Here is a 71,236-nt window from a genome sequence, read left to right on the forward strand (position 1 = left end):
CTTATTGATGCGTGAAACTAATTCATGCAGTGCTTTGTCTGAAGTAGTTAGTTAAGGTACAAGCCATCTTACAAATCATAAAACAAAACATGGCTTTACACCATATTTAAATTTGTATTTGCTGTGATTTTTTTCACACTGTTCACATAATGGCCGATGAGTGCATGAGATGAACAGTGAGCTTGCAATGATATAGACCCTTTTTAACACCTTGGGCAATTCTTCACATGTCTCTATCATTGCAAGCTCACCGTTCCTCTCACTTTGATGCAAAGGAACAGCTACCTTTCAAGATTGCGCAGGAAACAGTGAAGGGGACTATTAGGCTACTCCCTCAAAATGAAGATGAATAGCACAAATTCAGGCCAAAAAAGGTTACTTTCTACACTTTTCTTCTATAAATGCATTTCATGTGCTTTTATATCTTTTACTGTGAACTAATGAACGGGTGTCCTCCTTTTTGTGCACTTGTAAGCATTATGAGGACAGTGTATTAATTTATGTGATTCTGTCAAGAACTAGACTCACTTGGCATTAACTACACAGAGGTTAGAGACATTGCTGTAATGTCACATGCTATCCATACAAATTAAGTCGCTTATTTTGGACAAGGTAGGATACAAGTTGTATCAACGACGGCTGCTGGAGAACTGTTCAAAAAGTTGACAATATGTTCACTTGCATCTTTGATCTGCTTGGACATCTTCTCTTCAGCATCTGCATCTGGTGTTATCAGTTTATAGAACTTGTCTATCTGACTGAATTCTTCTTCTGTGACCACCTGAATGAAACATTTACGTAATAATAATTATTATTACTACCAGTTAAATGGCTCAGGAAAAACTTGCGATTTGGACTTCCTGACTTTATTATACGATGAAAATCAAATACACGGTAGATTAATAACTCCCGCGAAGGAGTTATACATCAGTAATTAAAACTGACTCTACCAGGAACGACAAAGTAATACAGAGTTTCTGTTTGTCTTCACCATACGACAGTACAACACAACGATCTCTCTTGTCACACTGCTCATGATACAATCACATCAAAATACAATCACGTTATTTTCAAAACACACTAGCACTACTATAAAATACAACTGAAAAATGATTGTTAAAGTTCACTTGGCTACAAATAAATGAAGTCATCTTTCATTTTTAGGTTTGACAGAACAAAAATGTCAATTAGTCATTTTGGGGTTGAGGAAAAAAACTGGGTCAACTGGCCTGCAGTGCTTCATGGACTGTCTTTGGGTATAAAACAGATGCCATCTTGGAGATAAGATTCAAAAACTAAAATACTTACAACAGCTCCATTGGTACCATTAAGAAAGTCAGCTCGAACATCCTCAGATATGTTATCCATGAATGACTGCAGTTCAAGAACCTCTTCAACCTTAGCTACATCACTGCTGTGCTGAGCTGCTTGGGAAGCAACCTGCTCACGTCTTGCTTGCTTCTTCATTTGCTTTTGGTGCTAAAATTCAATGACATTCATGAGCATGGACAAATCACAAGTCAGGCTGAGAAAACTAATATAAATTACCACTTTTTATATTGCTATGAGCTGAGCTAGACAAAAGTTGTGAAAGTAAATCAGTAGCAGACTATATTCAGTCTAAAAACAAAATGCAAATGCCACTCCTGGGTGGGTGGTGCAAAGCCTAACAGGTTTTATAAAATGGAATTAGGATTTAGAAGTTCATTTTTGTGGAGGGGAAAAACTGGAAAACCTGAAGGGAAAACCCTCAAAGCACAGGAGAGAACCAACAAACAACTCTTCTCACATACGATACCTGAAGCCTGGCAGGGATTAAATCCAGGTAGCACTGGTGATAGGCAGCACATTGGCAGCTCACGCCACCAGTGAATCATAAGAGTATGGTTCCCATATACAGTACAATATATACAGTACTAACAACTTATTTAATTGATGACAGTATACCAATGTCAAACTAGCTGTTGGAACTTTTGTTTCAATCAGCACGTATAGAAATAAGAACGGTGGTAACTAACGCGGTTATACTTAGAGAAGATGACACATGACAGTTCAAACTGCTGACTCGTGACCCTCTGTGTTTAACATTCTACATGAGATTGGAACTGCCTACCATTCTTATTAATAAATTAACTACTCACATCAGCATAGAGTTGTTGAAACTGCTTATGAAGGTCTTTAGCCATTTCCAGGTTCATTTCCACAACTGCCAAGTTGGCAATAGCTCCCTTAAATAAAAAAATTCAAAATTGTGAATTCAGTGGAAATCATCTTTTTGCACCATGCATACATGCATGTCAGGATAACTTTATTTATAAATAAAGTGCTTATACCACGCATATTTTATTTGCATTTAAGTTTGAAGCTCAAAGGTCACGAGTTTGAATTCTTCATGGAGATTGGAATTTTGTTCTGAGAAAAATTATTATCTTGGAGAAACACAAATCAAATTTTTAGGAAAAAGCTGTGCTTTCAAGAACGCAACATGGTATTTCTATGGCAAATTGGAGACCATGACCTGTCAAAACCAAACAAAATCAACCAATCATTGGTAAGATCAACAACATTCCAACAAGCTGTGACAAAAGCAAATAAATGTGTTTATCAGTTTGCTTGCTGCTCATTGGAATGTGGTTGAGCTTATGGTTGATTGGCATATTTTGCTTTGCCTTTCAGTGTCATAGTCTTAAACAAACCAAAGAATTGCAATATTATATAAATTATGCCATTAGAAATGCAATTTTTTCAAACTTGAAAACAAATTTCAAAATGTTTGAGCTCCAAACTAAAACAGTAGTAGAGCCAATTAGTAACATTAATATTAGTAGAAGCCAGAGATCCCCAAATCTAGTGGGAAAAACAATTGATGCCGAGTCTAGGAATTAAATGAGAAACTTGCTACCGCTGACATCACCCATGATTCCCTTCGCACAAACACAAACATAGCTCAAAGAACTAAGCTTAATAACCACTTTTTCTTTGCATGATTCCAGCACTGAATTTTGGCTGATTCATGAATAGGACAATGAAGACTTTTGCAATGGTTAATCTGTTCTACAGGTGAGTAATATTAAAGGGCCACTTGGACGAAAATTGTTCCAAAATTAAAACTCTTTCATTCGAGCTGGAACTTTGCTGAAATAATCTTGAACACATTAAGAACCTCTCACTGAAATATCTTTCTAATATTCGAAAGGGAAGGGCCAAAATTTTACGATTTATTTTCGTCCGCCATTAATTTCTTTGTGTCACGGCCAATGAGTCATTATGTACAGCAGTTTTACGCTGTGACGTCATTTACTCAACACTGTCATGTTAGCGTCGTTTTGACTATACATTTCTTGTTAAATTACCTGAAGTTTATTTGATGTTTTAAACGCGTTATCGTGAAAAGAATCTCTAAACAGACTTTTTTTAAACCTTTGATACCTCTTCAAATATGATGGAAACTCCTTTGGACGCTCGCTTTGTCAATCCTGAAGAGTTAGAACCATAAATTATAATGTATGAAGATGAAGCCGAACTAGAAGAAGAAGCAATGCTTGGGAAGAGGTTTTCATAAAAATTCCTTACGTTCATTTCATTATTTGTATTTGCTACCTACTGTCCATGATATAAAGATCTTAAATTTGAAGTTTCAATGTAATCTAATAGTGATTGATGTTATGAAAACAACCGATTGCCTTTTGAATTCTGCGTTGTGATATAAAGATTTGTGACAATATACTTAGATCTATGTGCCGAATAATTTAGAATGTGATCTCGTAATTCTCCTAGCTGATTTACTACAGAACGGTTATTATTTGCTTCAAAATGTTTATTATGCATTGAATAGGTACAAACATACGATTATCTAATATCATCTTTGTAATAGAACATGTCAAAGGTTTCTTATTTATTACTCGCGCGACAGCGGCGTCTGTCACTCAGCTCGTAGATTTTTCTTTCATTGTGTCGGATGTCTCGCGGACCCAAATTGTGGGGTTGTTCTTTGCCCTTGTATGTAAATATACCTTGAAAAATTGTTATCCTTAAAATGATTCGAATCCCGAATATCTCAGTCACTTCGCGCGATGGAACCGCTAGAATCTCGTCCATGCGTCCTACTTTGTTGTGATTCTTGGCTTGCCGAGATGTATTGAAATTTTCGAATTATGATCGTCAGTATTATTGAAACTGAAAAATTTCAGCGCCTAGACATTGTTTGGTCATATAGTAGTTAGGAAACCGAATGAAACATTAAATATTTTCTGGATAAACCAAATAAACCGAGTTTTACGAACATGGCACATACATTACCCACCAATGTTTTGGTTTGGGTTGAGTAAATGACGTCATAAGTACTCGTGCCAGTCTTCTTGAGTCGAATTCTGTGATTCAAAGAAATTAATGGCGGACGAAAATAAATCGTAAAATTTTGGCCCTTTCCTTTCGAATATCAGAAAGATATTCCAGTGGGTGGTTCTTAATGTATCCTAGATTATTTCAGCAAAGTTCCAGCTCGAATGAAAGAGTTTTAATTTTGGAGCGATTTTCGTCCAAGTGGCCCTTTAAGAATATTCAAACTTTACACATTTCACCCCCAAATGGTTTACTTTTACTGGGAGCCCCCCACTAATTTTTGTGTGGGGGGGATAGGGTGGTGAAGTGAAGGAACGTAGCCCCCCCCCCCCCTTAAAAAACTGTTTTGCCATCCCCGTTTTAAGATGTCAATTTAGATAAATTAGAACACCCAAAAGAGGATTTGATAAACCAAAAACCTGAATAGAGAAATTTTTGGAAAGTATTGTAGTTAAGAATGAGATAAGCTTATAATCTGTATTTTTATTCCCACAAAGAAAATCGAACCCCATTTCTAAACTTGTTCAACAACAACAAAATCTCAAAAAATTAAAAATTTGAAAGAAAAAGACCAAGTTTTGACACTTTCTCCAGACATCTAAAAAGTAAAAACTTAATAGATTCTTTGTAATATTTATTTCGCAATCTAAATATTACGAATAAACGTGATACCGTCTCTGACATGCATTAATAACAACACGCTCAGCTTAGAAATCGGGACAATTTTAAAAAGTTGGTAATAGAGACAACAATTATCGTGCAATACGACTTTATTTTTATTTAAAACGATGAGAAAGTTGAGAATAGGAGCTAGAGATGCGAACGATCGGAGTTTATGTGGGTTTATAGATGCGTCTAGGTGTTCACAAAAGGAGTATGACGAGAGAGTTTAATAGGTTAAGTCATCCATTCTTCACACCCATTTCTAAGCTCGGCAATCTTTCTCTTACCATCTGATCTTCGTTGAGTTTCATCCCATCATCCTTTTGCTTCTTGTAGGCATCAAGTTTTATCTATGATCACAAGCAAAACGAATTCAAAGAACAGACAATTAGGCCACACATTTCGTCTTAGCAATAAACCATGTGTCAAACTTCATACATATTTTCGCTCTCAGAACAAACGATCAAAACTTTGCCATCAAAGCCTTTACCTTTCGCTTTTCCAAATTTCGGACCTTCTTCTCGACCAAGAGTAGACCAGATTTAGTAATGTCGTTGCTTTCCATTATCAAAACGGAATTGGAAGATTTCGATGAAGCTATTGGCATAGTATGGACAACTTGTTACCGCCGTGTTCTGTGCACATGTGCTTTGACGTCACGCCTAGACCATAATATGCGCTCAGTGCTTCACGGGAGAATAATAGCCGGTCACGTGGATATGACTTTATGCATTATTCTGTCACTTCCTTTTCCGAGTTTTGTTTTCGACCTGCGTTCTTAATAAAAAAATAAATGCGTGCACATTTGGTTCGTTCTTTTGTTTTTCTTTTTATTCTTTTCCCCTAAATTTCTAAGAGGGTTTACGATAATGTATGGAAGGGGAACAGGAGCATTTGTCCCTCAACATGGCTGAATTATGACTTCTGACATTAGCCTAGAAAAACTGTAAATATAAAGTTGCTCTAATTCCCTCTTCTTTAGCTTTTTCTTTTTATTATTCCTTATTTCTATTTTTTGGTCCTCGTCATATTTTTTAATCTGATAAATTTATTCATGAGTTTTTAAGAGACAAATGATCCATAAATTCTATCTATTTTTTCTACAATCGTCATTGCTGCTACAAGTCCCCTCCCCTGAGTCCCCTCCCTAATTTTGAGCCTTTAACGTTGACCAGATCAGTAGGCTAAAACGTGCTTCAATATTAATTAGCTTTTAATCTATTGGAGACTAAAAAAAACTCAATTATCAGCATCGTTTTGGCAGGTGTTTTTCTTTATTCTATTTTTTCATCATGAAAAATAACCAATACTTCTTTAAACAAATCGTAAAAAAAAGAGAACAGAAAAGGCAAGAAAAGGAAAGAAAAAGAAAAAAGAGAAAAGAAAAGAAAATTAGAAAAAGAAAGAGAAATAGAAAAGAAAAAGTGAAAAGAAAGGAAAGGTGAAATCGAAGAAAAATTGTTATCTTGTAGCTCTTTGATGAAGCCGCTTTTAAATTTGAAATGAAATATGATTTGAAAAAAAAATTGTTTTGCAAGAATAGAAGTAAATTTTAAAATTATTCAGGATATATACAGTGCTGTAGTAATTAGGAAATGAAATAAAAGTGTACAAATAATGTATAATTTTATGAAGGCGTTACCGTCTCATGGGTTACCTGTATCAGGCTTGGTATCTCGGCACAGCGTGCAAAAGCCCAATGCATTATGGGAAGTAACCTAAAGAAGGAACCTGAAAACCAAGTAAACCAAGTAAAATACGAGGAGAAAAAATACGCTTTTAAAACTCTCAACCCCTCATTTTGGTAAGATAATCACGCATATACCACCTAATATGCATAATCTTTACTTTTATATCAATTATCAGTGACTACAAGTCGATTTTAAGTGAGAAATTTGAAGGTTGTGTCGTCGAGTGTTGCCGCTTTTGTCTTATGTTCCAATTTTTCATGTTCGTTCTTCAGGTTTTCTATCTTCTTGAATTATTGAATCTAAGGACGCGCATAAAGCTACAAAAGTGGAAGGACAAAGAGGAAAGTCTTTAGATTTTCCGGGAGCGAGAACGACGGGTCCCAAATCGCAGCCAACTCCTGGTTCAAATGCTGCTACTGTTGTTGATAGTGCAAGATGGACACCTCCGTACAATCGTTCACGATATACAGACGAAAATGAGTTGGTTTTCCGACGAGTTCGAGGGTAAGTTCCCTTTATAATCCACTCATGCATTCTCTAGTCTCTAAAATTGTATCAAAAATCTTTTTTTTCTCTCAAAATACGCTTCTATGAATGCGATATATTTTAGTATAAGCCGCGTTGCTAATCATGGACGAGGCAGTGACAAAAACTAATTTCGTAGTCAAAAAAAATATTTCAATTCATCATTATAATTATTTTTTGCACCTGCAGAAGTACTTTATATTTCGTTGTATTATCTCACATATTAATTTTCTTCGGGTTTTTCCGTTGCCTGTTGCAGATATATGTATATGACAATTATGCTTATATAACGCTGGAATTATTTTTTATGTCACATACATGTAATTATAATCCTGAATAGATTTGTAATATTGCTTCAATATAGAATAAATAGAGCATCTGGCTTTTTTGATTAATAATCCTTTTGCTGTTCGAGTTTGAAATTACATTTGATCTTCAAGAAAAAATTAAATACCTTTTAAGCGTTCTTTTTAAAAATTTATGAATAGTAAAATCCATAGCTGTTTGTAAAACGTTTTCCATTAATTATTATAGTAAAACAATTTCCTTCACAAAAACAAACTAAAATGAAAAAAGGTCATCATCAACATTATATCAAATTTTAACAAAGAAAAATAGCCATTAATTTCGGCCTTTTTTATTCATAGTTCATAACTCAAAAATAATTTTTTATCTTACAATTCCTCTTTTTTTATATTTTGAGATAGTGTTTGGAAAAACAATTGCAAATATGAGTATTGGATGTTTTTTTAATGGACTGTTTTATTATGTTTTTTCATTATCGCAATCAAAACTTATCAGTCGGTACCTTTCATATTTTTTACTGGCAGCAGTGAAAAACCAAATCCCAATGCCGAATGGGCAAATCACAACTATAGAGCTGGCATGTTCACTTAGCAACAAGCTGGAATTTTGTCTTAAGCATTTTGATTTAGTTGTGTAAAAAGTGAAAAACGAAAAGAATGAACTTTAAAGCAGGAAAAAAATGATTTAAAAAATATCAGTTTGTAATAGACTTCCCCATATTTATTGTTATTATATAAATATCATTTGGTTTAAAGGTGTTTTCCAAGCACACCTCAATCATAACATGTACAGAAGTCCTTTTTCTCAATGAATAGATTGTACCTCTCTTTTTGATGACCACAGTCTCAGTTTTAATCTTATACACTTCAAATCAACAGTAAAACTTCCATGGATTTCAAAGCATTAGTGTTTGTACAATCTCATTCTATATTACAGTTGACTTTTGCAAATGTTTTGTCCTTGAACAAGACTGTAAGCCTGTACTGTAAATGAGTCTGTAAAGTAAGGGATCTGTCATCATAGTATTTACAAAAATTGAAAAAAATGGCATGATTTAGAAATTTGAAGTTTAGAACCAAGAAAAAAAGGCATTCCAAAGAAAAACTCATTTGTGTTCAATTCTTATCATAGAGTACGTGAATGATAATTAAGCTATCTAAATCTATATGAAACCATTGGTTGATGAAAATGTTGATTTTTTATGTATTTTTATTTCTCTTCAAAATGTATACAAAATTTTAAATTGTACTGTAATATAGTTCATAACTCTAGATATATCTCCCTTCCATACATGATGGGGAGTATACTCATCACCACAAAATTCCACTTTTAATCATTCGTAAAACTCATCACAAATAATATCAGGGTTTTCATCAAGGGTTGGGAATTGGAGAATGCTGCAGTAACTGAGCAAAATTCTCGTGATCTTTCCTGATATTTCAAATCTTAATGAAAACCCTGATAACATATAGGTGGGTAGTGGGTTTTGCAACAAAACAGCTGGAGGGCACCAATTACACCTGCAAAGTACTCTCGAACCACTAGGCTTAATATCACAAGCAAAAAATAAAAAAACAAATTAATTTTATTTAACGAGGGTACCATACATTACTGGTAGCCCAGTAGTTTACATTATGGCCCTCCTACAATTAATTAACGAAACTGAAATGAAATGATCAAAGCATCATAAAGCATTTTAAGGATCCCAACTGGCAGTTGGCTATTTACAAGCATGGTCAAAAAACTGAATCTGAACTAATCAGAGATCAGGACAAGTACAGTCTCAGCTAGTGGCCACAGCGGGGCTCGAACCCAACACCACAGGATTGCGAGACCGATGCTATGACCACTCGACCATGTTGCCTCCTATGAAGCAGTCAACAAACAGAAATTAGCACTTGCCTAGCAAAATGTTTCTTAGACCAATGCTATTGACCAGTCACAATGAGTGGTCCAGAGCTTCAATAATAAGTCAGCAGTGCTGGAGCTCCTGCGGTGGCTTCGAAGTTAACTGCCTGCTATTTTTTTCATTTCTATTAAAACATCATTAATCTAAATAACAGCCGGTTATGAACACCTCCTCTAAAACATTTTGAAAGCCCTGGTGGTCATATGTTGATCAGTTGGAAGTGGCTGGTCATTGTGTAAATCCATTGAGCAACCGTCATTCTTAGCCCTAAGCCCATACATTGAGTTTTTTTAAGAGTACTACTAGAGGTTAATATTCTTTGTTCTCTTTTTTTCAGGGTTCTTAACAAACTAACACCAGATAAATTTGACAAGTTGTTTTATGATCTACTAAATGTTGGCATCGAGACAAAGTACATCTTGAAGGGAGTTATTCTGTTGTTGTTTGAGAAAGCTCTAGATGAACCGAAGTACAGTTCCATGTATGCCCAGCTGTGTCTGCGGCTCAGCGAAGAGGCGCCAAATTTTGATGATCCTGGAAAAACTGGCAATTCAGTAAGTATGGGTGTCAGAGCTGTTAGTCTACATTATTTATGTTTTATTGAACCCTAACTCTCAAATGAAATTGTCCAGAATGTAGCATTTTAGGGTTTAATTTGCAGAGGGAGAAAAACTATAGAACATGGATAAACTTTGCTAATGTAATGCATTTAATGCATGTAATGCATCTATACCAGAAGTATAAAATATCAAAATTCTTTGATAAATTTTTTAGACATTCCAACGTTTGCTGCTCAAACAGTGTGAAGAAGAGTTTAACAACAGATCCAAGGCTAGTCAAGGTATTCAGGAATAGAATAAAGACAAAATAGATTTATTTAGAGTTGTATCAAGACATTCACATCAACCTACTACAGTGAAAAGTGGGCTATTTTTTGAGTTCCAAATTTTCTCTGTGTTCCTCGATTATATACTCAGGGTTAGCCTCGTATTAGTGTCTAAGATAACAACAGTAAAGTAAAGGATACACAACTTCAACAATACAAACACTTTCATGGACCTTTACTGCATCACATTAATATTCCTCACAAAATTGGGGCTAGCCTTGAGCAACAGAGAACTCAAAACTGGAATGTAAAATTATTTACCACCTCCAAAACTTTGTTCTAAGGAGGTTAATATTTTAAAGCCCATGTAAATTGAATGGTGTTCATGATTTTATTGTAGCTTTTGATAAGAAAGATGGCCCATTCACACAAGAAGAGGAAGAGCAGAGGTCTAACACCAAAAGGAAAATGTTGGGCAACATCAGGTTTATTGGTAAGTACCATATTTCCTCTATTAAGCTCTAGCTTTTAATGAGTCCCCAGTCTGAGGTGCCAAAGATTAAATAAGCCTCCAGCCTCTAAGAAGCCCCCAACCCCAAGGACCATTGTTGTACTTTTTTCCATGTCCGGCCATTGAAAGTCATTTCATCTGTCGAGATTATGAATAAAAGTAATCATGAATTTCCAAAGAAAAATATCGGAAGGTTGCCCCTAGCTTCTAATAAGGCCCCCCTTCTAAAAACCGCAGTTGAAGAGCACTGAAAAAGAATTAGCCCCAAGGGAAATACAGTAATTAAGATTTCTTGTTGATCCAGATCATGGCGTTCCATATTATAATGGGCCAGTCTGACTTCCCACACTTCATTGGGAAGTATTTTCATTAAGTTTCAAAATAGTGTGTAATCTGCCATGATGAGCTTAGCTCTTGGAGCAAACACAGAGAGTTAATATGTTTAAATAGAAATAATAATAAATTAATAAGAGAAGATCGAGGTAGTTTACTGTGCGGACACACTAACAGGGACCACTTGAATAAAACTGACCAATCAGATTATCACGTTCTCATGCTCTTATTATATCAATGTGCTATCTGATTGGCTGGTTAAAAATATCGAAACAAATGTCGCAATATGATTGGTTGATGATTCTAGTTTATCAAAGTGTTCCCAGTTGGAGTACATGCACAGTAAGCTGGACAATTTTGCACACTTACAACAACAACAAAAACACAAAACAAATTGGAAATATGAAGGAAACCTTAGCAATGTAAAATTTTACCTGGATTTTTTCTAGGTGAGCTGGCAAAGTTTGACATACTGCATGAAACTATCCTACATAAATGTATTAAACAGGTAAATATACATACATATGCATATATATTTATAATATACAGTATATTATGCAATAAACTCAAGGCTGTAAACTGAAGGTGTAGCTTTTACAATAAACCTTATTTGTCATGGTGCAAAATGCTTTCCCATTGCATACCACATGTCATTCTCTATCATTTTTTTGTTTAATGGTAGCACATGAGTAACATGAGTAATACATGGATATGGACACAACTTGAACAAAGAATCTTATTCTAAAAAGAATGACATGTGGTCTGAAATGGGAAAACACTCAAAAAAAACACTAATAAGGGCTCTATTTTTTTCGATGACATCCACTAAAATGTTCAATTTCATAGCATACCTCGCCATTCTCCACCCATCTCAACCCCCCATTTATTTATTGCATATACCAGGGTTCGTGCTACTCCTTGCAATCCTTGAAAAGTCCTTGACTTGAAAACTCGTTTTTAAGGGCGCTTGAAAAGCCCTTGAAAATAGGGGAAAATGCCAAAACTCCTGGAATACTCCTTAAATTTAATGCAAACTTAATGCTATTTCTAACTTACCTTTTAAAATAAATAACGATTAAAATTGATTGAAGAGTTTCTGGTTGCTTGTATACTGGTTGGTTGCGTGTCATGATCGTTTTGTATTGGTGGACATGGCCCCGGCTGGATTAGCTGCCCTGTAACATTGAATCAATGTTTAAACCACGTTCTAATACAAAAAACTTTGTCCTTGAAAATCGAATTTTTGTGCTTGGAAAATTGCTTAAAAAGTCCTTGAATTTTGAAGCGAAAATGTAGCACAAACCCTGAAATACAATCACACTATTTATATAATAGGGTATTACAGCTGTACATACAGTACTAGTATGTATTTAATTAGATATGTTTGAGGATGTTCCACAGTTGACATCTTATTAAATATTCTTTTTTATTATATTTACTGTATTCAGTTTTTTCTCTTTTTGATGTCTTGTTTTCAGTTATTGGACAAAAAGAAACGTGCATCTGTGGCCGACACGTCGGAAGACATGGAATGTCTCTGTCACTTGATGAAGACAGTGGGACCAAGGATTGATGTGCACAAAGCCAAGGTACTACTTGACTTTTATTAGAAGACAGAAATCCCTAATAATCCATTATATGTACAGTATATAAAATATTTAGCAAATTTAATTAGTCCTCAAGTCCGAATAGGCTATTGACTCATAGGCCATGAGGGCATGAGGACTAATATTGTTTTAGTCAAATCCAACTAGTCAGTCAAACATATAGATGCAGACTTGTAAGTGACAGTTGCTTCAGTTTTCCCAGTGGAATTAAAATATTGTCCTGCACACAAAACTACAGTGTCTGTGTTAAGGAGTACTACAAGGATTACGAGGCAATTTTCTCATGTTTTCTTAGGACAGTAAACAATATTGAAACAATCTATAATCAATATGTTAAGTGTATGCTACATTGAGTGTATAAGCAGATTAAAAAATCTGCCTCAGTTTGGTTTTTGCGGGACTCGAACCACTGACCACTCGTTTGCTAGATGAGATCTCAACCGCTTGGTCACTGAGGCTTTATGGGAGAAGTTCGTGTTAATCTATAATCAATTTTTAATTAGAGTTTTAAATTATGAGATACTCTAGACTCTTCCACAGTCTCTCACTTGTCCGTTCCATCTCTACGCTTAGAGACTGTAACGGTACAATGACCGAAAGGACTTATGTGTCCCGAAAGCTTGGACCCAGCGTGCTTTGGGAACCAAAATACTCGTCCACAGTCTCTCTCGTTTTCGCCGCCATCTTGAAAATATTGAAACGAGAGAGACTGTGGACAAGTATTTTGGTTCCCAAAGCACGCTGGGTCCAAGCTTTCGGGACACATAAGTCCTTTCGGTCATTGTACCGTTACAGTCTCTAAGCGTGGAGACGGAACGGACGAGCGAGAGAATGTGGAAGAGTCTAGAGATACTCTAGCTAATTCGTTGGGCTTGTGGACATATTAATGGTAACTAAGGGATGCTGGAACCATTGATTAGGCTCCCAGTGTGCCCTTCATTAATCTATTAAAATAAATATCTCTAATGTATCATTTTTTTATTACATAGCCATTGATGGACCAGTACTTTGAACGTATCAAACAGATCATGAGCAGACCTGATCTACCATCAAGAATACGATTCATGATGCAAGACGTTCTAGAGCTAAGAGAACACAAGGTTGGTGTTAGTGGCATGCACCACTTGCCACGAGAATAAAAAGACATGGCGGCCATGTTGGATGACATTATATTTCCCTTTAGCTATAATATAGCTATAATCCACATATTAGTGGCGTGCACCACTTCCCATGGGAATAAAAGGACAAAACGCCTCTTCAACGTTTTTCAAAATGGCTGTTTAGTATCATAAATTATATTGCTTTATGAAAACTAATAACTAAAACTAATTGAATTGAGCAATATGAAACCCGCATTCAGACCATGTTATTAATGCTTGTTGCTTTAAAACTGTTTTCAGTGGATTCCTCGTAAAGCAATCCAAGATGTTGGTCCAAAGACAATCTATCAAATCAGGCAAGAGGCATGGCAGGTACAGTATGGTATTAGTTTTCAGACTAAAGTAATGTTTTACTGATGGAATGGAAGTACTAATTTAATATAATACTATTGCTATGTATTACCATTATCACTATCACCATGGGCTGGGCTGGGCTGGGCTGGGCTGGGCTGGGCTGGGCTGGGCTGGGCTGGGCTGGGCTGGGCTGGGCTGGGCTGGGCTGGGCTGGGCTGGGCTGGGCTGGGCTGGGCTGGGCTGGGCTGGGCTGGGCTGGGCTGGGCTGGGCTGGGCTGGGCTGGGCTGGGCTGATAATGCATTGCCTCTCATCCTGCCAGGCTTTGTGTCAAATGAGTTGTTCAAGTGTTCTCTTCTTTGCTTGAAGGGTTTTTCTCCAGGTTCTCCATTTTTCCTTCCTGAAACAAAAAACAACTTCAATCTTAGTCTGAGATATTCCCTTTATCTCCTTTCACACATCTAACATCATCAATTGATCATCATCATAATTCTCAAGAAAACATGTTCTAAACCAAAGCGTGTTACTGCAGTTTTACATTTTCTGCCGACTCAGACATTCCAACGGCTTGTTCTGAAATGGGTTTTTCGCTAACATTGATCAAAACTAATTAACTAGTCGGTACCTTTCATGTGTTTGATTGACGACAGCGAAAAAAAACTATTTCAAAACAAGCCGTTGTAATGTCTGAGTGCGCATTATGTAAAACTGCAGTAATGATTGAGTCAAAACCCTTTTCCAGGATTTTGGTCACTCTGGACCAACACCAATGAACAACCCACCCATGCTGAGAAACTCCCCACCTCATCATACAATGAACTGGCAAGGAAGACCAAACTATGGAGCTAAAGTACCATCCCATGTACACGGACGTGGTCTGAATGACGTGTTTATTAGAGAGAATGAAGAAAGAGGACTGTTTGACCATGAATATGGTAATGGAAATGGTCCCGATCCACAGCGGGGCTTTGGATTAAGGTACATTTACATGTCCATCCTAAATAATATTCATTGTGGAATGCATGATGTTATATACTTTACTTATAGACAATACAGTATTACATAATAATTGTGTTGCATTTAAGACCCAAAAATTTGCATTTTAGTCTTGGAATACACTATTTAGTATTCAGTATTCAATATTTCATGTTGATCAGGGCTTAACATAATGGTCAGACAATGTCCAACCAGAACTGGCACTTGTCCAGGCACATCTTTGCCTTGCTGGTCATTTTGACCAGTAAATAGAAAATGAGGTATGACCAAGCTAAAACTTTGCTAGCGACCATAAATGGTGACTGGTTGGCCGTTTTCTTAAGCCTTGCTTGATGAAGTTTTGTTCAAATTGCAAGGTATGATGAAGATGATTATGACAGCTTCACACCTAAAGATCCCTGGGCTACCTTGGCATCAAGTCACAGTCCACAGCGTGGGTCATCTCCTAATGCTTCTCCACCTGCCTCTCGTCATCAACATTACGGTAAGACTAGTAATCAAATCTTCTGGGAATCATCTTTATGGGCCCTTAGTTTTGTCACTGTTTGTAAAAGAGCTTTTGTTCATCATAACTAATAAGCTATGGTAAGACTAGTAATCAAATCTTCTGGGAATCATCTTTATGAGCCCTTAGCTTTGTCATTGCTTGTATGAGAGCTTGCTGTCTGTTTTGTTCATCATTTCTAATGAACTATGGTAATCTTGACTAGTAATCACAGCTTCTGGGTCCAGTTGTAGAGTGCAAACAATAATTCCGTGAAACACTAATTACTAAATGTAGTACAAAAAAGTGCTAATTAAACAATAGAAAACAATAGAATTTGCATGAAATTGATTGTGCTAATTATAGATAAGTCATAGTGCTTGGGAACGATGTTATTCCGGGCGAAAGCCCTTGGAATTAAATTCGGAAAGATTAATTTCCGAACTCGCTGGGAATCGAACCCACGATCTTCGGAAATGTACTACCGATGCTCTACCAGCTGAGCTAGAGGTCAGACTGAGAGCAGGCCGGAGTGAAATAGATGTTAGGTAGCGGTAATTGTGATGCAAAGATGCATCTATTTAGCATTACTAAAGTTTCACGGTTTTCATTGCTTGCACTGTATGAAGGGTGGATAGTGCAATCCAACCAATAAATCATATCCAGTGAAAAAATGTATTGGATATCAGCATCGACTTATCCGCTAGATTAGGATTTATCCTTTGGATATCATTATCCACTCTTCTTATAACTGGGGCCTTTGGAATCATCCTTAATTTTAAGCCCTTGCTTTTGTCATAGTTTGTAAAAGAACTTGGTATCTTTGTTTTGTTGATCAATTAATGAGCTAAAATTATGTCTTCAGGTAACAGGCGCCCTCTGACAAGACCAAGCCCTTTGAATACTGATGGTGAGGTATGTACAGTGTATGAAATCTATCTTTTGCTTCTAATTGATAAATTATCTCTTTATACTCAGTCGCATATTAAGAAAGTTAAATTAGCCATTTTTGAAGTTTTGAATTGTTTAAGGTGAAAGGTTTAAATTTAGAGTTGCAATGTAGGTATTAAGTAATGGTGTATATTAAGGCGCATTTGAAAACGCCATGTTGAATTTACGCCATGTAAATAAACATTATTATATATCTGGACATACAACTTGATTATAAATTCATGAAAAGATTTATCTTCTTGCCATTTTATTTATAATGTATTTTAAGCTCTGAATCCTGGCAGATCAGTGTCATGCAAGTGGTTTTGATCAACTATGGCATTGGGGAATCATCATGTAGCCTTTACAGTATAACCCTTTGTAATGTTTATTTTGTATTTGCATGTAGATAAGCCTTCGTCCAGCAAAGGATTCTATAGCTGCCAAGACTCTAGGGATGGTAGGAAGAGCCGGGCAAAACCAATCTAAACTGGTAAGTTATTCTTGTAGAAAATACCAGTTCTAAATTCGTCAGTAGAAACGGAGGGGGGGAGATATTTGGACTAAAATAGAAAGACGATTAGAAATGTTTATATCATAATGGACATGAAGAATAGACCTCTTCGGCTCTGACGTAATGTTTTCCCATTTCAGACCACGTGTCATTCCCTAGATTATCATTTCTTTGTTTAAAGTTTGCGCTCGGTTGCACATGAGAAGACACATGAATATGGATACAGCTAAAACAAAGAATCTTATTCTCAAGGGAATGACACATGGTCTGAAATGGGAAAACATTACCCCAAGCCAAAGAGGTCTATTATAAAACAACTTTGCAAGATGCTGTTTGATTGATAAACACATTTCTTTGCTTTCATGTGTGGAGTCAAACATGTTTATTGCATGAAACGTGGTGTGTTTTTTGTTACATGAAACAACAGTTTGGTGAGATTCATAGTAAATAAACAGACTGGCAAGCTGTGGAAAAGTGATAATAATTAATAATAATAATAGGGCTATCCTAAATTCGCTTGACTGACCACGAAACAATGGTTTGAAGTTGAGACTGGACTTAATTCTTTTATTCATCAAGTTCAACCTCAACTTGTAACCATTGTTTTGTGGCCAGTCAAGCGAATTCGGGGATAGGTCTATTGTTGATCTACGTAACTATAACATTTCATGGGTGGAGTCAAATATGTTTGTTGCATGAAACGTGGTGTGTTTTTCTCGCATGAAACAACAGTTTGGTGAGATTCGTAGTAACCAAATAAACAGACTGGCAAGCTGTGGAAAAGTGATAATAATTAATAATAATTGTTGATCTACGTAACTATAACATTTCATGGGTGGAGTCAAATATGTTTGTTGCATGTCACGTGGTGTGTTTTTCTCGCATGAAACAACAGTTTGGTGAGATTCGTAGTAACCAAATAAACAGACTGGCAAGCTGTGGAAAAGTGATAATAATTAATAATAATTGTTGATCTACGTAACTATAACATTTCATGGGTGGAGTCAAATATGTTTGTTGCATGTCACGTGGTGTGTTTTTCTCGCATGAAACAACAGTTTGGTGAGATTCGTAGTAACCAAATAAACAGACTGGCAAGCTGTGGAAAAGTGATAATAATTAATAATAATTGTTGATCTACATAACTATAACATTTCATGGGTGCAGTCAAATATGTTTGTTGCATGAAGCGTGGTGTGTTTTTCTCGCATGAAACAACAGTTTGGTGAGATTCGTAGTAACCAAATAAACAGACTGGCAAGCTGTGGAAAAGTGATAATAATTAATAATAATTGTTGATCTACGTAACTATAACATCTCAAATTCATTAGGATGCTTTAATGAAGTCCAAGGCTCCTCCAATCATTGAGAAACCAAAGCCAAAGAAGCCCCAAGGACCAAGCAAGGCTGATATTGAAAAACAAATGGTAAAAATGAAGTGTACTTAGAAAATTTAACAAATTTACAATGGTTGAGCGTGGTATGTCCTCTTATTTACCACGATATGACGTCAAAAGTTGGTCAAAATGTTATGGACTCAGTGGGTCCATAACTAATTTTGACCAACGTTTGGCGTCATATCGTGGTAAATAAGAGGACATACCACGCTCAACCATCGTAAATTTGTTTTTTACTACAAAACTCACAAAACTCTAGGAAATAGACTGCACGAAATCTTGCATGACGCCATTTGTTGGTATGGCCTCTTATTTACGACGTTTTTTAACCAATCAGCGCGCGAAAAAATTTACAATTGTGGTAAAAAATAGTATTTCTATTCATTTACATTATGAATATTGAAGAAATAGAAAACATAGTATGTGTGTGTATGTATATTAGAGGTTATCAGTCAGCTAAGCATCTGATACGGCTGTGTATTTTACATGGAGTCATGGAGTATTATTTGGGTGAGCCTTTAGCTAGGCGAGCCAAAACACAATATTTGACAATGTACTATAGCAGCTGTGTTATGTTATGCAGGGCTGTCAACTCTCCCGGATAAGCCGGGAGTCTCCAGATTTTGGACCGTATCTCCCGGTCTCCAGATTAGAGTCTCAAATCTCCCGGATAATCCCCGAAGCTGACCATTTCTTGTGAGACCCGACTTTCACAACCATAAAATTCCAATTATTTTATGTTGTATGTGTTGTTTTACATCGCTAACAAAATCAAAAAATTCTTCATAAACTGTTCTTGCAAGCAGGCCATTGTAATGTAAGCGATAATCTGATTGGTCAGAAATGAACCAATCACATCAAATGTTACAAAGCGAAAGGCGTCTTTTCGCGCGCTTTTTGACGCGCTGTGACTTCATGTCCCTTCCCTTCCCTCCAGATTTGAATATCTCGGGGGTTGACAGCCCTGGTTATGGCATGTGTACCTGGTATTTCTATAATTTGTTATTTATTTTTTGTATGACAGGATACCATCCTCATTGAATATCTCTCCAACAAGGAAGATTCTACTGCCATTAAGTCTGTTAAAAGCATGAAAGCAGAAAAGTAAGAGTAAAATCTTTTATTTTTTTCAGTTCAAGGCTGAAATGCAGGCCAAATACAGCATTACTAATACCAGACAAATGTCTATTATAAATAGACTCTGCCTGAGATTATCACATGTTAAGAGCTTGATATTGTTTTTATTCACGAGTTTCCATATCCTATCGCAAACTCACTCACAGACTCTATCGTTTTGCGATGCAATATGGAAATTTGTCGATACCGACCCTAAATGTGTAATAAAAAATATTTTACCATCCAACTATTTACTTTATGTAAAATCAATACTGAAAATATTGAGTTAGGTGTCATAGGCACTTTAATGTGTGCCCAAACTGGCCAACAATTTTTTGGTGTGTCAGCTGTTAGAGTTAAAAACTGAAAAAAAGATTATTTGTAAGGCATTCAAAGGACTTGCTTCTACAAGTGCTGTTAGCTGGAGTGAACAAGAATGATGAAGAGAGACTGTTGATAGCTCAGCTTGTACAAGCAATGCATAAGGAAGACTTAGTCTCAACAGATAATATCATCCAGGTACAGTACAGTTTGCTTGGCAATATCATTCAAGTATATTTCAAATAGAGCTGTTTCTGTTCTAATTGCAGTGGCAGTGGAATGATTTGAATTGTAGGGGGGGGGGGAGGGTTAAAATGACATGCATTACTTGCCAAAGTGCATGTAATTCTTACAAATATATCTGCCAAAATAAAATCTATCAAGGTGATTTTACTACACCAAATTGAAAGTTATGGTAGCAAGCATGGTGATGACTAGGGATGATGAGGATGAAGATAAGGGTTATGATGGTGATAATGATGGCAATGGTTATTATGTTTATGATGGTGATGACTAAGGATGATGATGATGAAGATAAGGGTTATGATGGTGATGATGATGGCAGTGGTTATCATGTTTATGGTGGCAATGACTAAGGATGATGAAGATAAGGGTTATGATGGTGATGATGATGGTGTTGACTAAGGATGACGATGATAAAGATAAGGGTTATGGTAGATATGACAAAATAATATCAATAAAAATACTGGGTACTGATATTAATTTCATATCCACCTGTAGGGAATGCACAATATTCTAGAGGACAACAACTATAATGAAGGAGACCTGTCGAACACTAATGAATACATTTCTGGGCTGGCCGCCAGGACAGTCATACAGGTACATGCATCTACTTTATACTATCAGAAACTTGGCTTCTTTAGCTTAGTAACATAATATACCCCCAAATATTTCTTTCTTTATCAATGAGCAAACTACAATAAAAAATAAATGATTCCTAAAATATTAAATATTTCAAATAAAGATAATATTTAGCTTGGGCATAAGGTTTTTGCCATTTCAGAATGTCATTCCCTAATGGTTGCACTTGTGAAGACACATAAATATTAATACAACTTAACCAAAGCATCGTTGACAAATTCTCTAGGGAATAAAATGTAACTTGAAATGGTAACATATTATGCCAAATATAAAAGGGTTTATTCCTAGTGACAAAATGAACCATCATTGCAGAAAGTAAGCTATGAATATTTTGGTCATGCAACAAGGACTGTACAATGCAAATTGTCCTTGTGAAAAGATTCTATGTCTATTATATAGAGAGAGAGATTATCATATGTTAAGAGCTTGATATCCTTTTAATTCACGATTTTCAATATCATATCCCGAACGAGCAAGTCTGCGAGCAATTGAGCAACATCATTTGGAAAGCAAGTGAATAAAAGGATATCAGGGTCTCAACATATAATATCTTGTTTATTACATGTTTAGGGTCAATAAAATGACAAAACTTACAGTTTCCAGTTTACCGTCAAGTGATATCCTATCACTTTACTGATATGGTTTTTATTCACAGCTTTATCACACTGATATCCACCCAAAATGTGTAATAAATAAAATTGTTTTTTATTTCAGTAATTTTTCTAATAAAAAATACAAAGTTGCATGCTAACTTTCTTGTGTTTTAGGGAATTGTTACGTTATTCGAGGTCAGTAAAATGCTTGATGGTGAAAAGTTCCTGCCGACATTGCTCCTGGTGTTGAAGAAACTGGAACAAATGAATGGACAGGTACATGTGATAATAAACAGAAGAGATAACTAGCTAAAAACTAGTGTGAGCTGTGTCGGTGTTTCTAATGAACCAGTAATGTTAAAAATTTAAAATATACAGTGTGAAAAGATGAAAAAGCTTGCTGACGTTTCGGACGCTCGTCCTTCCCTTTTACTCCAACAAAGGACTAGCATCCGAAATGTCAGCAAGCTTTTTCATCTTTTCACGGTGTATAATTTACCCTTTTATCATTACTGTAATAATAAACAATAATATACAATTATTGACAGATTATTGGATAAGATTTTGATGATATCCAGAATTATCAATCACTGGTTAGAGCATCTGACTAGATTGCCGAGGGTCTTGGGCTCAAATCCCATCTGGGGCCCAGCTTTTTCTCACTTTCTTATGGTTGATTTCTAAGTTGATTTACTAGATATATATAGATCTTATAAGATATTAAGATATTATATATACTTTATATCATATGATCTTAATTTCTAAATAGGAATGGCTCATTGGTGCATTCAATGAAAGCAAGATCAATCTGATGAATTATTTACCAGGTAATGAAATTATGCAACTTTAATGATTATATTACTATGATTAGGATGACCTCTGCAGTCCTACTCCATTCTCATACTTCTAAAGCCTGGCTTCAAATGTTACATCAAACTTAACTATGTTACAAGTACTACTCAGGTCATAGTTGCATTAAATAATAGCAGTTAGAGTAGCTCTCCATTGCCTTCAAACAATTGTGTTATAAGTCATGGCATTTGTGTCAGTTTCTATACATTTACTGTATTGTTAACCCAAATGTCTTGATTAGAAACTCTAATAACTATCTGCTATTATTTAAATAGCCACATTATAGAGTGCAAACAATATATCCGTGAAACACTAATTACTAAATTGTTCAAAATAGTGCTAGTTAAACAAAAGAAAACAATAAAATTAGCATAAAATAGTGTAAGTTAGTATTACTAATATTTCACGGATATATTGTTTGCACTCTATTTAACTTTTTTAGCCCAAAATCATCACTACTGAGAGACTTGGGAGGTTGGCTTCGCATCATATTTGAGTTCTTGACCTATTCTTTTCTTTCTTTTCTCAACAGAACAAGATCGCTGCAATGAGAAGATGATGGAGATGCTGGATGAACAGGTACATACTATAGTCTAAACTTACTAATGGTCTATTACAAATCCTGTGCTCTGATTGGCCATCTGAAGTCTCCCAGGGCATCATGGGACCAAAAGCAGCCTGATCGCATGACATACAACCTGCGCACAATCCCAACACACCATGCCTCCATTTTGCCATTACCACCCCACTCCTGATTTGCCATCTTCTTCTCCCTCCCTTACAGGGCTCGAAATAGTGGCCTACCAATGGCCAAATGACAGGCAAAATTTCAAGTTTGGCAGGCGAAAATAAGGATGCCCTGCCAAATGAATAATAAAATTGCATGCAAAATTTACTGGAAGGACCTCCTTTTGCCATGCTCCTTTACCATGGCAGGCTAAAACAGTGTTCTATTTCGAGCCCTGCCTTATTTAGCATGATGGGACCAAGGACAGCCTGATCGGTTGACATTGTGTGTTGGAAATGCACATAGACTGTACCCTAGGCTGCGTTCATAATGTATAACAGAGGGGGGGTGGGGGGCAGGTGAAATTGAGGGGGCTTCCAGAAAATTTTGGTAGGAAAAAGGGGGGGATGGGCAAATATTTATCAGAAAAATGGTTGGGACGCACAATTGCTGGAAAAAGCTACAAGCCTTGCTTAGGGGGGAATCATATTTTTTTGCATGACTTTAAGGGGGGTGTTAAGAATTATTTTGGGCAATTTTTACCTGCCCCCCCTCTGCCATACATCATGAACACAGCCTAGGGTACAGTCTATTTGCATTTCCAACACACCTTGCTGCCTCCCCTTCACCATTACCACTCCCCTGTATGCATACGAAGTTATTTTGTCCCCGAAAAAAAATCTTTTTCTAACACCAAATGAAACTCCATTCCTTTTTTTGTTGTTCCAGAGCCTGTCATTTCTGTTTCCACTGCTGAGGATCCAATCAGAACTGTACAAGAAGATCGAAGAAGACCCTAATTCCTCTAATATCTACAAGTGGATCAAGGAAAACATTGATGTGTCACTTCAGAGCCAGCCGGAATTTGTCAGTGTCCTTACCACCTGGTAAGTTAACCTTTTACTCTTTCTTGAGGTGCATGTTATGCCATAGCCGCCATGTTCGTTGTTGATATCAAGGCATTCTGCATAGAGAGAGATAGAGATGATGGTGGTGAAGACGATGATGATGTGTTGAAGATAGAGATGATGTTGATGATGCTGGAATGATCTTAATTTGAAATGATTTGATCTGATTCCATTCATTTTCAGCATCCTCAAGTATGCTACCCATGATAGTACGATGGGTAGAGGTGTAGACAAAACCCAGTCCCCTGACAAAGACCTGGTTGAGAAGGAGAAAAGTGCCATGAAAAAGATCAAGGTAAGTCATTTGTCTTATTTCCTTCATAGACTCAGGAAAGATCATACTCTCAAAAGAAAATGAATATTACAGTCAGGACACTTGAACTGTAAACACTACTTTTTTCCTTTTTTTATTTTTTATTTTTATTTTTTTAATTTTTAATTTTCCTCACCACTTGGTCATTATTTCCTGAACTTTATATTTTTCCAACCCTCTAAAATGAAGTATTGAATTCAAATATGCAAAGGGATGAAAATAAACAGTTTTTCCAAATAGCTCAAGGAATGTTCTACAGCATGCATTTTAAACAACGTTTTATCTTTCAGCCGCTTCTTGACCAATTTCTCCATGAAAAGATCAATCTTCAGGTAAAAAAATATATTATCTTTGATTTTTGTAATACTGAAAAAAATTATGTTAAACAAATGAAATAACATTATTGGCTCATTTTGTTTTAGGTCAGAGCATTGTATTCTCTGCAAGTATTCTGCCATACTAATTCTTTCCCAAAAGGTAAGTAAATCTCATTGTTTAGATGAGCAACAAGTTTGCGCTTTAATGTCACAAACCCTGGGCCAGGTCGTATGAAGAGTGGATAACAATATCCAACGAATACTGAAATCTTATCCAGTGGATAAAGTTATTTTATCCACTGGATAAGGATTTATCTGTTTGGTAGCGCTATCCACCCTTTGTACAACCTGCACCCAGCTGGCGGAAGAGCCTTTATGACAGCAGCTATGAAGCTTCGCAACAGCTTACCCGAAGATATATTTGTATCAAAATGTGTCTGGGTGGCCTTGGTTTGTGTAGTGGCACTATAAGTTGCTTTTTTCTCTCCTTAATTGAGAAACATAAAATTATTAATTTATCATTAATTTATTTTGTTTTGTCAAGGACTTCTACTGCGCATGTTCATGCTGCTGTACGACTTGGAAATTGTTGAAGAAGAAGCATTTGTCAAGTGGAAGGAAGATGTTAATGATGACTATCCTGGCAAGGGAAGAGCATTATTCCAGGTAAAATGATGGTAACTGAGTCATTCGATTGAATATTTTTATTCCCGGCTCCATCCCGTTCATCCTCATCCCACCACATTTGAGGACCTTGGAAAAAGATGATGATAGCTTCCCTGGCAAGGGAAAGGCATTATTCCAACTGATTGTTATTCCCGGCTCCATCCCAACCACTTTCACCCCACCCTATCCCATATCAACAAATTTGAGGGCCTTGAGAAAGGATGATGATGGCTTTCCTAGCAAGGGAAGGGCATTATTCCAGGTATAATGATGTTAACTGAGTCATTGGATGAAATATTTTCATTCCTGGCTTAATCCCAACCAACAAGTGGGCTTTGGAAGGATTCCTTGATTCAGTGCACGTTACGTCATCGTGGCCTCTCGGGGGAGCATTGGTGCCATTAACAAAAGATTTCTCTTTAGCATCCATTGTTAACGGCACCACAGTGGCCACCATGCTTTTGTCTTTTGACTTTCTTGGGAATGCTTGCAACCCATCAATATTTGCACTGGCAGACTGGTAGACTAACGACCAAGGAGGTTTATAACAGGATGGATATTTGCATAGGCAGACTAATGGGGATTATATCTGAAAGTATATTTGTATTTTGTGTTAGCAGACTAGTAGGCTTATATCTTGGTGACTTAAAACCAACAAGTGTTGTATTTCATTACAGCACACTGTGCCTTTGCATGACATGTTTCTTTTATCTTTCACAGGTCAACACATGGCTTACCTGGCTTGAGACTGCAGATGAAGAAGGATCTGAATCAGAACCAGAATAGGATTAAACGCCACCCGACTCTTTTCTGGAGGAAAAAACTCACTAACTAAATCATCTCTAGGTCAGAATTTCTCAACCTCACTCTTTGTGAACGGAAAGCTGTTTCACCATTAACCTAGTGGTATGGAACTTCAAATATAACCCCTGGGTTTATGTCACACAACACTATAGTAATCTCGCGTGACACCTTTAGGCTTGCGTGATATCCACAGCCTTGGCCAGATACTGTGCCTATTTATCATTAATATAATAATCTTGTGCTGTGCACGCTTGAATTTTTTACTTTGCTAGGAGCAGATTGTAGTCTAGTCTGGCATTACTATTGCATCTCCATCATTGCTGAGCAGTGACAAGCAGTTTTTGCAGGGAGTGGGGGTGGGGGGGGGGGGGGGAATCAGCAAGAGATCTATTGATCATTCATTAAGTTCTTTTGCATAGCCAAAAAAACATTCACCAATCAATTTCTGCCTTTTTTCCCTCATTTTACAGTACCTATCGAAAAAAACGTGGGCACCTAGAAATATTTCAAGTATGTTTCTTAGCTAATCATTCGAGCGTGACTGTTATCTTTCCGTTATCTTGTGGTTAGAAAGTCATTCCGATAGAACATTCCGGAAATATTTCTAGGTGCTCACGGCTTTTCGATTAGCACTGTGATTTAAGAATTTTTTATTTTATTCTCTCTCAACTCGGCTATTTTCCTTATGCCCTGTCAAAGCCTAAATTTTTTTTTTTTAAATATCGGAGAGCATTTTTTTGTTCCTCTTGGTTGTTACTAAATCTTTAATTTTTTTGAGCCCAGAACAAGTGAGCATTAATCTTATATATCCACAGGACAAAATTACTCTGTCTTATTCAATGATATACAGTGTTTTGTTCTGTGGTAGCATTGCCCACTATAGATCGGGTGTACGAAAATACATTCGAATGATAGTGAGCAAGGGAAACAACTTTTCTGCTTGCCGACTCTTTACCTAACTTCATGTCTTTCAATTGCAAATAACTATACACATTTAGCTAGACGTTCACGCCATTAGGAAATGCGCTTTACAGTTCACAACACGAGGTAATCCCTATTACGTTGATCAACACTAGGGAATCGCCTTCACATTGAACAACTAAAGGGTATCGCCTTTTCAGTGAACAACACGAGGGAATTACCTTTACATTGAACAACTAAAGGGAATTCACTTTACAGTTAACGCGAGGAAACCCTTGAAGTAGAATGCATTGCTTTCATAGGTCAAGGGGAATCTTCATCAAAATATTTCTGATGTAATTTTTTTAACAGTGCACCTTGCATGGAAATCCCCTTTAACTTAGAACGCATGTTAAATGCTTAGTGTTTGATAGACAATGGGCAATCTCCGCTAAAATATTTTGATGTATTGCGTTGAATGTGTAGAAATGCTAGAGTGCAAACAATATAACCGTGAAACTTTAGTAATACTAAATAGCACAATTTCTTGCAAATTCCATTGTTTTCTATTGTTTAATTAGCACTATTTTGTACTATTTAGTAATTAGTGTTTCACGGATTTATTGTTTGCACTCAAAAGGATATTCAATAAAGACAGGCAGTTAGCAAGCAAGTAAAGTTTCTCCAGTAAACTTTTGAGCCGATAAACAAGACTATAAGCTTGGGAAATCCCGTGGATATTATGAAGCAACCTCTTATTATGATTTTCTCGAGTTAATCATTCTAACTAGAGGTATCCTGGTATAGAAATCCACAAGGTTATCTTGTTGCTTGTGCTTGGTAATCTTGTAGCACATGCCTCAAGATCAGGGAATCCCCTTGGTAATCTTGAATTGAATCTTTAACTAGAGAAATTCCCTTGGCAATCTTGTAGCTGCACATGCCTCAAGATCAGGAAATCCCCTTGGTAATCTTGTAGTAAATGCCTCAAGACCAGGAAATCCCCATGGTTAACTTAAATTGAATCTTTAACTAGAGGAATTCCCTTGGTAATGTTTAGCAAATGCCTCAAGACCAGGAAATCCCCATGGTTAAGTTGAATCTTTAACTAGAAGAATCCTCTTGGTAATGTTTAGCAAATGCATCAAGATCAGGGAATCCCCATGGTTAAATTGAATCTTTAACTAGAGGAATTCCAATGGTTAGCTAGGGGAATCCAATAATTATTATCTTGCAGCAAATGCCTTAAAATAAGGGAGTCCCCATTATTATCTTGTAACAAATGCCTCAAGTTCAGGGAATCCCCATTGTTATCTTGTAACAAATGCCTCGAGTTCAGGGAATCCCCATTGTTATCTTGTAACAAATGCCTCGAGTTCAGGGAATCCCCATTGTTATCTTGTAACAAATGCCTCAAGTTCAGGGAATCCCCATTTTAATCATGTAGTAAATGCTGCTAATTTAGGGAATCCCCACAAGTTTCTGTCCTTTTGTTAGCTCTTCCTATTTTTAAGTTGAGCAGATCCAAATAATTGAAATGTGAAAAAGAGATGATTAAAGTCAGGTCATGAATCGTGGATTTTGTGTTCTGCTTAATATGAATAGCTTGTTGGTAAGAGATCTAAAATCTGAGACCGAAATAAATTGTGGGTTGAGAGCTGTGAATTTAAGCGAGAAGTGTCTTTCCCTTTTAATTAGTAGTTCGCAACAAGATAATATCTTACAGCGCTCCTCGATCACACGCGTGAAATCGTACAATTTACCATCGTGACGAAATAGGTTTTGTTGGACTTCAATGCGTTTCAATGACATTCCATAGGCACGTGCCCTTAAAGCTGGGAAACAATTTGATTGGCGTCCACCAAAACTCTATTATGTCTCGATTTTTTTATTTTTTTTCCCACGTTCTCGCGCGTGTGATTGAGAAGCGTGGCTGATATGCCACCAGCTTTGAGGTATGACCTGCGCTGGAGCGATATTGGTCTCGGACTGATATTTATAGATCTCCGGGCGACCGACAACGCTTTTTGAAATAGGTGTATGTAAAAAGGTCAAATTAACATTGAAATGGCTCCTCAAAAACATCGGTTAGGCTTCCCGAAACGGCTCTTGAAATGGCTAAACATTGAAGTGGTAACGTTCAAATGGTTTATCAAAAACACTGATATGGCGTCCCGTTGCTTAATGGTTGGAACCGCACATTTTTAATGTGGGAAACATGCAGCTTTAACTACAGCATGTCAACAAACTGACAATGAAAAGCTTTCCGTTTCCCCCCATATCTTAAGGGGAACGACCATTGGAACCTTCCAGAATATTTTGATGTCTAGAAACTCGGAAATGAAATTTTTCATCATAGGTTTTCCCATATTTTTTATTTGAAGTCGATTTTGCTGGATATATTAGTGGTGATTAAAGACCTTGCTCTACATTTTTGGGGGATCCCACCCCCCTCCCCCTATAGAAAATCAAATCAAAGAAAATCAAATGGTCCGTCGCGTCCCGAAGTTTGCGAAAGTTGTGCCGGACCACAAACCATGAGAACACTGAAGTGGCTTCTTTTATTCATCGATATGGTCTAGAACAGACTGCCTTACATTGGAATGGCTTTTTCATCGAATAGAATTTCGCTTTTTTCTCTTACATAAATACTCAGTTAAGAATAAACCAATAGCGTTGCATGATACAATAACGTATTAATTATTTAGGTTTTGTTGCCAAAATAAAAACAGTTTAAAATTTTAACAATTGAAACAGAATTTTTTTTTCTTCTATCAATATTCATAGGCATTTTCCTTTGGTATTACAAGTGTCCTTTATTCTTTGAAAGTTAATAAAATATAATTAAAGTCCTTATTTTAACTTTGTTTTCAATTTATAAATTATTTAGATAGAAATTTATTGTTTTGGGGAAGTGAAAAAATTGGAATTCGTCATGACAACAGCAATGCAAGAGGTTAATCAAACAGAAAGAAAAATGGTTTACTGATCGCTTGGAAAAGTAAACAGCCGTTATCTTTATTCCGAATACACCAAAAAATATTGGTAAGAATTCGAGCGAAAATTGATAATAATCTGTTGAACTTCTTTGCGACTGGCGAATGAAAAAGTTAATTTATGATTGTCGTTCGTTCGAGTGAAGTGTTGATTGACGACAATTTATTGAAAAACTGACCACGTTCGCACGGCTTTAAACGACAGACCCACTGAAAAAGCTTGAGAAATTTAAGAGACAATCTCGTAAGAATGACCATCTTTGCTTCTATAAAACACTGGAAGGTCACAGCGAAGGTCGGACAAATAGACAAAACCTACCAAATACGAATACAAAAAGACTTCGGGTGCTGTAAGAACTTCAACCTTTTTGTTAACAACAGAGAAATCGCTCAAAATCTGGCACTGGACTCGTGTAGCCCGTTTTACAAAATCCGAGGCGAATTTGCTTGGGAACAAGATGAGAACTCATTTCTACTTGTCAGGGATTCGCTCCTTTTCACCACCTGCTCAAACAAATACCGTTTATTTATGAATAAATTCGACACAGAAACTGGTTTGGAGTTTACAGAATTCTGGAAGCACAGAGGATGGCAACATATATTCGTCGGTGTTTGTATTCTTGCTCTGGGAATTGGAGTTGCTCTTATCCTAAGCTACGTTCGTGATAAAACTTCATTGCTAGGACTCACCGTCATCTTATTCATTTTTGCTATATTAATTATATTTTTTGGGATTTTCCTGATCGTTTTTAAGCACAAGAATCCGGCTGATTTTTACATAGTGCAAAGCAAGACTCCTGCTTCCCCGTCAGTAGTGAATCAAGGCTACGACGAACTTGAAGGATCCACTCATACTGTTACATCACGATATCTTACAGAAACAACAGTCAACGCAACACAAATTGAATAAATATCGGATTGCGAAAAGATTGGATATTATATAACAGCCTGGAGCTCGAATTCTGGTGTAGAAATGAGAACAAGAAAATTCAGTCAAAACCCGATTAAATGTTGTTTCAATATCATGCAGCAAAAACAAGTATTTTTTTCATCGGATAATTAGACTGGAATAAGCTCAATTCCCGAGTACAAATTACTTTGTCTCATAATTTAGCAACGAATTAAGATGTATAATTGATATTAACTTACCATATCAGAATTATGAAATCGTCGCTTCATTTTGTCGCTCAAATTGTTATAAATTTACCTCAAATCAGCTTGCAGGGCCCGTTTGTACGAAGCGGGCGGATAGCGCTATCCGACGGATATTAATCTTATCCAGTGGCTAAACTTATTGGATAACAGCATGGACTTATCCACTGGATAAGGATTTCTCTCGGCTGGATAGCGCTATCCACCCTTCGTACAACCGGGCCGTGCTGCTATGAACATTTCATTTTTTTCCTTACAAAACTCTTGATATTATTATTTTTTGTTTTCGTTGACAAAATATATTGATATTATGATAAAAAAAGGGCTGCACACAAAGATATGTATCATGATATAAATGTAAAGAGTATGTTTGCTTATCAATCATGTGAAAGTTGGTAAGCAGCAACAAAAAAGTATGTAAATTATTAGTGAAAATTACACTAGAATTACAAAAACTCTGCACCTGGATTCTAAAAAAAAAACCGGAACAGAATTTTTCATCTTCAAACTCTTTTTTTTTTTTTTTTGTATTTCTTTCGCGATAATATGCTTTCTTGACAACACTGAAAAAATGTGGAAGTTAAGTGCTCTTAGGGATGTTAACCTTGTCAAGATGAATTTAATGGCGGAGAAGTGGAGTAAAAACTATGAATAGTCCAAGCGACTGGTTTAATTGACTTTGTCGGCAATTTTGGTTGCTTGGCAATCGGTGTAAACAAATGGTCGGCAAGGCCGGTTGAGACGAATAACATGAAAATATGAAATATATTTATCTTTAATAATATTGTTTTAACTTTTTTGAATTTATTTGTGATGCGGATTTATATTGAAATTGTCACTCATATAAAAAAGCCCAACTTATTGTTGTGCTAATTGTCGGGATAAAATAAAAATGACAAAAAAGCATATAAAGTTAAAGACAAATTGTACTAGTCAAGGCCAGGTATAGAACATCGAGTATGACGATAAATCTAAATCTTGATCGAGTCAAAGGCGACAAAATCGTATTCGACAATTGACTTGATCAATAGACATCGCGTAAGCCATCGCGTATAAAAGTGAATCTAAATGTCAGTTGTCGTAGGCGACAAATCGAGTACGATAATAAATCGAATGAAAAACCATACTCCATGATGAATACGCAGTTCACAAATAGTTTATATCTTATATTAAAAGTCTTGACTACAAGATATTTTAGTTCGTGATGCAACACTGAAATGAGATTGTAACCAACATTGTTTGAATATTCTCTATTTTTTATTGAATTGTGTTGAAAGTCACTTAAGAGTCAAGCACAAGGGAATATGACACTCAAATGGCTTACTTAACCAATGATAGAAAACCATTTAAGAGCAACAAAACAAAATAACCAAATGATGTCACTCAAATGGGTTTAATGCAGGCCTCATGTGAGTATTTCTTGTCGTGTGGCCTAAGATGGAAGCTATTTAAAAGTCAAAAAACGCACAGAAAAGTCCAAAATGGCCACAGCGTTTTAAACACTTCGTGAAAATTCTTGAAATTTCGGAAGCCATTCGGCAGCCATACGTCTTTCATTACTGGCTGTAAGCCTTAAATATGTGGAAAATTTCTAAACCTCGCCAAAGTTCGTATGTCCAGTGGCTATGGCATGTTGCTGTGCTTGTGCCTGACCTGACAATCGTGTGTTGCACGCCAAGCAGCGTAACGTGAATTTAGAGACGTTGGTGAAATGTCGCTTCTGTGAAGATTAAAGAATGTTTATTAGAAGGAAGGAAGGAAGAATGGGTGGATGGATGGAGAGAATGAATAAATGAAAGAATGAATGAATGAAAGACAGAAAGGAATGAAGATATTGCATTCTGTCTTTGGTCATTCGCTTAAAAAAGAAAAAAAAATACTCGAGATACCTTTTTTGCATCTGCAGCCAGACTCAAAGCCTCCACCAATCTTTTTTCATCTGTAATTGGGAACACTGTTTGCAGGGGGAGGTCAGACGAGTCTTCCTGTATCCCAAGGGGGTCGTAGTGGATTCCATCATATATGAGGAAAACTCGGTTGGAGTATTTTTCATTTTCACCTTTAAGTAAAAGGAACAACAAATCAGGCATTACTGGTAACAAAAAGGACCTCAAAATAGATTTGAAAATCACTTACCAAAACGATCGATTCTTTCGCTCTCTGTGTCTACTACAGCTATTTCTATACCATAATGTTTACTTAATATTGATAATTCTATTGCACCTGTGAAAAGGAAAAATAACCATCATCATCTTCATCATCATTTATGTAACATCTTTAATATGATCATATAAATAATATCATCATAACCATCCTCATCACCAGTGCCATTTATCATCATCATCACCATCCTTATCACCAGTACCATGTATCATCATCATCACCATCCTTATCACCAGTACCATGTATCATCATCATCACCATCCTTATCACTAGTACCATGTATCATCATCATCACCATCCTTATCACCAGTACCATGTATCATCATCATCACCATCCTTATCACCAGTACCATGTATCATCATCATCACCATCCTTATCACTAGTACCATGTATCATCATCATCACCATCCTTATCACTAGTACCATGTATTATCATCATCACCATCCCTATCACTAGTACCATGTATCACCATCATCACCATCCTCATCACCAGTACCATGTAACATCATCATCACCATCCTTATCACTAGTACCATGTATCATCATCATCACCATCCTTATCACCAGTACCATGTATCATCATCATCACCATCCTTATCACTAGTACCATGTATCATCATCATCACCATCCTTATCACCAGTACCATGTATCATCATCATCACCATCCTTATCACTCGTACCATGTGTCATCATCATCACCATCCTCATCACCAGTACAATGTATCATCATCATCACCAGCCTTATCACTAGTACCATGTATCATCATCATCACCATCCTTATCACCAGTACCATGTATCATCATCATCACCATCCTTATCACTAGTACCATGTATCATCATCATCACCATCCTCATCACCAGTACCATGAATCATCATCATCACCATCCTCATCATCAGTACAATGTATCATCATCATCACCATCCTTATCACTAGTACCATGTATCACCATCATCACCATCCTTATCACCAGTACCAAGTATCATCATTATGATCAGTATATAACATCATCACCATGTATCTTCGTCACCACCATGTAATATCATCAGAATCATTATCATCACCATCATAACTGTCAACATTGATATCCTACCTAATTCATACCTCCCCAGTTATCAGCATTCTGGATCCATCTACAGTAACCATCATTAGACTGTCCAAGAAACACATCGTTATAAGTAACTGGATCACTTGACACACACTTGGCTATCAACTGCCGCAAGTCTGGTGCTAAGGACATGTCGCCTGTCATTACATAACTTATAGAATAAAAACATACATGTATTACTATTACTATATATAAATAAGCTTTAACATATAGCATATAACATATAGAGGATATTATTTGACATTAATCAATTAATTATTTAAAATTAATTTTTCTTTCAAAGGGATGGGACCACCATTTTATTTATTTATTTATTTATGGACAATATTTAAGCAGAGATGCCCAGTTCAGCATATATAGCTGGTTTAAATGGGTCTCAGTCATCTGAGCCAACAGAGAGGGGCTAACCATTTGCAGATGTAATTACAAATGCAGAATTTTCTCCTCAGTTAATTCTACAATACATTCAGTATTGATTATACATGAGGTAAATAGTTGAACAGTTAAAATATTTCTTTATTTCAATGATGCATTTTTTAGCTATGAAGGATTATACAAGTTGCCAATAATGTGCGAATGACTGTGACGTCAGGTAAGGTATTTGAGTGTATTTGTTTTAACTGGCCATTATGAGACAACAAATCTAGAATAATCTTGATTAAAACCATGTGTAAAATAATGATGCATTTTAGATATTGTTTGTGCGAAGCAGCTCAATTTCGTATATTGAATGAAGCCTTAATAAGATGTCACAGCCAATTAAACAGTAAGTTAAACCCAACTAGTATACAGTACCTTACACTTGCAAAAAGGCAGGAATTATCTGCTGGTACTATTCTTGATTAAAACAAAAAAACAAAAAAACCAGAATGAGAGAAACTACATGTGCACTTTAAGCAGGTCACTCCCTTCCTTCCCCTCCCCCTCTACCCACTACCCCCCCCCCCCCCCTTTCCCCCACCTCTGTAAGGCTGAGCAAGAGGCCTAATAAAGAAGACAGAAAAAAGTCTTGTATTATACTTTCAAGTACTTACTTTCTACTGAGTGGGATATTTTGGTATCCTAATCTTCCTACAAGATCATTGTTGATGATTATAGGAGCTGTCTTGTCTTTCTCAATTATCAAAGTGTCACCAGACCTTACGCCGAGAGATGAGAGACTTGATGCTTTGATAGTGCAACACAGTTCCTTGGGAGGAAATCCTGTCAATACTGATAAGAAAATATGAAATTATATATTTACAAATCAATCAAAATGCTTTTACAGGGAGATGCACAAAAGTATGACCACATTTAATGTTTTTGCATACTTTTATGCACAGGCTTTTTTGCTTTCTACCCTGCGAGCAGAGTCTCCTTAAACCTCTACGGATGAGAGAAGGAAAGGAGACTCTGCAGAAATCGTGTAGAATGTTATTTCCTTCTCTCACCTGTAGAGGTAAAAGGAGACTCTGCTCGCAGGGTATTTTCAAACAACCCTCTACACACCTTACTTGGTAAAACCAGCCAGCTTTGCATTGAAATGTGTCAGTTTAATGTACAAAAGCCCATGCACATATGCAAAGTATGTGAATAATATTTTTTACACTGGTCACACTTAATAGGTTTAATAATAAATTCACTCACATTTTACAATTGGAGAGGTAATATTTGAACAAATTACATAATCATAATAGAAGTAAATAAAAGAATATAATAATAGTTTGGAAAGTATAATATAATAAAGTGTGTGGGGTTGTTGAAAGAGTATAAACTTTTCAAAAAATACAGACCAAGTATAGAAGAGTATAAGAAAAGAGAAATATAATAATTAATGATAGTTAAATATCATGCACATAAAAAAAAGTGATGATGATGGTGGTGGTGGTGGTGGTGGCGAGAATGGTGATACCAATTCTTCGTTTGCAATAGACGTCATAGCCGCCATGTTGGAAGAATTTGATAAAAGATTTTTCAATGAATTCTTTTGTTATATCTTCCAACATGGCAGACATCCCTTTTGTTATTGTGCCCTCTTGGGATTGATTGGAAACCAAGAATAGTAGTGGTCATAATGATGATGATAGTGATAATGATGAAGATGATGACATTAACTTACTCTTCTGTGCATGTGGGGGTACATCAGTCAGTAACCAAATCTTTTCTTGTAACATTTCAAGTGTTGAATCAGCCTTCAGGCCCTGTACAACACTCCTCTTGCCACCCTTATATTGACACCTCAAAACCTACGATAACCGAAGACAACCATAAAATACAAACAACATTAAACTTACGAATGATCATTTGTAAAAAATAAAAAATTAACGCAGTTGTAATTAAAATTAATTTCAAACTAAATCATACCCACACAAATTAGCAAGAATATAAAATTCACATGAGGAATATTTTTGGTGCACTTAATGAGTGGAGAAGTCGAGGTTTGAAATTATTTATTTGAAAAATTATTTTACAAGTTTCAACGAACAAAAAAAACACAAAATAATAATGTTGAAAACCATGAGAAAAATGCACATTCTGTGCAGCATGTTACTGGAATATAGCCTTATCATTTATATTTTTACAGATTTATCAGCTTATATTCTATCTTATTAGCTTAAAAACAGCAAAATATCAAAAATAAAAGTGAAAGTCAAAATGACTCACCATGTCCGCCATGTTGTTTTGAGGTGGATAACCGCTGGCAGTCGACTGTCAATAAAGACCAAAGGAACCCCAACCATTTATTTTTCTCTAGTGGTCTATCATCGACATGCTGCGTTCTGATTGGATGAGCTACTGCTAGGCTATAAGTCAGTAGTACTACTAGTAGCAAAGAGTTTTGGCTTTAGTTAAAAAAAAATTTTTTTTCGAGTCTTTCTTTTGCAGCTGCATAAGTTGCTTGGTATACTGCGAGGATCAACTCAATTTGATACATTACAACCGCAGTCCACATATATATTTCATATATACTCATACACACATTTAGTCAAAACTTTAATTCAAAACCTATTTGCATCTACAGTTGGATGTGAGTAAAACAATTAGTCCTCTTGCCCTCATGGCAGATCAAACGAGTCAATAGCATTTAGGCTTGAGAACAGATATTATTGCTAAGTAGTCTGCATTGCAGCAACTAGTGGGGAGCAAGCTGTGCATGATAAGGCTGCATTCATAATGTCTTGCAGAGGGGGGGCAGGTGAAATTGAGGGGGGATCGGGAAAAGTTTGGTAGGAAATAGGGGGAGCTGGGCCAATTTTTATCAGAAAAAGGGGGTATGCACAATTTTTGGAAGAAGCTACAAGCCTTGCGTAGGGGGGATCTTATTTTTTTGCATGACTTAGGGGGGTATTAAGAATTATTCTGGCATTTTAGATTTTCACCTACCCCTCTCCCCCTCCCCCCCCAGGTGGGGATGGGCCGGTAGAAAAGGTGGTGGGTCATCGTTTTTAAGCATGGACAAAGGGGTCAGTCATGAGATGAGCCATGCTATGCTGATATGAAATAGTCTTGAATCAATAAAAAGCAAAAAGTTTGATGACAACAAAACTGTTGAAAGGAATGTTAATCCAGTACCACCTCTAAATGAGAGAGTTGGAGGAAGAATTACAACCTTTGACTAGGCGATATGATGCCAACTGATTGATAAGGTACTTTTTAAACAGTTGTTTTGATAAGTTGGAAGTATTAAACCTCTTTCAAAAGACTATAGCTTGTGCTACACCAATGACTAAATTATACTGTCAACAAACTTTGTAGACTCAAATGCGTCAAATGTATTTAGTGTGTTAGCTTCAGTGTGTGCACTCTTTTATTGGTATCCGGTGGATCGAAGGAGTGACAAAACTACTTCCATGTCTGCTTAATTCAAGGTTCCAGCTAAACGTTTTTTTAGGGTGGGTCATCAATTTTGTGCAACCATTTAAGGGTGGGCCACTTTTAATCATGCATGGACTAAAGGGTGGGTCACTAACATTATTGTTAATAAGCCTGAAGCGAGATGATGTTTTACCCCCGACTCTATACCATAATAGTTTTTAAAATTCTTTCATATTAAAATTTTTGATTCCTTAGAGAATACAGGAACAATAGTCATAATTAAAGAACAAAAGCAGTGTGAAAAGGATTATGGTCTAGAGACGGGGGTAAAACGTCATCTCGCTTCAGGCTTATTGAGATCTGATTTTTCTGGCCACCGCCACCACCCCCACCCCCTCACCCCCCTCCGACAACCATGATCCTTTGCGTTTAAAAATAGGTTGTTTTGATGTGACGTCATAGTCAAATAGGGCAATTTATTCTTGAAAATTTAAAAAATTTAAAAAACAAAATTGAAATAAAAAGGGAGCTTCATTTGTTAATATTAGATGGGATATCTTCCCAAATTTTTGATAGAGTACAGAGTACAAATTGAGATTTAATTTTAATTCTCTTGTCCAATCAGAATTGAGTTATTTTGTTGCATTTTTGCATTATAAATATAGTTATGAATGATTATAGGATATTATAAAATGACTGTTATTAATCTCCCATTCTGATTGGTTGGGAGCGTGTGCTATATGAGAGAACACAGCACACATGCGCTCTTTGCATTTTATAAAAGAAATAAAAAACTTGCTTGCTGTGCTGTGTGGAGTTATAAAGCACTTGGGGATTGGCAGAGCACTCAAGAAGTGTCGGGAAGCACTCTGCTACGCGTCTGCATGCTTTACTGCACACAGCATGCGCTCGCATTTTCTATTTCTTCATTAAACGCCATTTTATTAATTAGCTCCTAAAGCAAGAAATTCATCCTTCCTCTTAAAATATTCATTGAATCGAATTATTCCATACCTGCAACAGACAAAAAAAATATTTAGTTGAATAATAACTAATAAAAAAGGTGCATAGCTATGCTTTTGATATGAAAATAATAGTAGAGTTTGCTAGCTGATTACAATACAACAGTCCCCTTCACAGCCCTCTGCCATCTTGATAGGTAATTGTGCCTTTGCATTAAAGCAACAATATCACATGAATAATTGTCTAAGGCATGAAAAAAGGTCCCTATCATTGCAAGGTCACCCCGCTGTCCTCACTTTAACAACTACGAATTTGTCATATCATTTCCAACTTGACTGCCACCCGGTTAGCTCAGTTGATAAGAGCGTCGGTCTGTTGTGCGGGAGGTCGTGGTTCAAACCTCGGCCAGACCAACACTCAGGGTCTAAAAATAACTGAGGAGAAGGTGCTGCCTTTGTAATTATATCTGCAAATGGTTAGACCTTCAAGTCTTCTGGGACAAAGACTTAAAACCGTAGGCCCAGACTGTCTTCACTATATAACCCTAAAAGAACCACTGAAGACGCTGGTGACGACCATCTTCGGTGCCCATATGCTAAACTCTACAGGACCCACTGTAATATTGGCAAAAAGCTGTTGTGGTCTCCCTGCCCTCATGGGAAATAAGCTAATAAATACAAATAAATACAAATAAACTTATATGAAGAAAAACAGCCATCTTACCCTAGAAAGTCAAAATCAATTTCAGAGAAATGAGCTTGCAACAATGCCCAAATTCCCCAGAAAAAGTGAGCAGCCTAGACATCAAGAAACAATTGATGATTAGTAATAATTTAAAAATTAGCAACTCTCTTTTACAGAGCTTTTCAAGTACATTACGAACAGTTTACAATGATGCAGTTTTGGTGGACGTCAATCAAGGCTTTTTCATGACATTCCATTATAAAGCCTTGTGGGATCGAAATGCATACAAACATTGCAAACAAAGGCTTTGATTACAAGGGAAAGAGGAATAACAACAGTTGAAAAATGATAGTTCTTCCATGAACTGGAAACAACAAGACTACGAAACATTGTTGTAGCATGTTAGGATGGGCTTCACTTGCTCACATTTCAATCCAATGATGCGCGATTGTGACACCATCCATGGAAAATGCTATAAAGTCTTACCAATGCAAACTGGTTGGCTTGGACATACAATTTCCCAACCTCTTTATCTGTTATTTTTGGATTTGACTCTCCTATGAATAAACAAATAATTATTATGCAAAAAGTCATAATAATTTCTTTATTGGCTGAATTACTATAAAGTGCATATCACCATTCATATTGAAACTATAAACCTTCATAACGTAAAGATGATTTCACCATCATGAATATTCACTTCTTGTGTAATCCAGTTGTGTAGCAAGGGGTGTGAGGGGTGCTCCCCTGATTCCTGGGACCTTGCTACACCCCTGGTAGATTCAATACTAAAAGTATTGGGACCCAAGTTCGAGTCCCGACGAGCTCAGTGTTGTATGTGAGTTGAGCTGTTTGTTGGTTCTCTCCTGTGCTTCGAGGGTTTTCCGAGTTCTCCGGCTTTCCATCCTCCACAAAAATCAACTTCTAAATTCTAATTGGAAACCAGTGGAAGAAGAGCCAGTCTGTTGAATCCACTGTTAATCCCATTATAATGTATCTGTGGTTACATAGGAACCTTAAAAAGAATCAATAAGTAATTGTACCTTTCAACTCGGCAGACCTTGTTAAATACGTTCTGAGCCACTTAAGTTGGTGATCTTTCTTTGGATAAAGAGAATAATCAACTTCCTCTACACCTGGATACAGAGGGTAATTTATAATTATTAGAAAGTAGATATAAGGTATTATTATTTAAAAAGGAAAAGGGTTTAATCCAGCAAAATGCCAGATTTGCAATGCGAATCGTGAACTGTTGCCAGCACATAGTTATGAACATAGTTGTAAAAGGGAGAAGGGTTAGAAATTCTTGGGGATTCAATGGCTGCCATTTTGGTTGACTTTGACAAAAGACCAAATCTATTTTCATATTTTGTCCATTTTTATTTTATTTCAGGAAGGGATGCTGGGCACCAATTGGTGAAAATAGACCCCTTGCTTATGACATCAAAGCAGCTCAATCTGGGGGACAAAACAAAAGAAAACCCATCTCCTGAGAATTGAAACCTATCGTTTTGTCCCCCAGATTGAGCTGCATTCCAATCATCATCATCATCATCATCACCATCATCATTATACTATCGACATCACCATCACCATCACCATCATCACCACCATCCCCATTATCACCATCACCATCATCACCATCATCCTCACCATCATCATCGTCATCAAAACTGTGGGCACCTAGAAATATTCTAGGAATGTTCTATTCTTCTTTGGCCAATCAGAAAGATAACAATAATGCTTCTGATTGGCTGATTAAACATTCTTGAAATATTTCTGTGTGACCATGTTTTTTTGATTCACACTTTAAAATCTAGATATATGCTTGCACATTGTTAACTACCTGCATATTCACAAAAGTGGTTGCCAATGTCATGGGCCAGTGGATTGAAATTAGCATACTCATAGTCTATCGTATACACCTTATCTGATTACAAAAAAAAATCATGTTAAACACATCAGATAATACATTTCAGAAACTAATACTAGTTAATAATGTTCAACTTTAATACTTTTAAAGTGCATATTTCATGTATATATGCTCACATGCGCTCAATCATAAATAATTCATAAATCTTTGGTATGCAAGTGTCCAAAGTGACTATATGATTGGCACGGATAGCAATGTGCTGCTACGATGCAATATAGTTTACGCCTGAGGTACCGGTCCCCCTACTGAACCACATGTGTGAGGTGTGTTGCACATTGCAAAGATCATTTTCACTCCCGCTAGAATGCAGTCATACATATTGGTGTACAAAACAATAGAAACTTTCTGCTCAGCTTTTGTATATGAATAGAGTTCCATTCCCGGAGGATAGAAAATGCATTGTTTCGGTAGACCAACATGGCCACCTATTGTGACGTCACGTGAAACTCTCAATTGCAAACTACAGATAATAACAGATAATAAAAATAATTTCTATTTTTTGGGGGGGAAATGTTTTCAATTGTTAATCTTTTAATTAAATAAAGCATAAATTACACTCACCCTCTTCTTTGTTAAATACTATGTTTTTGCACAACATATCATTGTGGCAGAACACTACAGGACAAGCATGCTTCTCTAGTACTCCTTGAAGTCTTGCTGCCTCTTCTATTAGCTTAGCCTTGCTGAGACATTCCTTTTGAAATCTGCATAAGATAAACAAAAAGGTATTATACATGACCAAATCTTGTTTCACAGAAAATATGATGTTTTTAAAATTCATGTTTTACAAAATACACCCTTTACCACCCTAACATCTGATTGGCAAATATAAATATAAGGTATAAGAGAGTATCGCGATTCACTAAATAGTTTCTTATATTTTTAGACGGACAATATTTGTGGTATTTGTCATTTCAAAATTAAGGTTTCTGATTGGCTAACGCGTGACAAAAAGGAAAGCTTGAACGCATGCGCAGGTCAAATTTTTACGCTTGTTGATTGCGCCATAGCGAGCGATCGTAAGGAGAATTTCGCTTTTAATCAACGAAAATCGGTCGTTTTTTCCTTTTTTTGTGTGTTAAATTCTTTAGAATCACGATACAAAACTAATTACGATTTTGAGATGACAATACCACGAAATATTGACGGCTAGTTGGGAGAAAATATTTTCGTCATTGAGCTCCATCGCCAAAAAATCTTAATTAGTCTATACTAGTATGGGAAAAGGGGAAAAAGTGCGGGGGGGGGGGGGGGGGAGGAGGGCTACTCTACCACATCCTCTCCACAGCCCCTGGTACGTACAGTACCAAGTAACAAGGTTTGGTAGCTATGTATGAAAAACATGTTGCACTGAGATGGGCATATAACCACCAAATATAATTAAGAATTACCAGTTATAAGAAAACCGATAATTAATGTTAGTTAATAATTACCTTTGATTCTTGGTTTGATCAGGAAAATCAGCAGGAACCAAGTCCAAGAACTTAAAAATAGTTTTAAACAGACTGGAAGTTGGTTTACCTCTTCCTTTAGGAGGAATAGCATGTAGCTCGGCCATGTGTTTGGCAATCAGAGTCGAAATATGATCATCAGCAATGGTGACCGTATCAAGAACTTCACCTTCAATAAACCCATAACTAATGCCGTTATCAAACGTTGCATAAACCGGGGCCCCATAACCTCGAGAATGGAGAATCTTGAATGTTTCTAGCTCCCTTTTACGGTCTATAAAAAGCTCAGTCTTATTTCCATAGAGTCGAAATAAGATGATGTCTTTACGAGGTGTTCCTGCCTTTCTACACCCGACCAACTTGTTACTGATTCCTTCATTAAACTCCACCAATTCAAGCTCATTAGGGTCAAGATCGGGCCTTAGTTTCTTCATTATCTCTTTTATCCCTGCTTCAGGGTTGTCTTTGTCGAGTTTCATGTTAAAATGCAGTGGATCCATGGTTGTTTTTCCTCTATCAAAACATGCAACTTGAAAACCCTTGTTTCGTGCTCGTGTTGTCTAAAGTTCAGTGGCCAGTGGACCGGCTCTATTCCACAGGGATCCCAGTCGTTGGTTAGGAATGGGTTCGTAAATTATTGGGGGGGTGAAGGTTTCTAGGATAGAGACTCCAGTAGTTTGTACAAAATGTACATTAGGGACTGTGCAATAATTATCAGGAGGGGAGCTGGGGGGGGGGGGGGGGGTATCACATAAAATTGATGCTCAGATGGGGGGGGGGGGGGGCTCAAAGTAAAATCACTCATTTGACGGACGAAGTTTTATTCGAAATGTATACAAAAGCAAAAATATTCTGAATACAAACATAACTGTAACAAATATCAATTGAAAGCTCAAAAAAGGAAAGCTGAATGAAACACCCTTCCAAACATTAACTGAAAAATGAACACGAAGTCCAAGCTCTGACAGCAAAACAACTAAAGATCTACCTCAAGCAGAACAACCTAAACGTATTAACAGGAAACTAAGCTGCGCTGGGAGCATTTGTCCTTAATTTTGCTCTTGCTGAAACACCTAGGGATGAAAGAATTAATTCCAGTGATAGTAGTACAGAGTTCCTGTCTAGTGATCCCGAATACGACTCTGATTCTTCTGAAAACAGCTCTGATGTGGAATCAGATGACTCTGAAATGGACGGTTTTGTTGAACATTCTTATGAAGTACTATTTGTTGCAGACGAGGGCATCGAACAAGTAAACACAGACTTGCAATAGCATGAAAACAGGTATTCACATAAAGACATTTCTAATTGAAGGATGGTAATCATTGGAGGGGGGCGTTCAACGTTATTTTTAACATAACAGGGGGGGGGGGGTAAGAACTAAAAAATTTTAAGGGGGCGCACTGCCTAATCTTTTGCTTGATATATCTCATTTTTCAGCCCCCTCCCCTCCCTCCTGATAATTATTGCACAGTCCCTTAAATGCATAAATAGCCAGAATGGCCAGTTGGGATAAGGACAAAATGAAATGAAATTTGACGGGTCCAGATTTCATTTTACTACGAAAATTACCGAACTGTGGAACAATGTCGAGTTTTCTTATGAAACACGGTATATGGCTAACTCACAAATCGAACATGAAACAATTGCAACCTCTGGGTTGATCTAAGGCAGGGCAGGGCTAACTCACAGATCGAACCCTAAGACAACCTCTGGGCTGATCAAAAAGCCACAAGTGAAATAACTTAGAGAACACGAGACCTTTTCTCCTTCTCCTTCTCCTTCTCCTAGTTGTCCTTCTCGTGCATTTTTTACTGCCTGTTTCTTCTCTATTTCCCTAGGCTATCTTTCTTCTTCTTCGTCGAAGTTTTAATTTCTACTTGACTTAATTTACCTTCCCGTATTAAATTCTAACTTGCTTTTACCCTTTATTTTCCTATCATTTCTTCTCTCGTCGTCGTGCTTATTCTTCATATTTATCTCCTAGCGATTCACTTTTCATGTCGCTAGTGCATGCTTCTCCTCAGTGGCGGGTCCAGGGGAGTGGTACAGGGGGTGCGCACCCCTCCCTGGTTCGACTTTGTGTCCGTACTTCGAAGATAACCAATACAAAATCATGTTTTTTCGCTTTGATTCTAAGGGGTGCACCCCTCCCTGGGTTAACTTTGTGCGCAGCACCCCTCCCTGAACAAAATCCTGGATCCCCCTGCTCCTGATTATATATTCTAGCTACCTTGCAGTTGTCATCGTCTCTTCTTCGCGTATCGCGTAGCCAACTAGTACTGAGCTGATCCTGCCATTAATTTCTGCTCGACAAACTTTTGGCTTCATAGAAACTTCTAATAAAAAGATCAATGTTGAAGATAGTTTTTTCATAGTTCTTTAGAAGCTAAAAAGGATATCATGTTAACACTAGCTGTGAAGTCAGTGAGAATTAAACTTGCATCTGTTCGCGCCGAAAATAGTTTAAAAAGACTGCCTTAGGAGTAACCTTGGTGAAAGATCTCGGAACTCAAAACTCTCGAAAACTCTTAAGCTGGAATATCAATATTTTGAAGAGAATTCTAAATTTTTAAACTTGGCGAAAGCTGATCAAGGATTTCAATTACTTAGCTTATCAAACACTCAAAAATTCTTCAGCTGGAATTTCATATATTAAATAAAGAATATATATAGTGGTCTATTTTGATTACCTAAGTGTTTCTACTATTTTTATAGCAGTACTTCTTTATCTTATGATGTCAAACGCGAAAAAATGTAATAATAATATTACTGACGAGTTGCCAACACATGCACAGCATCGAGGATGGGCCATCCAAGATCACAAACTAACAGGGGATTTGTATGGTCACATTTGTATGATAATGCAGCTTTTTGCGTAACAAAACTGCTTATTCTATACAAATAAGAACACTAAGAAATTTTTGGGGGCGGGCAGTGTTTCATACATTTTTATATACAAAAATTCAGGTTGCAGGTGAGGGCGAGCGTTTACGTGTAACGCAAGTTCTCGTCAAAAACAAATGTAAACCAGAATTTGTTAAGTTAGGATCGAAAACGCGTATCTTACGATAAATAACGAAAAAAAACCCCAACATTTTGAATGTCATATACTAATTTTAAGGTCGTATAGCCAATGAATTGCTTTAAACCATTGATATGTTTATTTGGCACTATAATTTTTTTTTTTTTTCTTTCTTTCTTCATGGTTGACATTCACTTGCTGGAGTCCAAACACTTTCGCAGTTGCTTTCAAGCACCTGGCGTTGTTGAAAAACAAAATATTCGTTTCCAAAGCGTGGCACAGTTTGTTCATATTCACATGTATGCTGCAGGACTATTTGGCAGACCATATGGTAGAGTCGTCTGTGAGAATTCTGTAGGTTATGCAGCTGTTTTAGCGTGAATGGTTTTTTCTGTGATTTAGATATCCTGGCAATAGGTTGAATATATGAATGACGCAGTCCAAGCTTTTATTTTATTTTTTCTTTTCTTTTTTTCTTTTTTGAAATTTCTTTTATTCACAAAATCAAATCGCGTAGATACGAAGCATTGTTCCAATGTCCTTTCAATGATGCCCTCTGAACCTTTCTGTTGCTTTTATACTTCAAGTTTTTTCGGCTTTAAACAGTCACATGAATAATAGAGACCTTTATAGATCCGACGACGAGTAAGAAAACGAGTACGAGTACGAGTTTCTAGCTTTCCAAGATTGGCACTGTCATTTCCTATTCGTGGTTGTGCACTGTAGATTGAAACTTTAAATTGTAAAAAATCGGAAATCGACTATACGATGTAGTGTTTAACCACGTGCACAGGACCAATTTTAAATCTCGTACTCGTACTCGTACTCGTACTCGTTGTCGTATCTAATGGTCGCTAATGAAAACCCGGCAACGACAATCGACTGAATATGGGCCATGCCAAACCCGGCTGAAAGATTTAAAAACGTACGAGTTTAAACTGATTTTTTCTATTCCTTTATTTTTACACTTTTTGACTTGAAAATACCGATATTTTTCCAAAAATAAAATGCAGTAAATAACTAGCTCTTGTTACAGCCTGAAAAACGTGACTCGGACGAATCTTAGTTAATCTATTAACTATGGAAGAATCGATAGAACATTCTGAAAACGCCTGGTAACCGAATTGAACTAAACTATTTACAGTATTTACGTGTTAACGAAACAAACTTTTGCTGTATTTTCATTGATAGCCACCATTCCGCTTCCATATTCTAATTAAACGTCAAAAATGATTTTTCTAGTAAATCAAAGTTTTGGGTGAAAAGATGTACCCTAAAGAATTCTCTTTTTGATGAATCTGCACAATCCCTTCGTGTGAACAGAACATCTTTGATGAAACTTGGTTTTGAATCGAGTAAGTTTTATTCAGAAAATTTAGATTTTTGTGCAAGTTTTAGGATTTTTTTCTCAGTAATTATTTCTTTGGGAATTGTTTGTACTCTTGTGGCTTTCTTTGGTTCATTAAGGTTGTTCTTTTGAAGCTAAAATTCCATTTTTAACAAAGGAATTAGACCTGCTTAACAAGTCAAAACAGTAAATTGATTTATTAAATATTCAACAATACAATGAACCTTGCATGCGTGGGAAAAGATGCAATCAAAAATCTATCAAAGAAATTTCTATCGGAAAGCCATTGACCCTAGTAAAGTTAGTTTTACCAATAAAGTTAATTTTGTCGATGCTGATGTTGCTGTCTCGTTAATTTTAAGAACGTTTTGTAATTTGTGTGATAATATTAGTTTTCAAAAATATTATATAAGAACTTTCATTGATTAGAGTTTTAAGATATTTAAAACTCTTTTTTAATAAATTGTAATGTACCCTGTGTGCTATATTATCTTCTTCTTCTTCTTCGTTCTTGTTCTTCTTCTTCTTCTTCTTTTTCTTCTTCTTTTTCTTCTTTTTCTTCTTCGTTTTTCTTCTTCTTCGTTCTTCTTTTTCTTCTTTTTCTTCTTCGTTCTTCTTCGTTCTTCGTTCTTCGTTCTTCTTCTTCTTCTTCTTCTTCTTCTTCTTCTTCTTCTTCTTCTTCTTCTTCTTCTTCTTCTCCTGCTTCTTCTTCTTCTTCTTACAGTGTATCAGTTCTTCTTTCTTCTTTTCTGGGGCTTCTCCTTTTCCTTTTGTAATCACTAATTCTTTTCAGACTTTAACTTATTGACCTCTTTGCCAACATTCTAAAATTTTCCTTTCTTATATATTTTAAGCCTTAACTGACAAAAGGCTTGATCTCTTTCATTCTGAACTTGTTTTCACAGAGCTCGAGTCACGCCTAGGCCTACGGCCCATCACACCATCAAACATAATTGATTTCATTGTACATATATGTTCATTGTACATATATGTTAATTCCTAAAAACTATCTGACGCTGTTCAAAACACTTGGCAGAAAGCAAGGAAAAGAAATACAGACTCCGTTCTTTTTTGGCCTAGCAACGTGCACGAAAACAAGAACAGCAACTATAGAAATTTCCGGAAAAATTTGAACTTCAGGAAGTCTTTAGAAGTCTTCAAATCGACTTAACAATGACACAAAAGTGATTAAAATATCGCAATTCAAAAAGCACAATCCTACAATAAGCACCTTGTCGATATTAATCAACAGATACCAGTACAAGCACCAGCAAGATCGTGAGAAAATTCGAGCTCATCTTTGATCGAAGTTCTTTGACTCAGTGTGTCTTTGTTAAATTAAGTAAAATATTTTTAAATTTCAAAAAGGATTTTTTGCAGCTCGAGTCCTCGCGGTAAATAATTAAATCATAGCCAAAACCAGACTAAACCAACATGTTTTACCTATTGTTGTCAATCCCTTCTTTCGTATAAATACAGAATACTTTTCTTTACTCAATTTTACCTTTAATGCGCTATTCATTCACTATACAGTTTACAGCCTTTTTTGTTGAAAGTAAGTGTTTATAGTGTTAATAATTTAGTCGATCTTTTCCGGGTCCTGTGGAGAAGGAGGCGGAACGGGCGAGGGACTTCTGTTCACATAGTAATTTGTAAAGAAAACGGTTCAACGTGGAAAATGAAAAAAAGGCGTTCTAAGACTGAAGATTTGTACTGCAAAATATTCACTGAAGGAAGGAAAAAACCAGTCTTAGAAGAAAGAAGAATCAAAGAATATATAACTGCAAAAATGATTTGGAAATTATTAAAAAGAGAAAGAAATGATAATGGAAAGAGTCTAGACAACTGATTTGAATGATTTTCACCCCAAATTGTGTTCCTTTATATTTTAGTAAATTTAATTTTTGAATTTGGAGTCTTATAAAGGGATTTGTTCTTCTGGTTTAAATACAGAGGTTGAATTTTGTTTATCGTTGCTTTATATTTTAGTAAATTTAATTTTTGAATTTCGAGTTATCTTAAAGGGATTTGTTCTTCTGGTTTAAATACACAGGTTGAATATTGTTTATCTTTGCCAAATATATGTGTAAGGTTTATATTTCTTTATAACACGACGAAACTCAAACCGCACATCATTTGTTCAGGGTTGAAATACAAATGTTGAACTTGCCAAATATATGTGTATGACTTATTCACCAAATGAAGCTATCAAACACATCATTAAGGAGGAAATAAGCAGCTAGTCGTGTTTAATTAACAGATCATAGTATTGAATGATTATAATTTTGCTGTATACGAAGAGTGGATAGCGCTTTGCAATGGATAAATCTTATCCAGTAATAAATCTATTGGATAATAGCATCGACTTATCCACTGGATAAGGATTTATCCGTTGGGTAGCGCTATCCAACCTTCGCACAACCAGGCCCAGGTTAAGATATAACATTGTAGTGCTCAATGAGCTAGTCAGTGAAAGGTTGATGATTTAGTATGGCTGAAAAAATCTCATTATTTTATCCGCATACTTCATCTTCGCATGGATGGATCAAGTCAGAAAAGTAAGCTTCTATGGAGAATTCCCCTACACTCTCATCAAAAATAAAAACATGCGTAGGCCGAAAATGGCGGTGAACTGTATGAGGCATGAAGATCTGCCAGGGGACATGCTTGTCTTGCGGGTACCTAAAAATGAGCAGGCTTCGCGAGAGAGGAAGTCATTAACTTTCATTACCCTCCTTAACAGGTACACAGTCGTTGTCTTCACCTCAGAAATAAAATCTTGTATGGTGCACAGGCGCGCAATGATTTCATCGAGGAGACTTGAATGGATGCTGAATGATGATGATGTGGATGATGATAGATTTGTGAGGAGAGAAGAGAAGACAAGAGAGAGAGAAGATCCATTTATGTATATTTTTGATCAGTTCTTATATTAACAAATTGATTCATCGCCACGCGCGCACGTTCGACAATCAAAACTGAACTACAGAATGTTCCATTCGTCTATTTTGGTGTCTTGCTGGCAGACTTTCACAGCATAAGCTAAATATCTGCACCTGTACATACGAAGCTAACTCAATCTGCCAGTGTGCGCTAAATAAAATCAAACAAGAGTAAATATACAATGTTCTGTCTAATTTCCATCTGCACCTTTTCTTCTGCAGCTGGAAGTCTTGCTCTTCTTGTTTGATGTTGTCGTACTTGTGGTTTTTCTAATTTTTCTGGTTTTTCTTTTTTCAGTTTCGTTCTACTTGTTTCACAAGTGTTGATTTGTGTTGCTATTGTTGTTCTTTAATTTTTCTTCTATCGAACTTGTTTTACAATAACTGAACCTTGCTTTAAATTCTGAGTGTTTTTCTTAGCTGCTTTATGCTTTATCCATGAGACCCATTTGTTTTCCTATGATGTGGTGCCTGTTTCTGCCTTTGTTTGCTTTCAAGGTGTTTTTACCATGAGCTAGGCTAGGATAAAATTACCGATTCTTTCTTAAGCTTAAAAACAGAACTTAAAAATCACAGTCACAAAAAAAAGCTGCTTGAGATTTTTTTGAACGAAGGAATCAATTATTGTTCTTTGCGGCCTATTCAACCACAAATTTCTCAAGAAAACTTAACAGCAAGAAATAATACCGCCTTCACTGCTTTTTATCTTTATTTTGTTAAATTATTATTTTCGTTTGCAAAGACATGCATTCTTTTCTGTGCATTTGACATCGCATGACTCGTGTCAATGAGAAAATAACAAATACGACAACCTGCCACACCTAACACGTACGATTATATATTTCATACACGATTCTCAAACCTCAGCTATTATGTAAAACAAAGGTTGTCAATCAGGTCGATCTTGTGTGAATTTGAAGACTTTGGGCCATCTTTTCTAGTTCTTTGTGATACAGCAATTTTACTTCGCTCGTGCGTTGTAATGATAATGATATAATGAAGATAATGATAATTGATAATTAAGATTCAAGTGCGCATGACTGCATCCACCAGTAAACCGACCTACCCCCCTTCACACTATGGCTTTATCAGCCAGTTCTCAATTGCACAATAACTTATTGAAATTCGAATTTTGTTAATTTTGTTTTATGTCATTATCATTTTAAAATTTCACTAGAATGACAAAATGAGTGCTTGAAAAAAGGTAATGCAAACTGAAGAAGTAGAATCGAGGAAAAGTGGAAGAAGTGAGAAGTAGTAGTAGTATAGGAGGAGAAGAAGAAGAAGAAGAAGAAGAAGAAGAAGAAGAAGAAGAAGAAGAAGAAGAAGAAGAAGAAGAAGAAGAAGAAGAAGAAGAAGAAGAAGAAGAAGAAGATCGAAGAAGATCGAAGAAAAAAGCTCCTCACATTCAGTTTTATACTTCTTCTTCAGCTCGTATTTATGAACATACAAATTTTGATATATATTCAATAAATTAATATTATTAATTTGATTATTTTCCAGTGTTACTTATATATAACACCCTTCGTATAAAATTGTTGGTTTTGCTCAAAGATAAATTACCACTTTAACTAAAGTCTTCATCAAAATCAAAACTGTTTGTATTCCCAACTTTCTCGCGCTTAATTCTCACGCCAGGTTTCTGTTACACGAAATTCTTTCAGGCTTTATATGGCGATAGCGTGTTTCTGTTACACGGAATTCTTTCATGTTTTATATGGCGATAGTGTGTTTAACGATATTCCCGTCTTAATGGTGATAGCGTTTGTAACGATATTCCAAATTGAAAGCGCCTCCGCAGTCCTGAAGTGCCGAACGTCCAGCTTGCTCAGAGGCCGTCGGTCTTTCATTGTACGAAAACACCTGACTACTTAATTATTAATTGAAACGCGTTTTGTAAATGAAATCAATAGCACAACCGTGTGAGAAGTGTGGCCACTTCTGTAGATTATACTCTACCCACCCACCCCTCCCCCCGTACAAAACACAGACGTTTTTGAGACATATTTTCTTAGCCACCTTAATTGTTTGCAGAGCACCTCGTACTTGAAGTGAAGACAGCTTTGAATGCCTTTATTTTTAGAGTTGTTACAAAGAAACTGGTCTAAAGTTTAGGGGGGACGAAGGAGAAGGAGAAGGAGAAGCAGTTGGAGAAGGAGAAGGAGAAGGAGAAGGAGAAGGAGAAGGAGAAGGAGAAGGAGAAGAGGTAATCTCCACTATAAAGCGAAAAATAATTTGGCTTTTTGAGATATCATACAATTGACATTCATAAAAATATAAATATTCATCTAAATTATATCGCTTAGCTAAGAACTCATGCAAGGTGGTTGAACCTACGGTGTAAGGTACCAGTAGACGTACTCAGGTAGAGGTAGTAGTTGCCATAGCAACCATTGTTTGCAGGCGCTAACCTTAACCGACAACTTTTCTTTGTTTTACAGTGATTCAGAAAACTATCTACGATTATGCAAGGATAAAAGACCCTCAAAAACCATCAGAATAAACAGAGGTGCATGCAATCATTCTTTGAGAAAGTTTACCCAATTGGAAAATCTTTGAGTAGAGTTTGTTAGGTCTCTCCCTTGATTAGAGGGGTTTGTTCGGGTTCTCAGCACTCTTTTTCACCCTCCGTAAAACACCAACAGGCTAATTTCCAATACAATGATATTCAATCAATTATTGTAGAGGTTGTTTACAGGGTTCGATTAGTGAGTTAGCCGTATCCTGACATTGTTCAGCCTAGAGGTTGTTCCAGTGTTCGATCTGTGTGTTTCAAACCCTCTGTTGCTCATGATAGGCCATACCCTGACTTAGAGCAGGTGTTGTTTCAAAATTCAATCTGTGCCGCCGCGTTAGCCATGCCCTGACTTAGATTAGCACAGAGGTTGTTTCAGGGATTGATCTGCAGTGAGTTAACTGTGCCCTGACTTAGATCAGCCCAGAGGTTGTTCCAGTGTTCGATCTGTGAATACGTTAGCCATGCCCTGACTTGGACCAGCCCAGAGGTTGTTCCAATGTTCGATTCGGGTTCAATCTGTGAGTTAACTGCGTCCTGACTTTGATCATCACATGCAGAAATTGTTTTAGCCATCGATAAAACGTGAAATATTTTTGGTTATGTATTGACGTCGTATAAAAAACGATGTTGAATAAATCACTTCAAGAATAAACATCCCTCTTGAGATATATTGGTCCAACATGTAAGAGAGAGACAATTTGAAACTGAACTTAAAATCAAATCAATTATATCGGCACGTATCGGGAACTCAAGGACAAATAGGAAGTAGATTTATGGCTTAATAAATATTTCCTTAAGATTATATAACCTCTGTATTACGGACACAAGCCTGTATTACTTGATTGCCCGCTTTAAGAATTTATCAAGATATTATAAGGTAAAACCACGATGAAAAAGTAGAAAATCTTGTAACTTATAAAATAGAATGAGGGGGCGATTGAACGAATTTATTCGAAAGAGGCTTTCTTTGTTTTATGGTTTGAGGTTACGTTGAATCACTAAGTCAACGAAGTGTATATGTCCAGGGGAGGGGTGGCGAGGTATTTGCCCTTACAAACTGAAATGCAGGGGGAGGGGAGGGTACGATATTATTAATCTTGTCATTCATTTCTGTCAAAGTTGTCAATTTGTAAGAATGAAAAGTCTAGTCATTCATAAATTCGCTTATTTGACTTGGCAACATGCAAATTAACATAAGATAACCGAGGCTCTTGGCATTAAGTATAATTTATAATTGAAAAAAAAAAAAAACGACAAAAAATTAATTTAGAATATTTTTTTCAAAGTTATAAGAAAATAATTATTGACATGAAAAGTGCAAATGTGAAAAGAAAGGAAGAAAGGTTAATTTTATGAGTGAATGTTGGCTAAAATGCTTTTAAAACGTGGTTTCATTGCAGGCTGTTGAACTAACTTTTATCTCGCAATCCAAGTGGGGGTCAAACTGTCTGCGAGCTCCCGCAAGCCTCTGTGTTTATGCGTTTGTGGCTTATCTGTCGATTTTGTTGGCCTCTGAGGCCAGAGAACTATTCCAGTGTCGATAAAATACGAGAATCTCTGCCTTAAACGATTGATCTGCTTGAGAACCTGCGTCTAAGTTGGCAACTTCGCAATAAACTACTGAATTTTTTTGTGATTAATAGAGTTTCTTCTCTAGATCTCCTGGGGAGCAAAGATTTTGAAACTAGAATATTCCATCCTCTTACAGCAATAAGATGCCAGGTCATAGAGTTAAGCTATTGGAAGTCTTTTCGTTCCGGCATGGCTGCCCCACTAAAGATCACGCAATCTTTGCGGGGAACATTTTCCCCGCCAAGCTTGAGGGCAAGATTTCGGGGCATTTATTAACATCGTCTTGAGGGTGTACAACATTTACCTTTTAAAATAGTTATTTGACTTTAAAAGATAAACTTAAATGTCTTTGAATAGTCGATGTATTTGTAATTTGGATCGATAGTCGGGGGCGAGCACTGAGGGGGGTAGTAATATCGATATATAGGTTTTTAGAAGCTTGGCAATGCAGGGGATCATGCTATTGAATTACAATAAGGAATTCCATTCGCTTCGACCAATGAGTTCTGGAATAAAGAATCGTTTAGATAGAGCAAAGAGATAGCAATTAAACTTGGTTTGCTAGATAGAGTTCTCTCGCGACGGAAGGGAACGAAAGCACTAACCGACGAATCTGTCTCGAGGCAAAAAAATAACAAGGTTGACGAGTTTCGTTTGGACACTGATATATTCCAATAGATATTCAAATGTTTAGATTATAATGAGTTATATAAGTGTGTACTTGATTGTCAAAACTCTGTTTGTTGGTCTTAAAAAGCGCTAAAGAGATTGGAGTCTTCGGGCGCTTCAATTGCAGATGGTTGTACCGAGAGAAGCGAGTGCTGAGATAACTTGCTGTGCTCGCGCGCTGTGAGAGAAATTGTTTCAATGCAAATTTGATTGAATCGTCGGCTTATATTGAAAAAGACTCGGCAGGGTGTTCAGATGGCTGGAGCTACCTCAAACACAGCTTCAATGCAATACCCACAGAGCGCGGCCACAGCGCATGTCTTACCCAACTCTGCGCCTGCGTATTGGACTCAATTAATGTAACGCCGAACGAGTGAGCGATGCTTAGTAGCGCGATTGTAATCATTCGCCAATACACATCAGCACACACGACACGGTGGATCGTGGAGAGTTAGATTATTCGCCACAAGCTAGTCCTATGTCTTTGTAGGGCGATCGGGACTCGCATATTCTCGAAGTGAGCACTACATAAGATGGAGCTAGCCAGCTTTCCACATATTATAATAAAAACAGAGCCCATGGAAGTATGCTCTAGTCAAATGTCAGGACACTCAAGACGGCCTAGCAGAGAATCTGAACTTATGTCTAGTAGACGCAGTCACGATAGAGTTTCTTTGGACTTAACCGACAGCTTGGCTAGTTTGCCAACAGATCGCTCAAGGTGTAATAATGAGTCTCAGAGCGTACAGCTTAGTGAAGAGATCAGAGAGAGACATTTGTGGACGTCGCCTGACGCGAGAGACAGGACTAATAGTACTACAGTAAGTCGTAGTAACGAGACTTATGTGAGTAGTAACAGAAAATCCAGTGAAAGTACCTACGTCTCATTCCCGGCTTACAGGCCCGAACTGATCGGCGCGGCGACCGATAATTCTTACTCCGACTCCGAAGATTCTTATAACGGAGATTCCGATATTAGCGGAACAAGCGAAAAATATTTCCAAAAGGACAGTAGCACAAAGGTGAATACGAGTGTCCCTACTGAGAGTTCTCTAGCTGTCAACACTACACGGAGCAAAGAAAACTATTCAGAACAGAGATATATCATTCCTGGTATTCCCGGTGGCTCTAAAAATGGAATCAACGTCGTGTTTCGAAAACATCAGACGGACTCAAATCCCAAAAGTAGTTCAAGTATCGTGGCGTCTAGATCGTCAATGGAGTCGTTACGTGATTTGCGTGGTGAGCTCACGAGTACTAGAGAATCGGAAATTCCTTCATCTATGGTGTACCCTGCACGTTCATATTATCCTAACACAACTTGCATCAAGAGCGTCGTCCGTGAGGATCATAGTCCTTTCGTTTATCCTCGAAGCACAGAGCCCCGTCCGACATACACAGCTTTAAAGCCCGAAGACAGAGTACTAGTGTGCCGTTGGGTTACCAATAAACTGGAGCTATGTGGAATGGTCTTCTACAGGATCGAAGACCTCGTTTCTCATATAACTGATGGTCATCTAGTCACAGGCGCTGTCTCAGAATTCGTGTGCAATTGGAAGGATTGCGCTCGTAAAGGCATGCCATTTAAAGCTAAGTATAAATTGATAAATCACATTCGAGTACATACCGGTGAAAAGCCATTTACATGTTCAGAAAATGGGTGTGGAAAAAGCTTCGCCCGAGCTGAAAATCTCAAAATCCATATCCGAACTCACACAGGAGAAAGACCATTTGCTTGCGAATTCCAGGGCTGTGATAAACGCTTCGCAAACTCGAGTGATAGACGAAAACATATACATGTCCACACGTTAGAGAAGCCTTACGCTTGTAGGTTCGTGGGCTGTGATAAAAACTATACCCATCCGAGCTCTCTCCGAAAGCATATGAAAGTACACGGCGCGGCGAGTAAATCCGAGCTACAGTACAGCTCCAGCAGACCCAACTACTTTGACGAACATAGAATTGATATTTAAAATGAAGACACTTGAATAAAGTATCAGGCTAACGATTGCCATAGGTAGAGAGCTCAGTACTGAGGTATGCTTTCAAATACCCCAAAATCATCCATGCAACTGACCTGGCTTTTCGCTACCTTTTGGCTCCAACTTGACTTCGTTCATTATTAGGATCTCCAAAATAGCATTCAGTAAATTTATAGGGGCTTGGTCCTTGAGGAAGCTTGCATTTTTTTGGGACAATTCTTAGCTGTTTTTTTTTGGCATGATGTGAAAACAATGAAAAACGATTTGTTGCGCATCAAAGCACTGTATCAATCCAAATAAAAGCAACAATTTGATTAATTGCGAAGTTTACAATTTGGCTTTTAACTCTCTGTTCACGGAGTTAAATTTTAATGCTTTGAGAAAGCTTAAAAATAGTGGCAAAAGAGAGTAAACTTATAAAATTCTATGCCCACTCTTTTGAAAAAGTGAGTCGGTGAGAGTCCTAAGAATACTTGTACATAATAATAAAAGTTGTATGAGAGCGACTTAGAATTAAATGCGACAACGAACAATGTTGAAAAGCATGGAAAAACTTTAATGAAGAGAGTATTTATGGTGGTTTTATGAACAAAGGAAAATAATCTTACATTTATTAAGGAATATATTGTAGGAATGATATAAGAGAATGACTCGAATATAAATTAATAAAGTAAGTCTAAGAATAGATGAATTTTGAGAACATGGTTCTGTTCAATTTTATTTATGAATATCTATAAGAGAAATTGACAAAAATGGTATTAAAAAGACTTTCTCATGATTTGAAAATTGGTTTGTTATTTAGTTTAAAATTTCAAACTACAAGATCACGGTTATGAAGAGAGTCAAGAAGGAAGTAAGATGGAAAAAGGGTGGTCAGAGAAAGGTAAAGGGCAGTGAAGATAGAACCACATAGGGTTTATAAACAGCAACAAGACTTGAAGACAGACCTCACCAAGTTGCAAGAAGGACAAGAACAGCCTATGAAACAACGACTTTCTTGACAAGAAGTGGTAGTTTTCTTATGAAACCTTGGCGTAGAACCATACAAGTTTAACTGTCACGGAATCGGGTAGCGCGTAGTGTAGAAAGTAATGGTAAATAAGTTTATTCGAAAAAAAAAAATTGATAGCCTACTTATCTACAAATTGAGTTTGATTTTGAAGAAATCTTAAAGGAATTATCCCACGTAAAACATTAGAAATCCATAAAGACTCTATATCTATCATTATATACAGAAAAATACTTTTTGGTTGGGAAACAGATTTCAACTCCAATTCCTTGTGAACATTAGCACGCTTTCTGCATCCTTTTTTGTATGTGTTCGCACTTCTCAGTTATTTTGAAGCCAAAATTTTGAAACTGAATTAGCGTTTCCCAACTTGTTGGAGCTAATATTTATACCTAGCTCTCAGATCATAGCGACGAGAGAAAGTTTTTTTTTGAGTAACAGAATCTATCTTTTTCTATAATTGATTAAGTTTCTTTTTTCGTTTCTTTTGTTTTTTTTTTTCCTTCGTCTAACTTATTTGTGGTGTCGGAACTTACTGGGATTCACTGGGATTCGTTTTTTTTTATCGAAATGAATTCTTCCGGTCATTGCGAAGGTAATCCAATTCTATTTGTGTTCACCACTCGATGACAAACTTTGCTTCTTGTTATCGTCTTGGAATACATCGCAAAATGTTGTGCAAAACGCTACGAAAACCACCCTGTGAAGTAGTTGAAACAGTGCCTGAATTTACAAATACACTGGTCAATGTTTTGGTACGTTTTAAGAATATGTTTTGAAGAATAATTCATAGTTTTTTGGTTGACTTTTGTCTGTTTCTGCATAAATTAACTCTCTAGGAGGTTTTCCTTAAATCGTTCATTTTGATCGGCGCTGTGTTAATTGATAGAAAAGTGTTATTCCTGAAGGCAGGAGGTCGTTCAACAACCAATGAGTGAGCGACCAGTGCAAACATATAGCTTAACGACTTGTCATCGTGTCTTGGTGTTTGCCAACCAGGTGAGCGAAGTGAGTGACAAGCCAACGAGCCGGACTCAAAAGACAACAATAGCTCCAGGGAAGCTGCCTTAGACGTCTATTGTCCATTCTTGGCCTTTGTAAACGAGCCATTCACAAGGCCATATAAACAGATCCTTCTCAGATAGGGGTTGCAGATAATTTCTTTCCGAAGGCTTCCTGACAAGGGCTTTATCTTGATTTCAATATAATCGTTCTTTAAGTAAAATATATGTGACAAATAGACCATTAACTCTCTGTTGTTTTAAAGTAAACTGCTCTCAAGTCGAAGGTCCATTTATATGAACTAAAAGACCCTTTTGAGGAGAGTCATTTCTTGAAGCAGAAAACTCGACGCTAAAACAAATCATTTGCTCCCACGCGAGGGGGTCACTTAATCAACTTGATACGCCACCCGCCAAGGTAATGACGTTGGTAGCTATATTTAAACTCGAAAAATATTTATAGGGGGAGAAGAAATTGAGAAATAAGAAATTATGAAATAAAATTTTAAAGGCAATTATAAAATATAAGGCAATTATGGAATAAAATTGATTGGGATGGTTTTGGCAGGGGTGGGGTGGGGAGGTAATGATACAAAGTCGTACCTTAGGGAGGGAGGGAGAGTAAGGGAACTGTCAATATGATTTTCACCATCACTTGAAAGGACAGACATTACTTGTAACGAAAAACTACTTCGGCCGGGTCCAAAGTAAAAAGCCGTTTATTGTGTAAGAATTTTTTCCATTTCTCTGCAGGACAGTCAAAATTTTAGATACAATTCTTTAAAGTTTAGGTTTAATTATTGAAACATTATGCAATTTTCAGCGGTTTTCAGTGAGCGGTTGGATCCGTAAACAAGTCAAAATTTAGAAGCTCTGTTGAGGATTTAGAGTTGAATTTTCACTTAGAATTGGAACCGGAAACAATGGCATGAGAGTTGTACCTTATAAGCGGGATTGGGAGCGGGATTGGGAGCGGGATGGGGAGCGGGATGGGGAGCGGGATGGGGAGAGGGATGTGGAGCGGGAGGATGGGGAGCAGGATGGGGAGCGGGGGGAGAGGAGGGAAGTGAATGGAAAAAGGAAGGAAAGGAATGGAAGCGGGTCGTGGATGATCATGATATTTTTTTGAACATATTCTTTTCTTAAATATGTTATTTATGTTTTCGGGAAAAAATTCCGAGCTCCAGGTAGGAAAAATAAGCTTGAAGAAACACAAATAACTGAAATCTTTAATAGCTATTCAAGCAGCAAACGCACCTTAATCAATTATTTATTTATTTATTTTTTGTTTTGAAAATGGATTGGAATGGACGAGAAGGAGAGAGTGCGGTAAAAAGAGCAGGTTTCCATGGAAACCATACACCTAATCGAAAAATGGCGACCAATTTTGAATAATAATAATAATAATAATAATAATAATAATAGTAATAATATAGCAGTTCTTATAGGCATTGCGACGTCTCAATGCCTTTACAGAAATCCAAAAACTCTCCAAAAATCCATAAGAAAATTATATACATTCATAACAATCTTAAAAATATAGCTCCTAATAAATTAAAATAAAATAAAATAATAACAGTTAGAATATATATAAATATGTATATAATTATGAATCAATCATGTTTATAAAGGTGTGCTTTGAGTGTTTTTGAAAAAAATAAATCCAAAGAGGTTAAGTGTCTAATGTCTTTTGGAAGGTCACAGTAACTAATATGGACTAATAAATACTAATAACTATTGTTGTGAAAATGCTTTTATGTTTCCATGTGAACACGAGGCTAGTAAGTCGATAGTCAGTGTAAAGCAATAGTTTTTTAAATTGGTCGCTATTTTTCGTTCTAAGGTGTCTGGAACGGTCACTTGAGGGGAAAGGAAGATGGCGTACAAACAACCATGGTTAAGACTTATTTCTTTTAAGAAATTACCCATTTCGTTGCTCTTCACTTCACGAGAGGATCAAAAAATAAAATAAATAAAGCGTACAAGGTTCCTTAAAATAATTACTCTTTGATTACGTTTTATCATCAGTATCTCAGTATTTCAAGGGTCCAATAAACTACAAGATCGATCAAAGTCACGAAAAGGCAAACTCATAGGAATAGAATTTAGTTTAATGGTGTCGGATGAAAAGGAGAAAACCGTAGAAACAGTAAAAACGCCCCCGAATAACAAAACCGACTAAACAAGGGATAGAGTAAAGCACAGGCCTTGACAAGTTGCTTTGAAGAATTTGAATACAAGATAAAACTAAGACTGCATTTATACGGCTTGCCGGGGGGAGGAGTGGGGGGGGGGGGGGGGGGGGGGGAACAGGCGAAATTCTGTTGGGGATCTGGAAAATATTTATGAGTTAAAGGAGCTATTTCCCCCCCCCCCCCCCCACCCATATTTTAGATAGCATGATAGTGTGAACTCAATTGGTGGATTTCAACTTTTTTCTGCAATTGATAAATAATAATAATAATAACAATGTTTAAGCAGGAGGCTCACATCACCAAGGTGTTTTTCAGAGAGATCCTGATGGATCTAAATTCTCTCGAGAAATATATTTTTATTTATTTAACAAAATTTGGGGCTTGGATAATTGATGGCAGTAAAATAAACGGGATACCAACAAAGTCAAACAAAGAATCATGGCAATGTGTAGCCTTAGGGGTGGTGGGTAGACCTACTTTGAATTAGACTCGGGACTCAGGATTCAAATCCATCGCCTATAAACCTCCTAATCTCAGGGTAGATAATTTCAAATGTCATTTTCGAAGAACAACGAAACTTAAAATGAGTCACTCCTATCTTTAGTGTGGGGAATGCACTTAGTAGAGCTAATTCGTCTTGTGCAGTGCTTTCCCAATACAGACCACGTATCATTCCCTAGAGTATTATTTCTTTGTTTGAAAGGTTGCGCATGAGATCTAGAATACACATGCATGAATTAAACTCCCATTTTACAATAACTTACAAATTTCTCGCGCGCTAATTGGTTATCTCTTATCATCAGTAAGAGGACAGACAGATAAAGCTGACGTGAAGGAGTGTGCCCTCTTTCCGTTGGTTGTTTTGATCGCTAAAAATGAGAAGTTTTTATCGTTTTTGTTATTGTAAAAAAAAATTGACATCAGTTTTTTATATGCATGTCCTCTTATTGACAATAAATTTCGTCATCACATTGTCAAATTAGTATGTGGATCTACTAGACTACGCCTCGTGGATCCACACACTACTTTGACAATGTGATGACGCAATTTATTGTCAATAAGAGGACATGCATATAAAAATCTGACGTCAAGTTGTTAAATCATATTCGCTAGGGAAAGGCACGTGGTCTGGAATAGAAAAACATTGCACGATTTATAGGTCATTTATTTCGTTTATTGTGAAACTTGATTGTGGCTTCACTGACCTCCATCACCTCTCCTCTCGACCCATTCTGAAGCTTACGCGGTTCAGCAGCATTGACGTATTTTTACTTCAGTAACGTTGCCTGCAACAATTTGTGTCGTGTGACGTGGCTTGCAACATCGATTGCCGTGCAACATTGCACACCGTTGCACCGTGTGTCCGTACTTTAACATCAAAAGGTATTACATCATTGCGTGCAAAAATTTGCGTCGTTTGACACATGGCTTGCAGCATCAGATCGATTGCCATGTAACATTGCACACCGTTGCACCGGGTGTTCTTACTTTACATCAAAAGATATCTTAGTATTTTGGATGCCGAAGAACCTAGACAACGTAGAATGATTCATGGTTCCAACTCCCCTTAGTTACCGTTGCTATGTCCCACAAGCTTAACAAATTATCTAGAATATCTCAGAAATTAAAACTCTGATCGCGGAAAATTTATTATAAATTGTTTCAATAGTTTACTGTCCTGCCAAAAGAATAGAAAATAGGACGTTTATATGATGACGTCATTGACCTCTACTACCAGACTCCCTTGCACACTTTCTTTTGTTCAGTTAATTAGCACCAATTGTCTTACTATTCTCATAAGGGATGCAAATTTAAACAAGAAAGAAAATTCGCAAAGCATCTTGGTAGTGGGAGTCAAATGACGCCATCATACAAAACTGCATATCGGCCTCATAATCCTTGTAGTAATCTTTAAAACAGTTACTGTGTAGTTGTTTGTGGGACAAGATTTTAATTGCCCTATTTCACTATGACGTCACTGCTTGTTTATGTGGGGGATAGAATCGCCAAATCCAATAGAAAATTCAACAAAATTTGCTCCTAGCGAAACAGTTTAATCTGAAATGGCCTGGTTTTCAGATATAATATGTGTTAATATGTACTAAAAAATATTCTGAGCGTTTCCTGGCTATTCTACTTCTCTTCGTGGATTGATACAGGTTTTAGAACAATTTTCGGTGAATTGGCGTTGATTTGACCCCCTCCGACGACCATGATCCTTTGCGTTTAAACACTAGATTGTTTTGATGTGACGTCATAGTGAACTAGGGCAATTCCACTGGGAAAACTGCTGCATGGGATTGATTCGCTATCGCTGGGTTTCAATCAGCTGATAAAAATCTAACTCTTAAACCTCAGGGCTAATTTAGATTCCAAGCTCTTAATATTATTTTCGAATTTATTTATTATGCTTCTTATATCTATTACTATTTCCTATATTTTTATCTTGACAAATCTCGTAACTATGAAATTGTGAGCAAAATAAACTTGTATTATAAACTTCTATTGAATCTCATTATCTGCTCCAAATGTAGTCAAACACTGACCACCACGAGCTGTCAATACAACCAGAAAGAATCCTAATGAAAATACAGCAGATACAGCTGATGAATATTCCGCACGAGACAGGAAATGATGTCTAGTGAAACACAGCAATTGTCTGATTCGGAACTATGAGTTAATATTCACTCCTGGGCAATTGAATATGCCGGTTATTCATTTTTATTTTCAGCGACAAATTTAGGCTGTGGCTGTGGTCTGGAATTCCCTTCGCCCATACCCTGGGGCGGAAAACTGATAATTGGATTAGGCTATCCTTGCGTGAGGCGGGCTTCAGAGGGAAGCGAGGGGCGAGAGTGCGAAGGGCGATAAGTCTACATTAGGCTTTTGAGCTGCTTAAAGGGTAATGGTTACAAGCACTAAGACAAGTAATAAAGTGGTCCTCTTAACTTAATTAAATTATAACACATGTATGTCTATTCTATTAATGCATTTTTAGGGTCAACAGTGATGATGGAGATCAGGCGCGTCTGAGCCAAGGTGAATTTGACTCATTCAGGATCGTTAAGTTTAGTAGCAGACGTGAGATGTGGAAAACTCGCGCTTGTATACAAAACCTTCAAATTTGATGATATGCTGGAACAACTTCTGGATTGATTGAAGTCAGAGTAAGGAACGTTGTTAGCTCACCAACCAGGGCGCGGAACGTCGTTTATAGCTCACCAACGAGGAGAAAACCCTCGAATCAAAGGAAAATAACTAACAATCTTTACTCATGTGATGCTGAGTTTGGGAGTTGAACCCGAGACCCTAGAGGGGAGAGGAGAATTCATTACTACTACCCCCCTTGTTTCCACAATGCATGTGTGTGAACTCTCTGATATTATAGGCCTTTTCTAAGCCGCCGCTAGATAAACCGGATGCAAATTGTGGTCTAGCTTCGGAATGAACACCACTATAAAGCATGACTCGTCCCCAGTCCTTTCTCTTACGCGCGCAAAGGGTCAAGGGAAGGGAGTAGCCGAAATGGAAGAGACGTCTCTCTTCTTTCACCCTTCCCTTGAACCTTTGCGCGCGCTCTTAAAATAAGAGACCACTGGGGACGAGTCAGATATAAGGCATGACGAATAAAATATGTTTGTACCGAGGCTAGACCACAATGCACCCTGTCGCTATCTCAGATAAAGTCTAGTCCTGGGTTTCAGTGTTTTGATTGGAGAAGTAGAAATATCGATCCTATACTACCCCTCCCCTCCCCCCTAATACATCCGTGAATGTAACAGAGAAGTGAAAAATAGACGACAGATAGTTTAGCACTAAGTACTGATTCGAGGTCAGCCTACTCACAATTCAAATACCAGACAGAGAATCTATAAAAACAACATTCAAATGGCTTCCCATCGGCATCTCAGGTATGTAGAATTCATGGTACGTACAGCTAAAACGTTTTGAGTATAGAGCGTTTTCACTCATGTGACAAGGCAGCCATATTGGTGTACCAAATTATAAAATCTTTCTGCACAGCTTTTGCATAAAAAGAGAGTTCAGCTTCCGGAGGATAGAAAATGTACCAAGTTGGCCGTCACGTGAAAACGCTTTTTTGAATTACTCTGCTAGCTGGAGCTCATACCTTTTAAGTGTATTTTAATTACGCAACTGGAAATGACCAACTCTTTTATCATCATTTTTATCATTGATTATTATTGAGGTTTTTTAGAATTGAAATATTCCGCTTTAAAAAATAGAAACATATAAAATATATAAAATATTTGAATATAAAATAAATATATTTGTTATATAATTTCTCAAGTAGCGCAATGTTCAACCTAAGGCCTCGTCTGGCAGTACGTTATTATGCTAGTTCTAGATCGCGTGGGGGACGATATTGACCTTGCGAGGTTTATTAATACCGTCATGTAAATTAATACCGGCTCAGACAGCTTGGCAAGATAATTTTCGAGTGCTAGATTGGTGGGGTGAAATCATCGCCATGCGTGGCCCCCAGTGAGGCATGAAGGGGGCAATTCTGAAACGCTTTAATTTTTAATGCTAATATTTGAACAACACATTTGGGGCTATATGCTCAAACTTCGAAGACTCCGAAGACGTTTCCGACTGTTTTTTTTTTTTCTTTTCTTTTCTTTTTTTTTTTTTTTGTAAAGTTGTAAAGTGTAAACTTGTTTGGAATGGAAGGAAAGCTCTTGGAATGCTGGAACATTTACGAAAGGAAGGAAGGAAGAAAGAAAGAAAGAAAGAAAGAAAGAAAGAAAGAAAGCAAAAGAGGAAGGAAGGAAGAAAGAAAGAAAGAAAAAGAGGAAGAAAGAAAGAAAGAAAGAAAGAAAAAGAGGAAGGAAGAAAGAAAGAAAGAAAAATAATGTAAACAAAAAGAAAGCGGAAACGGAAACGAAAGCGGAAAAAAAAATAAAATGAAAGTATCATCATGTTCTCTTTTTTTTATTATTATTATTTATTTATTTATTTTACAAAAAAAAGATGTATTGACTGAAATTTAGTGGTTAATTAATGTTAGTTTAGCCTGGTTTTGGCTTCTAAAATACTCTCGTCCCCCCCCCCCCCCCACAGTTTTTTTTGTTACCCGCTCTTTTTTACCAACATTTCAAGTTCATTCCTGAATTCCGAAATTTCGCATACATGATTTTCATGATTCCCTCAAAAGTAGTTTTGTAAAATTAATAAGAAAATACAAAAAGTAAAATTTGATGGTTTGTTATCGTTGTATCTTTTAAGGAGTGCATCTCTCCAGCCACTCTATTCATTTTGTACAAACTTAAGCAATCGAATTGTTATTACAATCTTATTATTGTGCTCTTATACAGATTTAAATCTCGAGTTTAATTAACCTTTTAAGGCATTAATACTCTTAAATTAGATCAGTAGATTAATCCCAGCCGATCTAAAGATTAATGCCTTTTAAAACTAACAAGCTCAATTCATTTCGTATAAAAGTGCTGGAAGCCATTGATCAACAGCGTTAGGCCTAATGATCACTAACTCTGGATTCTCCCCTGCTGAGACATGAAAAAAGATGTCAATGAATTTACCGCCTCTAAATACAATACGAACACGAGGCCTTTTAGTCAGAACTCGGCGGGTTGTAAACCACAAGTACAAATAACTTTAATTAATTGCTCAAAGAAACAGTTTCAATTTCAATTTGGAATGACTGCATTGAAGAAAGCGATGTCCCTTGAACATCGGTACCGAGACTAATTACTGTGTAAAAAAAAAGATATTGTACGAAAACAATGCAACGGAGAATCGTTTTTGTAGTGCTTTTGTTTTTTGATAAGTCATCTGCTAGAACACTTAGCCATGTTTTATTATTAACAATGGACATTAAAGAGTAGTGGTGGTAGCATAGTAGCAGCAGTAATCGTGGTGGTGGTGTTGGGGGGAAAAGAAGAAGAAGAAGAAGAAGAAGAAGAAGAAGAAGAAGAAGAAGAAGAAGAAGAAGAAGAAGAAGAAGAAGAAGAAGAAGAAGAAGAAGAAGAGAACATGAAGAAGAAGAAAGCTAGGAGGAGAAGAAGAAAAAGGAGAAATGAAAGAGAAAGGAGTAGAAGGAGAAGAAGGAAGAAAAGGAGAGGAAAGGAAAAAATCCAGAAAAACAAAGAACAAAAATCGGAAAAAAGAAAGAAACTGAAGAAATGTAAATACGATACAATAGAAAAAGAAAGGAAAAAACAACAACAACAGCAACAACAAACAAACAGAAACAACAAAGAAGAAAAAAAGTTAAAAAGAGAAAAAATAAATTAAAGAAAAGAAAGGTCGAGTATAGTTTCGTTCAATAACTTTGCATCCGGTAATTAATATACTTGTAAGAGCATGGATGCGTGTTTGTCATAACAGTACTGGTACCATGATACGCTGCGATGCGCATCAATGATCCCTGCATAAGAAAATTGCCAAACTTGGAACACATTAACGAATGAATCCTAGAAAAAAGCTAAAAAACCTCAAAATTCAAGTCAAAGAAATGTCTAGATGTGTTAAGAACAATATATAAGAACATTGAAAGATGAGGTTATTGCGAGATTTATCTTATAGTGCGTGGATGAAGGCACTGGTGATCACTGTTGTTTTATACGGGTGAGTTGAAAGAACAGTTGAAGAACCGACTGATTATTACTTGTATCAGGTTGGAGTTACTAGCCGGCGTGAACCATGTAGACAGCCTATTTATGGTTGAAACCCACAAATCAAACCCTGAAACAACCTCCTGACTGATCTAAGTCAGGGCATGGCTAACTCACAGATCAAACTCTGAAACAACCACTGGGTTGATCTAAGTCAGGGCATGGCTAACTCACAGATCAAACCCTGAAACAAACTCTGGTCTGATCTAAGTCAGAGCATGGCTAACTCACATATGGAACCCTGAAACAAACTCTGGGGCTGATCTAAGTCAGGACACGGCTTATTTAGCGTGTTGGTTTTGCGGAGGGAGGAAAACCAGAAAACTTGAAGAAAATCCCTCGAATCACAAGGAAGAAACTTAACCGAAACTCTACTCACATTTGATGCTGAGTCCAGGAGTCGAACCTGAGACCTCAGAGATGACAAGCGCGAGGCGCTACTGCGAGGAGAGGAGAGGAGAGGAGAGGAGAGGAGAGGAGAGGAGAGGAGAGGAGAGGAGAGGAGAGGAGAGGAGACTTGTGGTACGGGAAAAGTGCGGGAAGTCTACTATGGGATCTAAATTTTAATATGTAGGAGCTCAGTTATTTAAATATTTCGTCCATAGTAGTAATGAATTAGTTTTTTTTCTTTTTAATCTGGGTTTTTTTTGGTTTGTTTATATAGAAGCGCCGTTATCAATGGGGATGTGCCACAAACAGAGAATATCTTATCCGAAGTTCTCAAAGGTAACATTATTTTCACGCATCTCTTGCCACGGTTATTATCAACAGGTTCAAACATATTTTATAACATAGGACATTTGAATTAGAACACGAATAAGTTAAGCTTTAAACAGTCAATGGATAGTTATGTAGGGTATATATACTGTCTATGACATGGGCAACATTGAGTGCTAAAGGGAATGGTTATGTGGTGTGGAAGGGGAGACCATTGAGCCAAGCTAATTGGGTCTATTGCTCATACAATACTCAAAGGAATGGTCATGTGGTGTGGAAGGGGGGACCATTGAGCCAAGCTGAATGGATCTATTGCTTCTACCATACTCAAGGGAATGGTCATGTGGTGTGGAAGGGGAGACCATGTAACCAAGCTAAATGGGTCTATTGCTTCATACAATACTCAAGGGAATGGTCATGTGGTGTGGATGGGGAGACCATTGAGCCAAGCTAAATGGGTTTATTGCTTCATACAATACTCAAGGGAATGGCCAGGTGGTGTGGATGGGGAGACCATTGAGCCAAGCTAAATGGGTTTATCGCTTCATACAATACTCAAGGGAATGGCCAGGTGGTGTGGATGGGGAGACCATTGAACCTGTTATACAATACTCAAAGGAATAGTTATTTATTTAAGATTTGAAATAAGCAAGTCAGAGTCTGCCACACTCTGTACTGCATGTTCTCCTATAGCTCCATGACCCCATCAAATGCATTTTTTCTCAATCAGAATTATCAGCTGCTAAAGTGTCCATGGAATCCACGAGAGATGAACTGGTGAATGCTGAACACTCAGTAAAGAAACTTTATCAAAGTGCATTGGATCAGAAAGCACAGACTTCTCAACCACAGGGGTAAGTACTGCCAAACAAAAATATATGAAGCAATTTCAAACTTTGAATACTGAAACTGCATACTAAACAGTGTCTTCTGAGACCGAAATGCATCCAGTTGGATCTTATGTGATAAAGGGAAATAAATAATTATGATTTATTTTGCTTTTATATCACGGCATCCAAAATGATAGACTAATTAAGTATAGAGTGTGTGCAACCATGTGACTCAAACCCTTGAGATATGAATAACAATATGAAACAGCCGCCATCTTGGTTGATCTAACAAGAGAAGCTAATGAGGAATGCTTTGTTATCGTCAACCAAGATGGCGGCTATGACGTAACATGCGCCTACTCTATATAGAGGAAATCGCTGTATCAGTTACTTTTTATTTCAAATTGAGGTTGCCATTTTGCACGTTGCATGTTACATACCAAGCCCGAACTGCACTATGGGAGATGTGAATGCAATCAGTGAAAGGGAACAACACTACGACATTTTCCTAAACTTTGTCTGCACGTTTTTCCGACATAATTTCCTTTGTTCTGACATTATTTGCATAAAATAAAAAATTCAAGCTTAGCAAGTAACAAGAAAGGTACAAGCAAGATACAACATGGAACAAAACCTTCGTCAGCTTTTTCTGAAATAGCTGTATACCCACAATTTGTATACCCACAATTTGTACACCCACAATTTGTATACCCACAATTTGTATACCCACAATTTGTATACCCACAATTTGTATACCCACAATTTGTACACCCACAATTTGTATACCCACAATTTGTATACCCACAATTTGTATACCCACAATTTGTATACCCACAATTTGTATACCCACAATTTGTATACCCACAATTTGTATACCCACAATTTGTATACCCACAATTTGTATACCCACAATTTGTATACCCACAATTTGTATACCCACAATTTGTATACCCACAATTTGTATACCCACAATTTGTATACCCACAATTTGTATACCCACAATTTGTATACCCACAATTTGTATACCCACAATCTGCCCACTTATGTTGGCACCAAAATATTTGCACAGGTATCCCAACCTTCAACTCTTGGCGAAATTTCAGTTCATAACAGGTCACAAGGGGATCACTCAGGAGAATTGCATTAGGTCTAAGATCCAATATTATATAAGAATTTGTATGGGAAAAAGGCTAGAGGTATTTGACTTGATACAGGTCCTTATAAAGTATTCAATTTTATAATCAATGCCATTTTTCGTATAGTCAGCATTATGAGCTAAAACTTTACCACGTTACAATATTAATATCGAGAGAGAGGAGAGAGGGAGAGAGAGAGAGAGAGAGAGAGAGAGAGAGAGAGAAAGAGAGAGAGAGAGAATTAACAAATCGCGTTTTTTATATACGTTGTTTTGTTACATCACAGCTAAACTTTATTAAACAGCAACTTTAACAACGAAGGAAAAATCAATACTTTTACAATATTGATTACAGAAAACTAAGAAAATCTAGTTCCTGAGAAGTAAAAAGCCGCTCTTAGAAACATTAAAAATTATTTGAATCCAACTATACTACGAATATCAGCCGATCGATGTTAAAAGTTATTTTTTGAAGTGAATTTGATGACCAAAAATATCTGCCATC

At 36.8% G+C, this 71,236-nt stretch overlaps 6 protein-coding genes and 1 long non-coding RNA gene across 7 annotated transcripts in view; 4 read left to right on the forward strand and 3 right to left on the reverse strand.

Annotated features, from left to right (window-relative positions):
• LOC116302796 (uncharacterized) overlaps positions 1-5,660 on the reverse strand; it is an 8,465-nt gene extending 2,805 nt beyond the window's left edge. The window contains exons 1-6 of the mRNA XM_031712170.2: positions 5,495-5,660; positions 5,292-5,354; positions 2,142-2,228; positions 1,309-1,479; positions 622-781; positions 1-38 (exon numbers count right to left, since the gene is read on the reverse strand). The exon at positions 1-38 is cut by the window's left edge and continues 150 nt beyond it. Coding sequence (XP_031568030.2) covers positions 1-38; positions 622-781; positions 1,309-1,479; positions 2,142-2,228; positions 5,292-5,354; positions 5,495-5,611 — 636 coding nt within the window. The 5' untranslated portion in view covers positions 5,612-5,660. The remainder of the gene's footprint in view (positions 39-621; positions 782-1,308; positions 1,480-2,141; positions 2,229-5,291; positions 5,355-5,494) is intronic.
• A 4,117-nt stretch (positions 5,661-9,777) lies between these two features.
• LOC148912810 (eukaryotic translation initiation factor 4 gamma 2-like) lies at positions 9,778-26,349 on the forward strand. Its single transcript, XM_089026560.1, has 24 exons — positions 9,778-9,989; positions 10,210-10,276; positions 10,662-10,754; positions 11,555-11,613; positions 12,584-12,694; positions 13,702-13,812; positions 14,113-14,184; positions 14,907-15,142; positions 15,517-15,644; positions 16,510-16,559; positions 16,984-17,067; positions 18,420-18,515; positions 19,510-19,589; positions 19,988-20,120; positions 20,664-20,762; positions 21,572-21,673; positions 22,167-22,224; positions 22,782-22,828; positions 23,706-23,863; positions 24,068-24,179; positions 24,488-24,529; positions 24,620-24,674; positions 25,059-25,180; positions 25,901-26,349. Exons 1-24 carry the CDS (start codon positions 9,915-9,917, stop codon positions 25,964-25,966), a joined length of 2,256 nt encoding a protein of 751 aa, XP_088882686.1. The 5' UTR covers positions 9,778-9,914; the 3' UTR covers positions 25,967-26,349.
• A 6,057-nt stretch (positions 26,350-32,406) lies between these two features.
• On the reverse strand, positions 32,407-36,984 carry LOC116301568 (ubiquitin thioesterase OTU1). The gene is made up of 8 exons (XM_089026246.1): positions 36,950-36,984; positions 36,405-36,531; positions 35,341-35,518; positions 35,102-35,143; positions 34,303-34,457; positions 33,169-33,255; positions 32,922-33,091; positions 32,407-32,752 (listed from the first exon to the last, which is right to left on the reverse strand). The coding sequence occupies exons 1-8, from the start codon at positions 36,959-36,961 to the stop codon at positions 32,624-32,626; spliced, it is 900 nt and encodes a 299-aa protein (XP_088882372.1). The 5' UTR covers positions 36,962-36,984; the 3' UTR covers positions 32,407-32,623.
• Positions 36,985-38,681: 1,697 nt separating this feature from the next.
• Positions 38,682-43,800, reverse strand: LOC116301567 (putative ethanolamine kinase). Its single transcript, XM_089026257.1, has 7 exons — positions 43,115-43,800; positions 42,243-42,385; positions 41,595-41,678; positions 40,792-40,884; positions 40,235-40,305; positions 39,788-39,861; positions 38,682-39,115 (listed from the first exon to the last, which is right to left on the reverse strand). The coding sequence occupies exons 1-7, from the start codon at positions 43,630-43,632 to the stop codon at positions 39,046-39,048; spliced, it is 1,053 nt and encodes a 350-aa protein (XP_088882383.1). The 5' UTR covers positions 43,633-43,800; the 3' UTR covers positions 38,682-39,045.
• An 8,687-nt stretch (positions 43,801-52,487) lies between these two features.
• On the forward strand, positions 52,488-53,617 carry LOC116301572 (uncharacterized). Its single transcript, XR_004197756.2, has 2 exons — positions 52,488-52,653; positions 52,889-53,617. It is a non-coding gene; the product is annotated as an uncharacterized LOC116301572 (long non-coding RNA).
• Positions 53,618-55,351: 1,734 nt separating this feature from the next.
• On the forward strand, positions 55,352-58,387 carry LOC116301561 (uncharacterized). Its single transcript, XM_031710641.2, has one exon. It carries the CDS (start codon positions 55,740-55,742, stop codon positions 57,177-57,179), a length of 1,440 nt encoding a protein of 479 aa, XP_031566501.2. The 5' UTR covers positions 55,352-55,739; the 3' UTR covers positions 57,180-58,387.
• A 9,310-nt stretch (positions 58,388-67,697) lies between these two features.
• The window catches only part of LOC116301559 (hexosaminidase D), a 12,421-nt gene continuing 8,882 nt past the window's right edge, over positions 67,698-71,236 (forward strand). Inside the window, exons 1-3 of the mRNA XM_089027039.1 lie at positions 67,698-68,002; positions 68,714-68,775; positions 69,497-69,620. Coding sequence (XP_088883165.1) covers positions 67,932-68,002; positions 68,714-68,775; positions 69,497-69,620 — 257 coding nt within the window. The 5' untranslated portion in view covers positions 67,698-67,931. The remainder of the gene's footprint in view (positions 68,003-68,713; positions 68,776-69,496; positions 69,621-71,236) is intronic.

This window comes from Actinia tenebrosa, unplaced genomic scaffold (genome assembly GCF_029948245.1).
Source record: "Actinia tenebrosa isolate PJP-AT-01 unplaced genomic scaffold, QUT_ActTen_1.0 PGA_scaffold10__47_contigs__length_13832649, whole genome shotgun sequence".
Lineage (NCBI taxonomy): Eukaryota > Metazoa > Cnidaria > Anthozoa > Actiniaria > Actiniidae > Actinia > Actinia tenebrosa.

Bases quoted from the DNA above. Each gene is read 5' to 3' on its own strand.
- LOC148912810 (XM_089026560.1), top strand. From the start codon at position 9,915: ATGTATGCCCAGCTGTGTCTGCGGCTCAGCGAAGAGGCGCCAAATTTT. The intron at 10,755-11,554 runs GTAAGTACCATA...GATTTTTTCTAG, and splicing joins GGGCAACATCAGGTTTATTG to GTGAGCTGGCAAAGTTTGAC. The intron at 20,763-21,571 runs GTACATGCATCT...CTTGTGTTTTAG, and splicing joins CCGCCAGGACAGTCATACAG to GGAATTGTTACGTTATTCGA.
- LOC116301568 (XM_089026246.1), bottom strand. The intron at 33,256-34,302 runs GTATGAATTAGG...TCCTTTTCACAG, and splicing joins GAATGCTGATAACTGGGGAG to GTGCAATAGAATTATCAATA. The intron at 32,753-32,921 runs GTATCTCGAGTA...TAATCTTCACAG, and splicing joins TGGCTGCAGATGCAAAAAAG to AAGCGACATTTCACCAACGT.
- LOC116301567 (XM_089026257.1), bottom strand. From the start codon at position 43,632: ATGGATCCACTGCATTTTAACATGAAACTCGACAAAGACAACCCTGAA. The intron at 42,386-43,114 runs GTAATTATTAAC...TATCTTATGCAG, and splicing joins GATCAAACCAAGAATCAAAG to ATTTCAAAAGGAATGTCTCA. The intron at 39,116-39,787 runs GTAAGATGGCTG...TGTCTGTTGCAG, and splicing joins ATTGATTTTGACTTTCTAGG to GTATGGAATAATTCGATTCA.
- LOC116301561 (XM_031710641.2), top strand. From the start codon at position 55,740: ATGGAGCTAGCCAGCTTTCCACATATTATAATAAAAACAGAGCCCATG.